The sequence below is a fragment of the Nomascus leucogenys genome, chromosome 19 (genome assembly GCF_006542625.1).
Source record: "Nomascus leucogenys isolate Asia chromosome 19, Asia_NLE_v1, whole genome shotgun sequence".
Taxonomy (NCBI): Eukaryota; Metazoa; Chordata; class Mammalia; order Primates; family Hylobatidae; genus Nomascus; species Nomascus leucogenys.
In genome coordinates, this window is record NC_044399.1 from 9,485,229 (window position 1) to 9,556,318 (window position 71,090).

The 71,090-nt window shown below is 45.9% G+C and overlaps 1 protein-coding gene across 2 annotated transcripts; it reads left to right on the forward strand.

Annotated features, from left to right (window-relative positions):
* The first annotated feature begins 209 nt into the window (after nucleotides 1–209).
* On the forward strand, nucleotides 210–51,819 carry GRHL1 (grainyhead like transcription factor 1). Of its 2 annotated transcripts, none has more exons than XM_012497517.1 (16): nucleotides 210–367; nucleotides 3,457–3,643; nucleotides 7,329–7,507; nucleotides 9,584–9,974; nucleotides 10,995–11,071; nucleotides 12,425–12,581; nucleotides 12,774–12,885; nucleotides 13,835–13,929; nucleotides 35,907–36,065; nucleotides 40,461–40,512; nucleotides 41,776–41,915; nucleotides 42,980–43,017; nucleotides 45,601–45,692; nucleotides 46,038–46,123; nucleotides 48,219–48,283; nucleotides 50,143–51,819. In XM_012497517.1, exons 4-16 carry the CDS (start codon nucleotides 9,759–9,761, stop codon nucleotides 50,255–50,257), a joined length of 1,404 nt encoding a protein of 467 aa, XP_012352971.1. In that variant the 5' UTR covers nucleotides 210–367; nucleotides 3,457–3,643; nucleotides 7,329–7,507; nucleotides 9,584–9,758; the 3' UTR covers nucleotides 50,258–51,819. The 2 variants fall into 2 exon arrangements, with proteins under 2 accessions (XP_012352971.1, XP_003272770.1); XM_003272722.3 differs by having other exon boundaries at nucleotides 216–367; nucleotides 7,329–7,399.
* The last annotated feature ends 19,271 nt before the right edge of the window (nucleotides 51,820–71,090 follow it).

Below are 71,090 nucleotides of genomic sequence, written 5' to 3' on the forward strand. Positions count from 1 at the left end.
CCAGGCGCAACCTCGCGGAACGCGCGGCTCCCGCCCCTCGCCCCGCGCCGCTCGACCCCGTCAGCCCCGCCCCGGCGCCCCTCCCGCCGACCAATCAGGAGGCGTGACCGGCCTCCCAGCCCCAAGGCCCCGCCCCCAGCCGGCGCATCGCCAGCCAATGAGTGGCCGAGCCCGGCGCCCAGTGCGCGCAGCCCGCGCGGAGCCGGCTCAGAGCGAGAAAAGCGAACCCAACCCGTCGGGGCCGCCGCTCCGGACCCGCAGCCGCCGCCGCCTCCTCCCCCCGGATCGGGTGTACTGTCCCAACCCGAAAGTCCAGTTCTGCGGCCCGGCAGCGGCGAGCGGGCGCGATGACACAGGAGTACGACAAGTGAGTGAGGCGCAGGAGTCCGGCCGCCGCGGGGGGGCCGTGCTGAGGGGCCGCACCTGCAGCGAGAGAGCCGGGCGCAGACCCGAGGCCGCGCGGGCGGGCGGGCGCGGGGCGCGGGCCGGGGGCCGCTGTCCACTGCACGCCGCTGTCCACCCCGCGCCGCCACGGCCTCTGCCCCTTAGCCCTGCCCGGCTCTTTGTTCGGTCGGAGCCTCGGAGGAGAGACCCTGTCCTCGGGGAAACTCGACACCGGAGGGGCCACCCTCCTCCCCTCCTCCCCGGCGAGGTTGGGTCCCCTCGGGCGCGCACCTTGGGGTCCGGGTCCCCGGCGCGATCGGGTGCGGCGCGAGGTCGGGGCACAGCCAACGCCCCCGGGCCTCCCCGTCCCCCTTTCCTGCCCAGTCGGCCTCGGGAGCCCGGTAGGGCTCGCGCCGCGTCAGGACAGGTGGACTTCTCCAGGTAATCTGTGGTCTCAGGCTCGTCACTCGGCGACCTGCTGGAACTTCCAAAACAGAAATGTAGGGAAATGTTGAAGTGCCCCGATGTCTGGGCGTTTTCTTTTCACTCGCTGGCGGTATAAGTGGGAAAACGGCTGTAAGGAGTTATTTTGCCACTTGCATCATTGATGGTAATTACAGATTACCGTGTTTTTAGTGCTCGAGAGAATCAAGAGGATGAAACTTTGAAATCCGGATGTTAAACGAGAAAGTACTGTACAAGCTAATATGCTTTTTAGAGTTTGTGATTTAAAAGCGTATTTCGACAAATGTAAGGTGGTAATGTAATAAGGCATGGGGGATTAACTGGGAGGGGGAGATTTCTGTATTTTCTTCGCAGCTTTTCTGAAAATATAAAATTGTTCTAAAATTTTTAAAAACTTACTTAAAAAAAAAAAAAAAGGGAAATCGCACCAGGCCAGTCAGTATATTTCAGATCAGTAAGTTTAAGGCAGACAGGTACCCCTCCCAGTTTCTTAGTTATTTGTGAAGGATCGGTTTTTGTCAGTGTGTTCTTTTTCTGGATGAGATAGATGTTTTGTATGGAGCATCTTAAATGAATTACTCTTGTGTTGTAGAATATGCAGTTAAATTATTGCCTGAAACATATTTCTGAAGTCTGAGAGATCGCCGACGCAGAGTTTAAGGCTCACCTGAAAGTGATGATGAGCCTTCAGCGACTGAAGCCTACTTCCTGACTGTCATGAGAAAGTAGACTAAGGAAGGCAACTGGTTTTGTGTTTATTTCTTGATGTATAGTTTAGATAAGGCAAAATTTCCAAAGCTAACATTTTGGCCTTAGGCAGGCTTTGGAAATATGAAACACCTTCAGGGTGATTCCAAACATAAAGCCATTTCTCTATTTTCTATTGCTTGTACAAATTTGGGATGTGGGTGGGAGAAGAAGGGAAGTTGAAAACTAGCATTAAGGGAATTGAACAGCCAAGTGCTGTCATAGTCTTCGGAAGTAGCTATTACGCTATTATAGCTTAGCAGTACACCAGTAAATCAGTCCATGGCACCAGCCATTCAGTAGCTGTTGTACTCTGGTCCTGATGGCTCAGGGAATGCCACTTTGTATATTTCTTTATTTTCTTCAAAGTTGAGATTTGTGTAAAGCAATCTTCTCCATTTTTAGACAAATGATCTGCTCGCTTTGAACAGCCTTTCATGTTTGTTTTGTGTTAAAATAGTATACCACCTCAGGACTTTCTTACCAAATGTAACATTTATGCCAAAACGTGAGTAAAAACATTGGCTTTCAAATAACACTTCATTTTGACTGAGGATACCTTGTTGGATTTTTTTCCCCCTCTTTTGAAGATGTTCTCCTTTTTCTAAATCTGTATCTGTTCTTAAAGGCCCTGGGTGACTCCCAAACCCTAACCTTTGTTGATTACTCGAAAAGATAATCAGTCTTTCTACATTCACTTTTAAAATAGGTAGGTCACCTTTAGGCCATTTACATATTTCATTTGTGTGTTGCAATGAGAGCCAGTCCTTTAATTTGCTTGTTAGAATTGTAATAATTCAGAGGAGTTCCAAACATTTAAAATTTATTTTTCTCCTTGAAAATAAACTGCTTTGTTTTGCTAGAGTCAGTGTTCCATTTTTTTCTCTTTATTGACTTATTAAATAGTACCAACCAAACAGTTGTTGAGACTGTTTACATTTCAAGTTTATGGAATTAGTAATGTTTGCTTTAATCTTTTAAATTAAATCTTCTATAAGGTTTCACTAAGATCGCCATTGATTTTTTTGGATTTTTCCCACCAAACTACAGTGTTAAAATGAAACAGTTCTTGTGCAGTGTGGAAAACTAGTAAAGATTTTTTAAAAGCCAGATTTTCCCACCTATTTTTTTTTTTAAATCTTTTTGTTCAGTGGCTTCGTTTATTGTTGGATATTCTTAAGTGTTTATCTCTAAGATAAACAGTTAACTCCCATACCAGAAAATTATGCCTCTTTATTGATTTACAGTCCCCTTTGGCCACATTCCATGCTCAATCTGCTGGTAATCAGTAGAATATTCTGGCTTTCTCATATACCCCGGAGGATTGCGTGAAGTATCGCTTTTTCTTTCTGCTGCTTCTCCCCTCCCCACTGTGTTCAGGTAGGAATTTTTAAGGCATGGCAGCCACAGTAGAAAGAGGGAATAACATACAGCAGTGTAATGAATGGCACATGCTCTTCTCAAGAGTGGACAGTCCTGATTGTTTGTTGGAAGAGAACAAATATTCTCTTTTCCTTACTGTGTCCTCGTGTTTGTTTATGGAAAGTATTTGAATAGCCTGGCATTTTCTCGGGGATGGTTTTGTTTTGCTTTTTTGCTAAATAGTATACCCTGGGTTCCACGTGTAGGTGAACTGCCAGTTCTCTGGCTGCCTAGATACTTTATGTCTTACTGTGGGACCCATTGGTCTGCACTTACGTGGTTTGTCTTCTGGTCTTGTCTTAATTTGACTCCCTAGGGTCATTGATGAAACAATAGGCTATTTTATAGGAATGTCAAGGAATTAGCTTGGTAGCTTGTGATGCCTTGAAGTAGAAAAGTATGTGTTTTTTTTTTTTTTTTTTTTTTATTTCTCTGAAGCAAACGGCCAGTGTTGGTTCTTCAGAATGAAGCACTTTATCCACAGCGGCGGTCCTACACTAGTGAGGATGAGGCCTGGAAATCCTTCCTGGAAAACCCTCTCACTGCAGCGACCAAAGCGATGATGAGCATCAATGGAGACGAAGACAGCGCCGCTGCACTGGGCCTGCTCTATGACTACTACAAGGTGGGTCTGCCTGCCTTTAAAACCCTTAACAGCAGTCTCCAATGCACTTGATTCAGCAGCATATAAAACAGTCATTTGCTGGTAGAATGCCATGCAAGTTGCTTCTGTAGTGACTATAAATAGTTTAATGAGTACTTTGACTTACTGTGGTTCAAAGCTAAAAATCTGTGATTGTAGAATCAAAGGGTTGTTTTTAAAACATGCAAAGCAGTCAGCTGCTGTGGCTCTATCCAGAAGGTGAAGCTATCATAAAAGAAGATGCTAGATGTGCCTTCTTGGGTTTGAGCATCTCACTGAAGGTGGTTCTTAGTGCCATGGAAAGTGGGCAGGGCTCATTTACCTTTCACCTTTATTCCTGCGTAGTCAGGATGATTTCCTTTCCCTAAATGATACTACAGAGCCTTTGAAATCATATTCTCTAGTCTAGGACTGTCCAGTTCCAACATCAGGATATGTTTTGTTGCCTGTTTCTAGAGATTTGGAGTCATCTTAATTAAATATAATCTATACTCTGCATGGAATTTTACATGGTTTTCATTATCTGGAAATGACACTACTGATTTGTCTCATCATCATTGTCCTGATAACACCAGCTGCCACTATTATGCCAGACACGTTACCAGCCTGTGTGCGACTCCTCACTCAGAGGTCACAACTAGGATGTGCGCATCTGGGGCCCTAGTCTGGTCCATGGCTGAGGCCACTGTCTTTCTAATGCAGCGTGCATACCGCTCTCCTTCTGGATTCACCTCTCCATTATTCCCTCTGACCAGGAACACACATTTAGGGGTAGCTACGTCTTCAGGGTGCTACTTAAAACAGCAGACTGAGTTGAAGCACAGCTTTGCCACGGGGCCTTTATCTCATTGTCACTCTGTGTGACTAACTTGTGTAATCATTGTGTTGTCATCAGTACCTGTATAAAAACAGGATCTGTTTGGGATTACCAGAAGCTTCTCAATGACAGTGTCTTCTCATGAATATAGTGTATATTTTTTACAGTTTATTTTTGCTTTTTGTTTTAAAAACTTTCAAACCTACATAAAACTTAAAATAAGAGGATAATTAATTCCTGAATACCTTTACCCACAATCGCCAGTTGCTAGCCATTGGCTACATTCTGGCACTGTATTCTTTCCTTAATATAAGAAATACAGAGGTGAAAGAAGCCTAGGAGATAACTTTATTATTAAAATGAGGGTGATTAGCCTGAGCAACATGATGAGACCCCGTCTCTACCAAAAATAAATAAATAAATAAATACAGCAATTAGCCAGTTAGTACACATGCCTATAGTCTCAGCTACTTAGGAGGCTGAGGTGGGGGGATCACTTAAGCCTGGGAGTTGGAGGCTGCAGTGAGCTGAGATCATGCCATACCACCACACTCCAGCCTGGGTGACAGAGACAGACCCTGTCTCAAAAAAAAAAAACAAATAGGGTGATTATTTCCTAGTATGAGGCCATGTGTCTAACTAAGTTGGGGCTGAGGGATTGAGGTAAGCTCTTTTGTCTCTGAATATGAGCAGAAACTTGTGTAATAACTAATGATGCTAGAAGAAACCCTTACCAGGGAAACATAGCCATGAAGAGTTCCTTTGAAGTGGAAATTATTATATATCTGTTCTTACAGCTTGTTTTATTGACTTACTATAAATTAAGTTCCTAAAACATTAATTATGAAGTTACATATTTTTAACTGAAACTTTTGAGAATGGGAGAAACTTGTTGGTACAAGTTTCGTGCCAGAAAGACCCATGTAATAACACTAGGTATACTACTCCTGTGTCTCATAAGCATATAAATCCTCATGTCTGTCCATGAAGGGTGACAATTTTAGTGGTACTTATTTGTCAGACTTCTTGTGATAGGTGTAAATTTCTTCTTCTTCTTCTTCTTCTTCTTTTTTTTTTTTTTTTAATAGAAGCAGAGTCTCCCTCTTGCCCACGCTGGAGTGTGGTGGTGCAATCATAGCTCACTACAACCTCAACCTCCTGGGGGTGACTGATTCTCCTGCCTCAGCTTCCTGAGTAACTAGGATTACAGGTCATGCCTGGCTAATTTTAAAATTTTTTGTAGAGATGGAGTCTCACTATGTTGCCCAGGCTGGTCTCAAATTCCTGGCCTCAGGTAGTCTTCCTGCCTTAGCCTCCCAAAGTGTTAGGATTATGGACATGAGCCACTGTGCCTGGCCTATTTTCTTTTTCAGATAAACTGAATTATTTGTTTCAGGTCGTTGGCTGTATAAGCATCAGTCATTATTACATAATAATTTTGATAAAGCTTAAGAAGCATATTGTTAATACATGAAGCAGTATTTTTTTTTTTTTTTTTGATACAGAGGCTCGCTCTGTCGCCCAGGCTGGAGTACAGTGGTGCAGTCTCAAGTCACTGCAACCTCTGCCTCCTGGGTTCAAGCAATTCTCCTGCCTCAGCCTCCCGAGTAGCTGGGACTACAGGCGTGCGCCACCACGCCCAGCTAATTTTTTGTGTTTTTAGTAGAGATGGGGTTTCACCATGTTGGCCAGGATGGTCTCGATCTCTTGACCTCATGATCCACCCGCCTCGGCCTCCCAAAGTGCTGGGATTACAGGTGTGAGCCACTGCGCCTGGCCAGCAGTGTTTTGTCTTTAATGGTGAAAACAAGGATGCAGGAATAGAATTTTCACTCTGAAAGCCATTTTTAAGCACCTTAGCCATTTTGGAGTGCGCAGTGGGGTTAAATCTCAGTTGAGTTGTTTCTACAGGACACTTACTAACGTTTGCCTACTTTTCACTTCCCTTGCAAAGAAAAGAACCAAAAAAGGAATAGAACACTGAGTTAGACTTGTCCTTTGGGTGATGGACGTATGAATCCCAGTGTGTCTAAAGACAGTGATCATATGAAGCCCTCATTTGGATCTTAGAAGAAATGAACGGTTAACATGGCTGTTCCTTCTGCCTTTGCATTTGATCTGAATGGAGGGTGGTAGGAAAGCGCACTGAGAAAGTTGGAAGAGCTCCGTTGTGTTTTCAGTAGCTTCTTCTCTAATGTTGTGTAGATAAACGAGTAAAACCAGGGCAGAGGTATTTCTTTTTTTCTTTTTTTTTTTGAGTCAGGAAGGGTCTTGCTCTGTCGCCCAGGCCGGAGTGCAGTGGCGCAATCTCTGCTCACTGTAACCTCTGCCTCCGGGCTGAAGCGATCTTCTCACCGCAGTCTTTCTTGTGTAGCTGAGACTACAGGCACATGCTACCATGCCTGGCTAATTTTTAAAATTTTTTTGTAGAAATGAGTTTCACTATATTGCCCAGGCTGGTCTTGAACTCCTGGGCTCAAACAATCCTCCCACCTCGGCCTCCCGAAGGGGCTGGGATTACAGACATGAGCCACCAGCTTTGGCCAGCGGAGGTATTTTTTTTTTAAGAGATGAGACCCAAACTCCATGACAAAATAAATTTATCATGCCCTGAATTTATTTGGCATCTCAATAACAGTTGCTTTTTACGTATCAACCAGATGGGTGACTAGATTTTAAGCTCATTGAGGGCAGATATTATTTTTTGTGTGTCCCCATAGCCTGGTGTTTGCTAGGCAACCAGTAGATAAATGAATGATTGAATTTACTGAAAAATAAAAGGCTGTATCTTTGGGTAAACTGTACTTCACTGGATAAGAGCTAAATTCTTTTCATGTGTGCTAATATCAGGTTCCAAGAGAGAGAAGGTCATCAACAGCAAAGCCAGAGGTGGAGCACTCCGAGCCAGATCACAGCAAAAGGTAACATTCAGTGCATAACAGCATAAAGAGTGCAGGGGGAAATGCCACGTTTCTGTAACAGCAAAATGGGAGTTTGTTTAAATGAACAACCACTAGTGAAAGAGATAGGTAAGTTGGACTCTTACTATCTAAATTCAGATTTCATCACTGATTTGCCTCTGTTGCCCTGAAAAGTTCCTTTTTTCTTTGGGTGTAGTAGTTGCCTTTTCTAGGATGAAAGCACTAACTTTCTCCTCCTCCAAAGGGATAGTTTTAGTAATAACTTCAGTATTTGCTTATTTGTTTTTGAGGTTTTCTTTAGAAGGATGTGGCAGTGGTCCATTAAAAAAATTAAGCACCAATGACTCTTGAACAACTGCCTGAGTAAAATTGAATGAAGCAAGTTAAATTGTATTCAAATTCCTGTCGAAATTATTTGTGAAATATTTTAGATTAAAACTTTCAGAAAATTTAATTAACGTTTGGCTAGCCATGAAAAACTTTAAAAAGGCACCTTTTAAATTGTCTTGTGTTTTATTATCAATCAAGGAATAAAACGTATTTAAAGGAAGAATGATCATCACCCAGTATCCCATTATCCTGATGATTGCTTTATTCATTGTTTTGATGTGTATGCAAATTTTATGTAGCCGTAGTTGTGTTCACAGATAGGATTTGGTAGTATACTTTCTTCTACTTAGTTTGTTTCATAAACATTTTCTCTGTGTTTTAATCTTCATAATTATCCTTTGGAAGAGGATTTGTGGCTTTTATTTTTACTTTTCATTATGGGCATTTTCAAACATAATAAAAATAGAGAAACAGTATAAGCCCACATGTATCCATGACCAGCCTCAACAGTTATCAACACACTTCTTCTTATTTGATCTGTTCTTCCCTCTTCTTCAACTTTGAGATTAATTCATGTTTTTATTTTATTTATTTTTGCTGGAACATTCTGAAGCAAACTGTAAATATCCTTATAATTGCTGCTATATCTAGTTTTCACTATTATGAAGCCTTAAGGAACAACTTTCTAGACTTTTTCCGTTTTAGGATAAATTCCTGGGAGTGAATTTATGGTTCAGGGTTCAAACAGTTTTATTGATCTTGAAATGTACAGAATTCTCAATTTGCCTGTTTCTTAAAGCTTCAGCCTATATGATTTCTGGGGGCTTTGAAAATTCATTCATTTTACCCACTGGAAATCATCTTGTATTGCTCAAATTATTTATCAAACCAAAATTTAATTTTATAAAAAGCAGATGTGTCTACTGATATAATGTAACAATAGGTTTTCTTGGGTGAAAGAGAAAGCCAGGCCTGGCGCAGTGGCTCACGCCTGTAATCCCAGCGCTTTGGGAGGCTGAGGCGGGTGGATCACCTGAGGTCAGGAGTTCGAGACCAGCCTGGCCAACATAGTAAAACCCCATCTCTACTAAAAATACAAAAATTAGCGGAGTGTGGTGGCGCGTGCCTGTAATCCCAGCTACTCGGGAGGCTGAGGCGGGAGAATCGCTTGAACCCGGGAGGCAGAGGTTGCAATGAGCCCAGATCACGCCATTGCACACCAACCTGGGCCATAAGGGCAAGACTCTGTCTCAAAAAAATAAAAAAAAAAAAAGGAGAAAGCCAAATAGCATAGGTGATAGGAAAAGTGGTGACCAAGTAATAATAGCTCATACTTCTTGAAGACTGCGTGTCAGGCATTATTATACACCTTTTAGTGTATCATCTCATCTCAACCTGATGAGAATGGATGCCATTATTGTCCCCATTTTACAGATGAGGATTCAGTTACTAAGAGATGAAGTAACTTGCTCAGGTGACACAGAACTTGAACCCATGCAATTTGACCCTGGCATCTATGCTGTGACCCCAGTTGATCAGATCACATAGCTTCAGGTTTCTAGTAAAACATAGTAATTGTTTTTGGGATTATGGAAAGTACAGCTTGTTAGAGGAGAGCTCTGAGTCCTTATATTTCAAATGAAATTTTACTTAGTATGTTTGGATTTTATTTGACCAATAACCATAAAGCCTTTTTCCCTTTATCTAGTAATGGGTAGTTTTGATGTTTTCTGTTTATTCTGTCAAGTGTATTGTTATTGCACAGGACCCAACAGCCCAATGCCATTAGGAAAATAAAAATTGTCAAAGAACTACATCAGCATTGCGTTTGAAAGCAGTTTTCTTTTCTTAAAGAAACAGCATACCAATTGTGACAGAGCAGCCCCTCATCTCTGCTGGAGAAAACAGAGTGCAAGTACTGAAAAATGTGCCGTTTAACATTGTCCTTCCCCATGGCAACCAGCTGGGCATTGATAAGAGAGGCCATCTGACAGCTCCAGATACGACAGTCACTGTCTCCATAGCAACAATGCCTACCCACTCCATCAAGACAGAAACCCAGCCGCATGGCTTCGCTGTGGGAATCCCCCCAGCAGTGTATCATCCTGAGCCCACTGAGAGGGTGGTGGTTTTCGATCGGAACCTCAGCACTGACCAGTTCAGCTCTGGTGCTCAAGCCCCAAATGCTCAAAGGCGAACTCCAGACTCGACCTTCTCAGAAACCTTCAAGGAAGGCGTTCAGGAGGTAAGGAAATAAAAACATCTTCCTAAGACGCCTGTGTGTTTATATAAGTATTGGGTTCCACCTTTTCCTTGTTATGTAAGCGTGAAACTCAGCCTGAAATGAATGGATTAGGAATAAAAGATTTTTTTTTTTTTAAGAGAAAAGGCCCATGGGTATAATTTGTAAACTAAACCTATACAACCAGAAGTTATTATCAAGGGTGCAAGGCTAATCTTACCAGCAGCTGAGTTAACAATTATGATTTCAGCTAAGGGATTTGCTGAAGAAAGAGAACCCCATATATAATCTTCTGTTGACCACAGGTAGACTCTCATAGTCTGTTTTCAGCACTTCTCCCAGTGCCAAACAAGCTCCCTGGAGCTCATATAAAATGAGTTATTATGTCTTTGCTTGGTGTTTCTTGGTTGGTAATATAGTCAGGGAGAGCACAAATGCATTGTGTGAAGTTTACAAATTAATTCCAAATAGTTCTGGGGGTTTTATGGTGATGAATACCTCACTCAGCTAAAAGTTAGCCACTAAAGGTGTTAGAAACCATCCTTAGTGACTTGGTGGGGTAAAGAGCATCCATCTCTGCGTATGGAGTTAGGGGCAGAATCTTAGCCTTTCCTGAGAAAATGCACCACATCTCTTCAGCTGTGGTGTGACCTTGATGCTGTGTCTTAACTTGGTATAATGATAGGGTGACTTTTAAAAGTCATGAAATTTTGGTTGCAGATCCTAGTGTTTGAACAGAGTTGGGATGTGTGTGAAAGACAGAAAAGGGGGTCCTGAGTCAGAAGCACTTAGTGGGAGTACCTACACAGCTTGTTGTAATTTACTTGAGTGGCATGTAAAAGTGGATTTTTCTCCGTTTTAATTTTTTAAATATTTGTAGAATCAAAATTTTTATTCAAAAATAAATATGGAAAGGATAGTGGGTTGCTGTAAGCCACATACTTTTATGCAGTGCCAGAGCTTGGTCGTTAGTAACCATGATAACCAGTTAAATAGTTGTGGCTTATCACATTGATATTTCAGGTTTTCTTCCCCTCGGATCTCAGTCTGCGGATGCCTGGCATGAATTCAGAGGACTATGTTTTTGACAGTGTTTCTGGGTAATAGATGTCTTTTAATTTGATTTTTAATTTGCAGCTTTTATAACTTATTCCTTTCTTGTTAACTTGATAAATCAAAGGTGGCTTTAGCAGGCTTTCCCCTTATCTTACTACTTTTACTGTGGTACGGTCTTGGGTAGAGGACATCTGCTTCAGTGCTTTTAATTTTGAACTCTTTGAACTATGTTTCAAGTTTCCTTAATTCTTGGTGTTGGTGCTTTTTCTTTCTTTTGGATTCTTTATGTGATGGTAGTAGAATGGAATCTAATAGGAGAGATGAGGGGATTAAATTAGGTCTCTGAGGTCCTTTCTGTTACCAAAAATATATAATTAGGTGAGAATTTAGGAGTAATATCAAGTGATAAAAGCTTTTTTTTTTTAAATCAGCCTCACTAATGATAAAATAAATGAAGTCAACTTTTTTCTGAGCTGACAACTTTCTTTTGACCTCACAAAATTGTATCTCACTCTGGGAATATGAATATTTTCCACGTTAATTAGGAACTCATATTTTGTTTTATGTGTTTTTTACATGTGTTATATTTTACAGTTTTAAAAGTGTCTAAGATTTTATGGGAATTGAGACTTCCCTTATAGATCCGCCTCAAGATGCAGGAATCCCAAACGGAAATACCTTTAGGGTTTAGGATAGGGGTCAGCTAACTTTTTCTGTAAAGAGTCAGCGAGTAAATATTTCAGGCTTTGTGGGCCATACAACCTCTGTATGTTTTTGCAACTACCCCAGTCTGCCGTTGTGCAAAAGCAGCCGTAGGTAATATGTAAACACATGATGTGGCTATGTGCTAATAAAACTTTAGTTACAAAAATAGGTGTAATCTGCTGAGCCGTGGCCTGGGAAGGTTCTTAAGTAACTTTAGGGGCATATATGAGTGGTAGTGTTAGGTAATAGGTAATGTCGAGAATTGTGGAGTGCCTGCCTATTAAAGACATTTAAATTACAAGTAGAAACAACAAAAAGGTGCTATATAGGCCAAAAGGAATTTAGTCAGAGGAACACCAGCCACCTGTCTGAAACCTCTGCTGGATAAATATCAGATTGGCAGCATGTCTTGTGAGAAGTTCCTTCCAAAGTCCTTTCCACCTATCAGTATCTTTAATATCTTGAGCTCTCAAACTCAGGATGTCCGATTAGTGACATCCATAACATCATAGAATTTTTAATCGGCAATTTGTACTTCCACATCTGAGAGACTTGAGAATTTTTAGCTGCTGAGTACTTTTGTTTCAGATTTTCTTTAAATGAAAAAGATAGCAAATGCTATTTATAATATGATGTATAGCAAGTTTCCACGAGAGTAGATTTAGAGACCTGTGACTTTTTTTGTCCTTTAGGAACAACTTTGAATATACCCTAGAAGCTTCAAAATCACTTCGACAGAAGCCGGGAGACAGTACCATGACATACCTGAACAAAGGCCAGTTCTATCCCATCACCTTAAAGGAGGTGAGCAGCAATGAAGGAATCCATCATCCCATCAGCAAAGTTCGAGTAAGTTCTGCTCTTAGTCCTGTTCTCTAGGAAAGCTAGTCAGAGCCTAACATTTCCAGGTCTGAAGCAGCTCTGAATGACTGCCTGAAATTGCAGCTTTAAGCCTTCACTGTAAAATATAGTACTAAATACGTTTTCCAAAACATACTCACCCTTTAGTGTCTTTATGTTGTAATGGATTCTCTTTCACAGAGTGTGATCATGGTGGTTTTTGCTGAAGACAAAAGCAGAGAAGATCAGTTAAGGCATTGGAAGTACTGGCACTCCCGGCAGCACACTGCTAAACAAAGATGCATTGACATAGGTAAGCAGCTCAAGAGCCCGCTTTTATTCCCAGAGGTGCAGCCATCCAGTTTTCTAAATCCAATTATTTTTGGCAGTGATCAGCTTCCTGCCGAAAGCATTTGAATTTTTATGCCAGCTACTGATCTGTTCCAAACACTGTCCTCGGCCTCCTGGAACCAGTGTTCTCACCATTCCTCCCATGCAGTAATGGGACATGTGCCCACGTGGTGGCTTTCCACAGGACACTAGGGCCAGAAGCCATGTAGCTGGCTAATCTGAGAATGTCCCCACTGTTCAGTCTGCAATTGCTTTAAGGGGTAATATCTTCTTTAAAAGATTCTGATTATTATTTGGAGATGATGGAGGTAGAGAAAAAAACAAGTAAAAGAAAATAAGTAAAAAATGATACTGCTGCTGTGCAGTTGCCTAACAGTCTTCTCTAGTCATGTGCTAAACTGTGTAACCTATCTGTGAGCTGTAGTGGCAAACCTGTGCAAATCTGTATTTACTGAAGTAGCGTTACACAGACCTCTATTCTTGCCATGTATGTAATTTTCTTGTAAAACCATTGTCTGTATCACAGATGGCTGTTTAATATTAGTGTTACTTTTTTTCTTTACCTTTTGTAATGCTCTTGTTGCCTTTTCAGGAGAATGAGAACGCAGTTCTAATTTTGGTTCTACAGAGTAGTTTTGTGACCTTGGGACTGTTATTTAAACTTTTTAGACCTAAATTTTCTAATTGTGACATAATGAGATTGAATTAAATATGTCTAAGCTTGCCTCTATTACAAAAACTCTGTAATTCTTTTTCTTCATATTTTGAACTTCTTCTAACCAAACAAAATGTTAATTTAAGTTGTCCAGAGGTGATAATGTTACAAACTAGATCTTATTTTGAACTGCTGGGATCCCATGTTGAAACTAAAACTCATGAGTTTTCATTTTCTCTTCCACTGCTTCCTATAGCTGACTATAAAGAAAGCTTCAACACTATCAGTAACATCGAGGAGATTGCGTATAACGCCATTTCCTTCACGTGGGACATCAACGATGAAGCAAAGGTGGGTGGTGAGGTCTGGGCGCCTTATGTCCAGCCATTTGAGAAATGGGAGGAATTTAATGATTTGACAACTGATTTTTTTTTTTCCAGTTTTATGTGTTTTCATTCTCAGGTGTTACGAGACTATCCTCTCTGCTTTCTATTCTCCCCTCCTCCAAAACAGATCATTTTTGTTGTCATCCTTTGCGTGGAGTCCAGTGTGTGAAACATTGAGATTAAGTGGCACTCTGCCACCTCCTGCCTGTTCAGCCTTGAGTCTGACTCCTCATTTGCTTTGCCTCATTTCCTCATTTGCACAGTGGAGGTGATACCTGTCTCCTCCCTCTGTTCAAGGAGGTATAAGGAGTAATGAAACAATGTCCATCAAACTGTTGGAGTGGCTTTGAGAAAGGCTCTTAAATATAAGTGATTATTAGTAGTACTCTGTTTCATATCATCACCTTGTAAATATGACTCCTTGTTAAGATTCTTCTGTCTTGGGCTCTTCCCATTGAAGAATTGCCTCCAGTTCAGATGGAGTAACTCTAATTGGCTAGAGTTACTCTATCTGGGTGACTCTAATGGGAGTTTTTGTGCCCTTTAAGAAAAATTCAGCATATTCTTAAGTCCTTTCTGCCTTTCCCCTGCCTTCTTCCCTGTGAGTGTGATCCTTCTCTTCACTCAATTATTAGAGTTCCTGTATTTCTTTCTTTCTTTAGATTACTTTAAAAATTGGGAGCTCAAGAAACTAGAGGCCAGAAATGGTGGCTCACACTTGTAATCCCAGCACTTTGGGAGACTGTGGCGGGTGAATCACTTGAGGCCAGGAGTTTGAGACCAGCCTGGCCAACATGGTAAAACCCTGTCTCTACTAAAAATACAAAAAGTAGCCAGGCATGGTGGCACACGCCTCTAATCCCAGCTACACTGGAGGTTGAGGCAGGAGAATCGCTTGAACCCGGGAGACGGGGGTTACAGTGAGCTGAGATCATGCCACTGCGCTCCAGCCTGGGTGACAGAGTGAGACCCTGTTCCCCCCCAAAAAAGAAAAAAAAAACTCAATAGAAACATAGGTGATTTTTCAGACAGTTGTTAACAGAAGACTGATCTTTAGTTTTCCTTACAATAATAGGTATAGCATTCTCTCAGAGACCTGGTAGAAAGAAGTGATGTTCATCTTCTTCTCCTTTTTCAGTCTCTTTTTTACTTTTTCTTTCATTTATTCAATAAGAATTTTAGTAAGTTTTAGAATAAGACACTGTATTAGGTGCTGACTATTAGGGTTTCATTTTATCCTGCCCCAGAATGCTTTCGAAAATCATGTGACTGGGTCTTGAGAGCCATGTTCTGCTTGTATTATAATTGCTTTTCTTTCTTATCGTTGTCATCATGTCCAAGACAAACATGTGCCTTTCAGACTGCAGACTCTAGGCAGTTGGGCCCACCAGGCAGTGAGGAAGCTTAGGTGATTGTGGCTTTAGAAGAGTTTTCCTGCCAACCACCTCAATCACATACAATTGTCAGGTGGCTGCATAGTCCAGAGTTTGTTGCTTGGCTAAGCAATAAATAGATAAACTTTCCATTTTATATAATTGTTGTTACAGTTGTTTTGAAATTAAATATCATAATAGGACTCAGTCCACTGGCTACTACGAACAGCCTATAAAAAGTGTTGGCCTTGTGCCCCAGGATGCTTCTATTCTTAAAGCAAACTGGAGTGTTACTTGCTGTTTGCCATTGGGGCCTCACTGAGAAATTGTGGAGGAGGTGATAAAGAGCCCATAAGTCCCGAGTTCCCTTTTCCAACGTATCCATGACCTTGGGTTCGTCCCTCAGTTCACTAGCTCAGTCCTTTCCCCTTGATCCCCCAGGAGAGTCACGAGGTTAGAGTGGCCAGCTCTTCTTCGTTGGGTGTTGTCAGGATTAATAAGCGCTTGTCAGAGGCTTGGAGATCTTGGCCGAAAGGCCCAGCGCATGGGCAGGGCGCTTTGTTTGTTTGATGTGTCACTCTTTGGGGTGGGAGTAATGAAAGCCAAGATGACGGGTAGGGATAATGGCTTGTTTTATTCTGAAGGCCTGCAGCATATTTGTATTAGAAATATTGTTGGAGGAGTGGCTTAAGTAGCCTTAATAGCATTGCTAATTAATGTAGGTAAATTCAGTTTCATTTCCCCTTTCAGACCCCTAGCACTGACGTGATTTTAAGCCCTTGCCTGCCGCCAGAAGGGTGTTGTGCCATTTCTTAATGAGGCTGCTGTCTTTTGAAGCTAATATCAGGCAGCATCTTCAAGCGTGTGTTCTAATTAAGTATCGAGGTTTTTTGCTTTCCCTGGCCAACTCGATGTTTTCTGTTTTTATTCTTAAAGTAATTAATGCCTCAAGGCAGCAAGAGCGAACAAGTGTACACGCAGAATCCTGTAGAGTTGGTTTTTTTTTTTTTTTTTTACTATTTTCTGAAAATATCTACTTTCTTTGCCCATTTTCTTGTTCTCATTTAGGATGCATTTGTTGATTTCTTTTTTTAATTTTAAGATTTATACTTGGCACATAATAATTGTACATATTTTTGTGGTATTTGTTAATATGATTTCCAGTTCTTTCTCCCTCAAAAACATAAGGGTTTATTGGAGCTATGTGGCATTTCCTCCCCTCCCCTTTTAGTCATCTCTAATTTACCCTTTTGGCCATGCCAGGATGAGTAAAACTGAAAATCTGGCCCAGTGTCAACATCTGAATCTTACCTGTAGCTTTTGCTTCTCTGTTTGGAAATGATGATAGTTTGAGGATGTTTTGGGTTGAATCGTGAATGCTTTGGCTTACATTCCACTTTGGGAAAAACACTGACGAAGCTAGGACCCATCTTACACTGCCCCTGTGTGCACTCCGTTCATCACCATAAACATATGTCTGCCATTGTCATGGAAACTTTTGGAAGTTTTGGAACTTGTGAAAATTTGTTCATTTTCAAAGTGGTGGAAGAGAAGGAAGTTGCTTTTCGAAAAGCAGAAATGTCTCAGGAACAGGCCCTTAGTGGGATTTGTCTGCTGTGTAGATGTATTTCATTCCTTTTATTGTCCTCCCACAAAATTAGATTTGTTTGGGTAGTTAAGAGTCAGAGGTCTCTGGACAGGTTAAAGGCCATCAGGCATTCACATTTCATTGTGAAATAATCAGTTTTCTTCCTGATGCACAGCTGAGATTAGCTGCTTGAGGAAATTTTTGCAGAGAGAAGAAGCAATTGCCTTTGAAGCATTAAAAGATGGAGCTCTGGTAAGATGCTGAAGTTTAGGATTTGCAGGACAAGATGAGGGCACTGTTCTCCTGCAGAAGAGAGGCCTAGGAGCTGAGGGGAGGGGTGCGTACAGCAAGGTGGGAGAAAGATATACACAAACTCGGCTGGATCAACATTTTCTCTGGAGCCAGCGGTGCAGCTTTGCAGGAATTCAGAACTGAGCCCAGCACATATGCGAGAGCCTGCTGTGGACAAGGCGTGGGCTGGATCTAGGCTCCTGGCACTAGTTCCACAGGCCAGGTAGATAGTGGCATAAGTGTCCCCATTTGTGGGGACAGCCTGAGATCTTAAATATGACATCATGTTTTCTTAGGAAAAATGTTTTTATCCCACTTTAAAAATGAACTTTGGGAACACAATTTATAAATTGGGGCTATTTGTTCTGCGACAATTTCAGTATTTTCCAAACCAAGCGAGTTTAGAATAGGCTGAGCTGAATGGGCTGCGCATCTTGGCCTAGAGTGTAATTTCTTGCCTGAGTTGTAAATCTTAAGAGTCTACAACAGCATTGAGATTTGCTGAGTGATAAGAAGCAAGGGCCTCTCGAAGCCTGAAGATCTAAAATAAACAGAGGAAAAAGAAGTTCGGGAGAGAGAATTAACTTCTTTGAGTGCCTGTTATATGCTAGGTGCTGTGCTAAGGTGCCTCACCTATGTCCATAGTGGGGCATGGCTGCCTGCCCAGCACCCGTAAAAAGCACCCAGTACTCTATGCTATTACGTGCTTGGTGCTTGGTTATCCAAATCAGGCCTTCTGAGGAAGCTAAACTCTAGACCTTCAAATGGATAGAAAACATTCTTGACAGGGAAGATTACCTAAAAATGTAGGTATTACTATTAATAGAGCAACATTATGGACTCACTAATATAAATAAGAGCACTTTTGCTAGTAGGAAATAATTTATGTTGGATTATATTATAACGTTTGAGTTGGATGAGTAACATTTAAGCACAGAGGAGAAATTACAAACTAAAAAGCTGCTGTACTGGAATCCGGTGAAAACTGGGCCAGCCAGCTCTGAGGGAGGCCTGTGAACCAGCAGGCACTAAAGGAGGGGATGTCTAGGGGTGGTGTAGGGACACCTTTGATAGAGTCAGCTACCCAGTATGGCAGATGGGAAAACAGCTGCGGTCAAAGGAAATTGCAGGATTTCTCTGATCATCTGTGCATAGGTATGACCTTCATGAATAGTAAGCACACTTTTAAAGGATGTAATGAATCCTGGGAATATAAAATAAGAGGTTTTTCCAGTGGTAACATCTAAATCCTTACACTGTAAGGTGAATTGTGTTGTAGCTTTCATTCACACATTTAATTTTAAAAATAGTAACAGCAAGAACTTTCTGCCAGACACGCGCCAAGCTCCCGCTGGAATAAGTGGCGTCAGAGAAGTAGATAGATGTAGAGTCTGACTTGGTTTTACTGTGTTGTGCGTTCCATGCTAAAACACCCTGGAGATTTGGGCATTTCTCCTGAAGAGCTGTTTTTGGAACTTGGTTGCTTTGGAAAGTCTTTATCAAACCTTCGGAAGGAAGCTCTTTGTCCCAGTTTGTGAGCAGGTTGCTCGCAGACAGATGGAACTGCGTCTTTTTCTTGATGGCGTGATCTTATCTCTGGGTGTGCCAGAGCCAATTTCAACATACTTTTGTCTCTTCCCAGTTCAGTCCCCGTCCATTTTTTCCCTTCAGTGTGGTGTCTCAGCCTGTGGAGAAGGGGAAGGGGCAGTCAGAGACAGGACAAAATCAGAGTGCCTTGTTCCCTGGGGGAAGAAAACTCTGTCAGATCAGAGGCCGCTGTGCTTTTAATTATAAACTATCAACTATAAGAAGGAACTCCGAGGCCTTTGGAAGGGTTGTCCTTCAGAGCCAGATGGTTTATGTCATGGAAAGGCTCATGTTACAAAGGAAAGAGGATTAAAGTAGAATTTGGAGCCCAGCTAAGTACCAAGAAGCTTTTCCATGAGGGAGCCTGTGTTTGGATGGGAAATCGGTATCTCTCTGTTTTGTCTCCTTGTCTCAGCGAAAGCTGATGGAGTTCCTGGTGAGGGATTATTGAGGCTTGTAGAGTCCATTCTGTAAAAGAGGGGTGTAACCATCCTGGTAACCTGAACGTCAATCTTTCTGCTTGTGGGATGCAGGTTTATGAGTTTAATAAGTTTGTTGTTTTGTCTAAGCATAATATTTAGAATTCATTGTGGGAGTAATTTTTAGTTTGTTTGAACTGAACATATTGCTTGCATTTATAAGAATTCCATTCTAGTGAAGCACCCATCAAGTGTGCCATTAAAATAAGGTGTTGCCACGTTTGGTTCCATTAGGCAGGGACAGGTTTGGTTTGTTTCACAACTTTGAATTTCCAGTGTGATGGGAGGAAGGAGGGGGGAGAGAAGTGAGTCAAACATCCTACTTGCAATTGCAATTAAATGAAGACAGGAGATTTAAAACTAAAGGGCATACTCCCTGGCCTAAATAGAAAAAGATGTCAGGAAGCACTGTTACTTTTAAAATGAAGGAGAAGAGGCTTTTAGTGTCTAGGCAGATCACGAAGCTAACTAGACTGAGCTGGATTATTCATGCATTTCTATCCCTAGACCCCAAGGAAAACTCAAGGTACAGCCGTGGAGGCATCTGAATTGAGATTCGTTTGATCCCAGGGGTTTTCTCTTATGCAGTTTAACAATACATATCTATTAAAATAAAAAATGAAATGCTCTTGTACCAGAATCGCGATAGTCACATTCCTTTATAGGGAATTTTAGAGTTGTAGCTTGACCAGTATTGGAAATAACAAGAAAAGCTCCTTGATTGGAAATTTGTAGAGAATGCCTTTAATTAGCTGATACAGAATAAAGTATTTAGCAACTGGACATTTTGCTTTGACAAAGCTGCTGTTCTGGGGTTGATTGTGAGGATGATTTTTCCCAGAAACTTCTAATTTTTTTAAAGCTAAGTCTGTTGGACTTTGTCTTGAAAACACGTTCCATGCAGATGTAAAATAAGTACATCGAACCACAGTAGAACTTGGAATCCACAGGTAACAGAAGCGTACGTTTGTCATCACGCAGGCCGGAGGGTAACGGCCAAGCGGAAGCTGTCTCTGGACCAGGGAGGGACTTGGCAGCTGAAGAAAGCTTTAGTTTGGTAGTGAAACTTGCATCTTGTGAAACGGGTTTCAAGCACCCATGTCTATGTAGCCTGTATCTGGGCTGTCACTTGAATTCCTTTTTCTTTTTTTTTTTTGGTCAAATTTTTCCCCTTTCTCCACCCTGCCACTGTCAAGAAACAATGGACTCCTCTATAGAACTTTTTTGACAGCTTGTCACCTTAACCCTCCTTCTCCTAGGTCCTTCCTGGAAATTCTATCGGTGGTAGCTTTCTTTCTGTCTTTTCGACCACTTTTGCTACTTGGAAACTAAAGCAGAGAGCTTGACTGTGACCTGACATTATTAGTAGTAACTGAACTTACCCAGCATAGCAATTTCAAGGCAGCATGGGGCCTTGGAGTTCAGATTTCTTTTATGTGGAGCTCTTCTGCACACAAGACCCTCAATCCTTTAGTAAATACAGGGCACTCCCTACATTCACTTAGGGATTTTGCTTTTAGCTTTTCCTTGTAAATGAAAGAGAACTTCTGATTGGAAGGCAGCCTGCCCACCAGATCTTCCTTTCTGGCCCATGGGCTTGCCTGCCCTGTTCCGTGCCTGGTGAGGATGGAATGTGGCCTGTGTGCCTTGTGTCACACCTGCATCCAGTTCTACATATTTCAGAGCAAACATTGAACTTATTTGAGACAACAGGTGCCAAATCACTGTATATGCCAAGTGTCCTTAGGTTCACCAGCTCCTGCTTACAGGACCGTGACACAGGGGAGAACAGTGTGCAGGTACCTCCAGAGTGGTTTTTTTTCTGTCTCTCTTTTTATCTCTGTGACTTTTTCCCTGGCTCCCTGCACTCCACAGAAACCAAGCCCACATGTGGGCGGTGTGGGAAGGCGGTGCTGAGGCAACAGCCAGGCTGCTGACTTGTCCTTGTTTTTCTTCAGGGAAACGCCCCACATAGATGTGGGAAGATTTCAAGTTAGTGCCTCTCTATTCCCACAACCCTGTCCTCCCTGCCCGCCTCCTGCCAATTCTTTTTCTTTTCCCTTGATGGTGATTGGATAGTCTGAGAAATAACACAAATGCTGGCTGCTGCTGGAAGTCTTTTATTTCTTGGGGGTAGCATTCTGCCCTGGGAGAGGCTGGTCTCCTCCCACCATCAGAGCAGGCGTGCTGGGGTTCTCTCGGTGGGACTGGGTTCTGCTTCCGAGTCTGTGACTCAGTCCCCAGTACCTTCTTGGGCCTCATGAATTAATGGAGCCCGCACACATGGAGGACTAGCAGGGGACCACAAGGCCCAGACAGAAGGAAGGTCATCAGTGTTTGTTTGTTTATTTTGGGTTGGGGAAGGAATGCTATGATGATTGTCTGCCACGTCATACTTAGTAAAATGTTCCTGGCTAATTCGACTTTGATTTGTTGGTTTAAACTATTTCCCACTCTACCGGCTTCAGTTGAATTCTATAACTGTATATAAATGTCTTAGGAAATGGTGATTTCATTCTCTTTGGTGCTGTTGGATTCGGAGTTAGAATAAACTACATTATGGGCCTCACATTTTAATTTTGGTTGTTAGATTTCTATGAACTGTCTTAGAGCAATCTTTTTGACTGATTTAGAGAATTAAATTAGAAATTTCCCTAGGGTTTCTACATTCAGTTTAGTAGATAGGTTACTTTCTGAAATGATACTCTGTTGGCATTTGACTAAGTTGAATTTAAATAAATACAGAGATGGGTTAAAATGATAAAGACTCTCAGAGGCAACTGGGCCGGTGTCCACAACCGCTGCTGCTGTCTCTTGGAGCCACGTCACCAGCTAGACTCATGACTTATGTGAAGTCAAATAGGAAGTTTGGAACAGCCTAGCATTTGGTTCGAAATGTAGAGACCTTTAATTTCATGCCTCATGACCAAAAAACAACCTGCTCAGAACCGTTGGGGGTTCGCCCTTTTCTCTAAGTTCGTCAGCTTCACCAAACAATTTTTCCACAGGGTGCTTCTCTGGCTCTCTATCTGTCACTGTCGCAGTGTGGTTTTGAGAAAAGAGCCTTGAGATTGGAGTCAGGAGACTTGGGTCCTGGCCTTGGCTTTGTCACCTGTTTAACTGTGTGTCTTTTGCCATCTGTATCTTCAAAGCCTGAGGCTCAGTTGCAGCTTGACACTGTCTCTTGAGTTCAAAGATATTGAAAGCCAGAGACTGCGTGCTGTGTGATATTCTCTGAAAGGTGAATGTTTTTAGGGTAGGCAGTGAGGATAAGTGCATTTTGGGAATGTAAAACTTTTTTCGGTGACCAACTTTCTGAAGCATCTTCCACAGTTAAATCAACCTACATTACTTTTTTCTTCCTTCTAACAGATATTTTCTTGATATATTTACCAGGCAGTTAGAACTCACTTGAAGCTTTTTAGTTGGGTGTGATAATACACACATGACAGCACGCGATACTGACGTGGGCCAGCAGGCACTCTCAGCTCTACGGGCTGGTGCTTCCAGAAGCCTGCTGTGGATCATCCTCTGATTCACAAAAGCAAAACACTTCCTCAAAGTATTTTTTTTTTCTCTCTCTCTCATTATTGACCAATTTGACTGTTTTCTAACATCCAGGAAATTCTATGCAAGGTGATCACTCTGTTGCTACCCTGTGGAAGAACTGGCTTAGGAAATCATGTTGCAGGGAGTCAGCTTCCCGAACTATACATCCATTCATTGAGTGAATTGTTCGTTGCACTTCTCTATGCAAGCACTGCAAAGGAATAAGAAAATGACTGAAGCATAAAGCCTGACCTCAGAGGAGATTACACTCTGTATTCTGGTCCATATTGTAAGTGAGGGTAAAAACATGCTTTTAAGATTTCCAGGGAAATGGACTTTCAGCTGAGGGAATCCCCAAAGTCTTTGCTGGAGCTGCAGAATATTTTTGCAAAAGATGTTTGATTGGGTCTTATTTCTTTTTCCTTATCTTTCCCCTCATAGAGTCGCTGTTGTGAATGTAAGTGGAAAAGGGGCAGCTGGAACAGCTTAGTCTGAGGAGATGCTTTCACCTTCTAAGGCCTGTGTAGTGCAGAAGCAAGAGCTGCAGACTTGTCTTCTGCAGCCCTAAGTCACAGAGGAGTCTGAAGTCATGGACATTACCACATGTGTAAATGCACCATGAAGGGATAAACCTGTATTTATCAAATAAAAATTGTTAGGTACCTGCAGCTTCTGTAACAGAAAGATAGTCACTGGAGATAGCAATTGAAAACTAAAAGTGAATACACACAATAGAAAGCCAGGTCATAGCCTGTGAGGTGGGTTTATCTCTACCCTGGCACTTATCTTGTATATCTCAGTGTATCTCAGGCAGTCTCTAAATACTATAATCTTTTCTGAAATAATTCAGGGAATATAAATAGTCAATTTAAGTATTCAGCAAATATTTACTGTTCAGTATGTGTAAAAACCTGCTTGGCATTTTGGATTCTACCCAGATGACCTAGGAGTTCAAGTCAGCTTAAAAGAAAGATATAAACACAGGCCAGGCACAGTGGCTCTTGCCTGTAATCCCAGCACTTCGGGAGGCTGAGACGGGCGGATCACCTGAGGTCAGGAGTTCGAGACCAGCCTGACCAACGTGGTGAAACTCCATCTTCAGTAAATACAAACAAACAAAAAAAAATTAGCTGAGTGTGGTGATGCATGCCTGTAATCTCAGCTACTTGGGAGACTGAGGCAGGAAAATCACTTGAACCCGGGAGTTGGAGGTTACAGTGAGCCGAGATTGCATCATTGCACTCCAGCCTGGGCAACAAGAACAAAAACTCTGTCTCAAAAAACAAAAAAACAAAAAATAATAAACACAAATAACTTGTGGATTTGGACAACAAGTTACCTAACCTCTAAGCCTTGGTTTCCTCATCTATAAAATGGGTCCAAAATAGTACCAATTTCATAGGTGTTTTTGAGGGTCAAAGAATGGTATAAATGTAGCCCAAATACCACAGCAGCATGCAGTTTTATTTGGCTGGAGTTTAGGAAAGTGGGTCATTCGTCCAGGAAACGTATTTTTAATTGGCCAGGCACTGCCAAAATGCTCTTGGAATGGAAAGATGAGTAATCCATGACCCAAAACTCAGAACTCAGTGGGAGGATTCCACTCTAGTAAGCGTAGGGATGCAGGTGACACGAAGGAAGGGAACCTCACTTGGAATAGGAAGATTCGTCACGCTTCTCAGGTGACCCTCGGTGGGGGGTGATGGTGGGGGTTCCTAAAGGATAGTGGAAACCAGGCCGGCATGCAGAGCCCAGAATGAGCTGTGACCTTTGATGTCTTCGAGCCAGGAGCCGTGGGGACTGCAGAGGAAGGCCCTGGGGTGCCCTCGCAAGGAGCTTGTCTCCAATCCGTGGGGTCTGTGGACCAAGGGTCTTGGGGTTGGAGGTTCTTTGAGGCTGTGTAATGTTGTGACCCCAAGGGTCTTGGGGTTGGAGGTTCTTTGAGGCTGTGTAATGTGTTTTCAAGTCAGTGATGAGACTTTTTAGTCAGAAGCATATCCTGCATATGCCACCACAGCCAAATGCTGCCAGGAGACGTCAGTGCCAGGGTGTGCGCTCAGGTTCGGGGTTGAAGCCAGATAAAGGCCACATGAGGTCTTGGGGTGCTGGGTGATCGGACAGTTTGCAGTTGTTTGAATAGAGTGGCATTTCTCAGACTCAGATCTGGGTATATTTTTAGGGGTGAAACAACTTTTGCCTTTTAAAGAGGATATGTATAGTATTCACATTTGGGAAATACTGTTACAGGTGGTACAAAGTATGGCTGGAAAGGTGGATTGGAGTCACATAAATAGCTTGAATGCTAAGGAATGTTGTCTTTTTCACATAGACTGTGGTAAGCTACTGAAAATGTTTAGGAATACATGATTAAGATTCTGAAGTGACACTAATATTTGGCAATTGCCTAATATTAAGCAATCTGTCTCTTTTTCATTTAATTGCATGATTTGTAGCCATTTTATTGTTTAGGGGGTCCTCTACTAGAGGTTGGAAGAAAATGTTTAATTTCTGTAACTTTATATTAGCTCTTTTTATTGTTTGTGTTTATTTGGTGGGGGCACTGTTGTGTATTTAAAGTTTTATGAGGATTTGAAACTTGTTGAAATAAGATTTGGAGACTGTATATAGATTTTGTGTGCCCATCGTTTTTCTGTCTCTCATTACTAGTATTTAATTCAGTACTAATAGATAACAATAAACACTGGAAGAAATTTTTTTTTTTTCAGACGAAGTCTTGCTCTGTCACTCAGGCTGGAGTGCAGTGGCATGATCTCAGCTCACTGCAACCTCCACCTCCGGGGATCAAGCAATTCTCGTGCCTCAGCCTCCCAAGTAGCTGGGATTACAGGCATGCGCCACCTCACTCAGCTAACTTTTTATATTTTTGTTAGAGACGGGGTTTCACCATGTTGGCCAGGCTGGTCTCAAATTCCTGGCCTCAAGTGATCTGCCCGCCTCAGCCTCCCAAAGTGCTGGGATTAACAGGCATGAGCCACCACGTCCAGCTGGAAGAAATTTTTAAAATGAACAACATCCCTGCCTTCAAGGGACCTAGGGAATTTACTAACTGCAGTGTTACAGGGACAGGAGTTAAACAGAGGTGAATGTTAAGGTTCTCGCTCCGTCCTCCCTGTCCTTGATTCAGGTGATGACCTTGACTGAGGCGATGAGAGTATAGAGAAGTGGCCATTTCCCTAAAGAATCTCATAGTCTGCTGTATTAGTCCATTTTCATGCTGCTGATGAAGACATACCCGAGACTGGGTAATTTATAAATAAAAAGAGATTTAATGGACTCACAGTTCCATGTGGCTGGGGAGGCCTCACAATCATGGCGGAAGGCGAAAGCCACATCCTACATGGCGGCAGGCAAGAGAGAATGAGAGCCAAGCAAAAGGGGTTTCCCCTTATAAAACCGCCAGATCTCATGGGACTTATCCACTACCACGAGAACAGTATGTGGGAAATCGCCCCCATGATTCAGTTATCTCCCACAGGGTCCCTCCCTCAACACGTGGCAGTTATGGGAGCTACGATTCAAGATGAGATTTGGGTGGGGACACAGCCAAACCATATCATCTGTCCTCACAGGGAGTTTGAGGGAAGGAAAAAGCTACTTAGTCCAACTTGGTAAGTGGTAAAATGGAGCTGTACATAGAGTGAGGTGGACACAGCTGAGAGCGTGAGGGATTCCCTTTGGGCAGATGAGGGGATGGTGATGAGAAAGGGTGTATCCGTTGGTGCTGGGTCTTTATCCATAAGGGAAATGTATGTCAGTAGACGATGGGGGAAAGGGTATTTTAAAATTCAGGGGCAGAGAAAATGAAGATCCCCAAAGTTTGGAAGTGCCTGTAAAGGAGATGTGAACAAGAATGGGCATTTGGAGCTGGATTTTGGAAGGCCTTGAGAATTTGGATTCCTGCCTTCAAACTGCAGAGAACCATTGAAGGCTATTAGTGGTTTTTCCTAGCTAGGCTCTTTCATTTTCCCAAGCACTGAGATGATGCTGCCTCAATGAGCACCTGTGACATTTCACTTGGCCTTATGAACTTACTCTATTTTAGTTTGAAAATCAGGTCTTTAAAAAGGAAACCAGCCAGGCATGGTGGCTCATGCCTGTAATCCCAGCACTTTGGGAGGCTGAGGCAGGTGGATCACCTGAGGTCAGGAGTTTGAGACCAGCCTGGCCAACATGGTGAAGCCCCATCTCTACTAAAAATACAAAGATTAGCCAGGTATGGTGACAGGCACCTGTAATCCCAGCTACATGGGAGGCTGAGGCAGGAGAGTCACTTCAACCTGGGAGGCGGAGGTTGCAGTGAGCTGAGATTGCGCCATTGCACTCCAGCCTAGGCAACAAGTGGGAAACTCCCTCTCAAAAAAAAAATTCAAAAATTAGGCAGTGGTGCACGCCTGTAATCCTAGCTACTTGGGAGGCTGAGGCACGAGAATCGCTTGAACCCGGGAAGTGGAGGTTGCAGTGAGCTGAGATCGCGCCACTGCATTCCAGCCTGGGCGAGACTCTCTCTCTCAAAAAAAAAAAAACCTTATCCAAACTGTCATAAAGTTGCTTCATATATTTTTTTTTTTAACTCTAAAGACAGGGTCTCACTCTTACCCAGGCTGGAGTGCAAAGGCATGACACAGCTCACTGCAGCCTCTACCTCCTAGACTCAAGCCATACTCCCGCCTCAGCCTCCCAAGTAGCTGGGACTACAGATGCACACTACCACGCCCAGCTAATTTATTTTATTTTTTAGAGACAGGGTCTCGCTATGTTGCCCAGGGTGGTCTCAAACTCCTGGACTCAAGCAATCCTCCCACCTACAGGCGTGAGCCACTGCCTGGCCAGTGCTCAAATTTTGAAATTGTTTTATTCTATTCATTTGAGCAAACTATATTATGAAAGTCTTATGGAAATTATTTTCAGCATTATAGCAGCAATGCTACAAAACCATGTAAAATTCTACCTAAATTTCTCAGTGGAAAAAAAATTTAGATTAATATTTGGATGTTGGATTATTTTCTTGTAGTGAATGATAATACAGAATGAGTATTACTGTCATTGTGGTAATTTTTAAAGAGTAACAGCCTTTTTGCTAGTTCATGAAAAATAGCCTGATATGTATTAAACATTTTCATCTCTTAGCTCCTAACTTCACCACTTAATGTTTTTTAACTTTTAACTGATGAACTCCAAGTGCTTTGTTCATGCATTCTTTTCTGTGAATTAGGAGATTTAAAAATATTTCTATAATTTCTCTCCACAAATTAAATTCACTTGTTAAAAGTTCACGTTCCTGACTACTCTCGTTAGACTAGACAGTTAGCAAGCTTTACTGGAATTGTGTCTTGGTTTGTGGTGTCGATAAAAGCTCGAAAGGAGTGGGTGAGTTGGGGGTTTTATGGAATTGATTCTCAGTTACTTTCCCTATACCTGCTGTGAAATGAACCTCTGATGGTGATCTCTGTTTGAGCACACTGGGTTGTTTTTTTTTTTTTTTTTTTTTTTTTTGTCTTTTTCCTCCTTGTTTTCTCTTTGAGGACTAATTTGGCAGAAGCAACCAAGTGTGAACAGTGTTTATGTGGCTGCCGCAGTGCTTCCTGGAAGAATCATTATAAATTCGTTCAAGATCTGATTTCTTGTTGGTTTCTGTGCTTGTGAGCATTTAGAATAAAAGTCTGTATCAGTTAATCCTTTGATCATGTAAATAATTTTATTTTGTTTTCCTCTCATTTTCAAACTGAGGTTTGAAAACCAAAAAAAAAAAATTAAATATTTTGAAACATTCTAAGGGCATAAATTCTTGGTCAGGAATGAGGAACTGTCCTTAGAAAAATGGGCTAGACATTTAAAAAGGAATCTTGTAGAGCACCTTGGCCTGTTCAGCGGTTTTTATGTTTGTGGTTAGTTTTTTTCTCTTCCGATAATTTGGGTGGGAATATTAGTTGCTCGTCTTTTGAGATTAATGTTCTAATTATCTGAATACAAATGTTTTCTCTCAAAATAAGTGGGAAGGAAGTATGAAAACAGAAAAGATCATCTTTTGAGTTCTTAAAGTTTTATGTCAGAGATCTTCACATCTTTCTAGAGAAGGAAGATTGTAAATCATTCAGCCTACTCCGATTCTGAAATGGGGCTTTTTAAGCGTGCGTGCACTCCCGTATGTTTTATAGAGGAGGAGTTGGATGTGTCCTCATTCATCTTACTTTTTACCTCTTTCCCATCCTCTGTAAAGATAGTGGAGTGCTTTCTGTAATCACACTGATGATTTGTCTGCAGGATAAGAATGGTCCGAGCCTGGTTTTACCTGGATTTGGGTGAATAGCCCTGTGGTCTTGCTCACTCAGGGCTGCCCGTTAGGTAGAATCCATGCGAAGTGTTAAAACTGAGGAACAAAGTGTGCCCATCTTGTTGCTCCCAGTGGACCCAAGGGAGAGCTCTGGCTTGTGTTTCTACACTCGCCATATGTGTATGCCAGCAGGTTTTTAACATTAAACAAAACTGTTTAGTTGTAGACTAAAGAAGGCTGCCCTCCTGACCATAAAGCTCCCCGGAAGCTGCACTTCTCCCTCAGAACTTACCTGGTCCCCTTCATGAGTGTGCGCTGCGCTGATGGGGACAGTGTGTTTCCACAGGCGAGTGACGCATGGGCACAGCACACACTGGATGTCTTGCCAGGAAGTCGCTTATGCAGAAAGTGGAAATACTCAATTACAAACAGGGAAATACACCTCCTCCGTATTTACTCCATCGTGATGATGTAAGGATAAACTAATGTCCAAGCAACTTAGAGGATGGTTTAGATCAGTGGTCAGCAGATGACAGCTCTGAGGTGCGGGCCAGCTAGCTGCCTGCTTATATAAATCAAGTTTTATCGAAACACCACCACACGCATATCCGTGGCTGCTTTTACACTATTATTGCAGAGTTGAGTAGTTTCATATGACCTACGAATGTGAAAATAATGTCGGGCCCTTTACAGAAAAAGTCGCTTCTGATTTAGATAAGGGTATGAAAAGATATTTTATATATCTACATTGTACTTATTCTTAGCTATACTTATTTACTACCCAGTATGCATTTTCCTCCTTTTATTAAAAGCATGTGTTAAGCATATGTTATGAGCCAGACGTGAGACATAGAGATGATTAAGACAGGGTCATCTCAAGGAGGTTGCCATTTAGTGAGGAAGACATCACATCATGCTTTGTCCTGTGGTTCAGAGTTACAACTTTAGCCTTCAGCTGAACACACAAGTTCATCCACAAATGCAAATCCCTATGAAATCAAACATAACATGAGTAATAAAAATAAGCAGGAGAGTTTAATGCGTGTGTAATTGTTTTTTTCTGGTTAATATCTTCAGAATTCTTGAGTATTTGAGGATTTGCATGACCTTATTGAATAGTAGGGTTGAACAAAATGGCTTTAATCTAGATCTTTCTGTTGATTACATGAATATTCTTATTTGATAGGGCTGTGCCTCTGTAAAAATTTTGTTTAATGTTAAAAACCTGCTGGCATACATATAAATACATATAAAAATATCTTAACTCTTTAAGGAAAGGAAACCATGTGCTGGAACTTGTTTTAATAATCTCAGAGTTTTGGAGCCAAGGTAGACCTTTTGTGGATCACAGTGTATAAGCAGCTAGAAGACTAATCACATTACCGCAGTGGTTTCTATCTTGGCCGATCACTCGAATTACTCGAATATGGTAGGGAGCACCAAAAAAACAGTCCCAGCATCTAGAACCCACTCCAGGACCATGAAATCAGAATCTCTGGGGTGTGGCCAGGATATCCGACATCCGTATGTTTTAAAGTCCTGCCAGGCGATTCTAATTCAGTCAGAGTTGTGAGGCACTGTTGTACAGACAGGATTCTGAAACTTTAGTGTGCATAGAATTAGCTGGAGAGCTTGTTAACCTCCCCCTCCACTCTCCCTGAGTTTTTGGATTCGGTGAGTCTGGGGTGGGCACCAGGATCTTCATTTCCAACAAGTTCCCTCATGCTGATGCTCCTGGCATCACACTTTGAGAGCCATTGCCGTATGAGATTCTTAAGTTTTACATAAGTAGTTATTGTGATGACTTTAACTGGCAACTTACATGGTATTTTTAAACCAATACGACTTATAAAAAGTTGATAGGTAAATGTGTTACACAAAATTATTCTCACCAGTAAAAACAGTATGGATATAGGATTCATCCTTTGTCAATATAAGTATATAATCACAGAAGTCCAGAGGTGGTCACCTAGAGATCCACGAACTCACCCTACCCTTTCACAGGCAAGGACCCTTGCACTGGGTGGCAGCGCTAGTTAGGGGCCAGCTCAGATGCTTTGATGTTCAGACCTAAGCTGCTTCTGTTGGGCACGTGGCTCCCCTTGTAGACTTTGGTTGAGGGTTAAACCCAGCACGCATGTCCCCTCTATGCCAGCATGTCCCCTTGATCGTCTGTGTTCTTACCTTGGATCCTTTCCTAAGAGCAGGGGCATCGTGAGCACCGGCCCCATCTTCTCTTCGGCATCTTTGGCCCACTGCTGCGTCTCTTATGTTCCTGACCTGCAGTGCTTACATTTCACAGCTTTGTCACTTTCTCCTGGGATGTTTGTGTATTTATCTAGGCAAGGTAGCATTTTTTTTTTAATGCTGAATTAGGACCATTGTAAACTTTCCTTAATACATTTAGAAAACTGCCAAGTTTGGAAAGAATTGATTTTTTAAAATAAGAGAGAAATGTATATCAGTAGGAGACCACAAACCATCATGAATGCACAGCAGCATGGGCAAAGCTGTGCCGAAGCTCCGTGTTTGCCCCGATCCTGGGATTTGGCCCCTGCTCATTTCTTTTTTGAATAGAAACTTGAAACTGGGAAGCCAGGGGAGGTTAGGTTTTGGGTTGGATTACTGTGAAATCTTCTTATAAAGGGAATATCACTTCCTGGAATCGTGAGGGTAAAGTCGAACTTTCCCAGGCAGCTGTTTTCGAACTAGGAATTGAGCCACGTGGCCTAGAATGACAGAAAAAAATCAGATTTTCCATTTGGTTATAAATTGAAAAATATATGGTGGTTTGGTTACTTTGCTTAGTTGTTTGCATGGACTTTTTTTTTTAAACCTGAATGCATTCCACAGACTCTCCTTACCTCTGATTTGTGGGTTTAGGGATTGTACTTGAAGTGTTTAAAAAAAAAAAAATGTGGCGGGGAGCGGTGACTCACACTTGTAATCTGAGCACTTTGGGAGGCCGAGGCGGGCGGATCATGAGGTCAGGAGTTCGAGACCAGCCTGGCCAATATAGTGAAACCCTGTCTCTATTAAAAATACAAAATTAGCCAGGTGTGGTGGTGCAAGCCTATAATCCCGCCTACTCAGGAGGCTGGGGCAGGAGAATCGCTTGAACCCAGGAGGCGGAGGTTGCAGTGAGCCAAGATAGCTCCATTGCACTCCAGCCTGGGAAACGAGCGAAACTCCATCTCAAAAAAAAAAAAAAAAAAAAGAAAGAAAGAAAAAATGTAAAGTCAAAGCACATATTTTCTGTAATGCTGTTGAAATTTATATGTGCCACTTTTATATATCTAGATCTAGGTATTCTTTAAATTAAAGCTATTTGCTTATTTACTGGAAATAAGTTTAAGTGGAAAGAAAAATCATAACAGGCAGGATAAGGTACTGTGCTTGGTGTTAGAAGGGACACAGTGTAGAATTATGGACCCGGCCTGCTAAATATTTACAGTCTAGTCAGGGAGATAAACAATGCACATATCAAAAGGCAAACCATCCCAGGTAGGAGATCAAAGCCAGCTAATCGGGGAAGATGTTGGTTTGGGAGATGTATTGGGGTGTGAAGGGAAAGCCCTCCGATGAACTCCAATGCATCGCTTTCTACCTTGGGACAACTTTAAACACCATCGTGGGCTGCATCTGTGCAAGAAGGACCATGGTCCCTTTCCCTGTGTGGTGATTTGGTGAGACAGTGCCTGACATGCCCAGCACAGGTCCTGATGCCAGGCGCACGGTGTGTGGTTCCTCTGCTGTGTGGCCAGCCCCGTGCTGCCATCTGTGTGCTTGTGACCATGTGTGGGGTGGGACTTGGGCCGGCCTTACAGATGGAGACAGATGGGGAGCTGTGGAGGCAGGTCTGCCTGGGAAGCCATGAGCAGGAAGCGGACTGAGGTGAGGTGGGAATGGATGTGCAGATTGTGTTCAGGGATGGCGAGGAGACTAGCGTGGGTGGAGGGTTTGTGAAGGGACAAGATCAGAGATGACTTTTAAATCTGTTAACTTGGACAAGTCCTTCATCTTTTTAGGATGTGTTGGTCTTTTCCTGCTGAGAAACAGTGTGTAGCCTAGAGTGAGGGTAAAACCCCGATCTCAGCATGCCTTCTAGAGAGCCATCTTTGTCACCATGATCCTGACTTTCCTCTTCTCCCTCCCTTCCTTCTCTTTCTTTTTTTACTTCTTTTTTTTTTTTTTTTTTTTTTTTTTTGAGACAGAGTCTTGCTCTGTTGCCCAGGCTGGAGTGCAATGGCACGATTTCGGCTCGCTGCAAGCTCCGCCTCCCAGGTTCACACCATTCTCCTGCCTCAGCCTCCTGAGTAGCTGGGACTACAGGCGCCCGCCACCACGCCCGGCTAATTTTTTGTATTTTTAGTAGAGACAGGGTTTCACTGTGTTAGTCAGGATGGTCTCGATCTCCTTACCTCGTGATCTGCCCGCCTCGGCCTCCCAAAGTGCTGGGATTACAGGCGTGAGCCACCGCGCCTGGCCTCCCTTCCTTCTCTTTCATCTTAAAGTTCTTATAGCTGGGCCAGGCACGGTGACTCACTCCTGTAATCCCAGCACTTTGGGAAGCCAAGGCGGGCCGATCACTTGAGGTCAGGAGTTCGAGACCAGCCTGACCAAAATGGTGAAACCCCCTTCTCTACCAAAAATACAAAAATTAGTCGGGCATAGTGGTGGGTGCCTGTAATCCCAGCTACTTGGGAGGCTGAGGCAGAAGAATCTCTTGAACCCTGGAGGCGGAGGTTGCAGGGTTGCAGTGAGCCGAGATTGCACCATTGCACTCCAGCCTGGGCAACAAGAGCAGAATTCCATCTCAAAAAAAAAGTTATTATAGCTGCCCCCCAGCCCCATTATAACTTAAATTTCTCCCCATCTGCCCTAGTTCAGCCAGTGACACCCAGTGCTGCTCGTGGTGGACCCATTCTTGGTCGTTGACCCAGGGGCTAGAAGGAATCTTCCCCTGTCAGCTCACTGGGTTGGGTCTGAAATGGGCCAGTCTTAGTTTTAAAAACTGTAATTCCAATAATGTCCACTATGTGGTGCACATGCATCCGAAATAAATTCTAAAACTAGTTGAAAGGGAGCTCAAAAACATTTTAAAAATCCACAATGATAAAAAATAGTGGGGAAATGGCACATGTTTATTTGCTGTACACTAGGTTCCTCTTAAGTACAGCTTCCAGTGTCATATTCATAATGTGACCCAGCTTATTTTAACTTTTGAGAAAATGTACTGGGAGATAACTGATTTGGAGCCCAGGAGAGGAGAGAAGGGTGTGACATCTTCTGCCTTCCATTTCGAAGGTGGGGGATCCCCCTGGATGGGTTCTCGCTGGCTTAGTGCATCGCTCAGGTACATGCTAGCGGCTGGAGTGAGTGTAGCCGGTGCTAACCTACTGCACTTGGAAGTCATCTTTAAATATTGTTCTTGTGGGCTGGGTGTGGTAGCTCCTGCCTGTAATCCCAGCACTTTGGGAGGCCAAGATGGTAGGATCGCTTGAGCTCAGGAGTTCGAGACCAGCCTGGGCAACATAGTGGGACTCTGTCTCTAAAAAAAAAAAAAATACAAAACTTACCTGGGCATGGTGGTACACACCTGTGATCCCAGCTAGTTGGGAGGCTGAGGTGGGAGCATGGCTTGAGCCCAGAAGGCAGAGGTTGCAGTGAGCTGAGATCACACCACCACACTCCAGCCTGGGCGACAGAGCCAGACTGTCTCAAAAAAAAAAAAAAAAAAAAATTGCTCCTGTGGGAAGTGGTGGCTTGGGCACTGATAGGAAAGCAGACTTTTGAAACTGTGGGTTGAGAAGCTCAAAGTCTGGTTTAGACAGTTTCTCTGAAGTAATTTCATGATTGAATGGTAGAACTGTTGCTTAAGGAATTGGATTCTTCTTTTCTCTCATGGAAATAGAGCCACCAGCATAACAGCTTCCCGGGTTATTCTAGGGAGTTTTGACCACATCTGTGTGGAACTTCTTGAATGAGGAACACATTCCTGAGTGTTTAGTGATCGTTAAGTTCTCAGCCTATTAACAGACTTTACCACTTTTGTCTTAGGTTTAATCTGGGCATGTAAAGAATCCAGTTATGTTTAAATAAAAGACCCTTGCACTGATATTTCCATACCTAGAAAGGAGTATGGAAATAATTGTAAATTACAAATCATTCCTTGAAGACTGGGCCCAATGTGATTTGATAACCAAAAGATTAATAAGAACAAACTGGAAAGAAATGAGGACTGTTTAGTCTGGATGGGCAAAGATTGAGAGAGAACTTTATTGGAATCTTATAAAAATTGTGGATTAGAGGAACACTGATGTCATAAGTTCTAGAATATGAGGACACAGAGTACTACAGGTTATCCTAAGAGGTGGTGTCAACGCAAATATAGATGGATTCCCAGGAAGTTTTTACTAAGTTACAGGACAGCTGCAGAGGGAACTATGCTATTGGTAATTTGGAAAATGACATCAGGAAAGCTAACCAGCCTCTTCCCCTGTCCTAGCTGATATTAAATAGGGATTCTGGAAGGGAACATGAGCAGAGGTTCAGAGCTGCCGACTCTTCCTCCTCATTAAGGTCTGCTATTTCTATGACCAAAAGCAGTTTTAAAATAAACCCCTGATTACCTCTTTCTAAAAACCCTTTTTTAAAAAATGAGAAGCTGAGCTTCTCGTTTAAAATAGACTTGAGTAATTTCAGTGATGTTAGTATTTTCATGAGCTGTGCTAGGTTTGACTTGGTGCCTGTTGCTTATGGAACCTTCTCTTCCCTTTGCAGGTTTTCATCTCTGTGAATTGCTTAAGCACAGATTTCTCTTCCCAGAAGGGAGTGAAGGGGTTGCCTCTTAACATTCAAATTGATACCTATAGTTACAACAACCGCAGCAACAAGCCTGTGCACCGGGCCTACTGCCAGATCAAGGTCTTCTGTGACAAGGTAAGGTCGTCAGGGATGCTTGGAACAAGTGTTTGAGACATACTCATGGAAGAAAACCAGGGGCTCTTTAATATTTAATGTCAAAATGAGAATATAGCTGTTAATATAGAATAACTTTTAAAATTATTTTTATTTATTTATATATTTATTTTTGAGACAGAGTCTCGCTCTGTCGCCCAGACTGGAGTGAAGTGGTGCAATCTCGGCTCACTGCAACCTCTGCCTCCTGGGTTCAAGCAATTCTCGTGCCTCAGCCTCCCCAGTAGTTGGGATTACGGGTGCTCACCACCATACCCGGCTAGTTTTTTGTATTTTTAGTAGAGACGGGGTTTCGCCATGTTGCCCAGGCTGGTCTCCAACTCCTGAGCTCAGGTAATCTGCCCACCTTGGCCTCCCAGAGTGCTAGGATTACAGGTGTGAGCCACCGCGCCCAGCCTTTATCAGAGATGAGGTCTCACTCTGTCATCCAGGCTGGAATTGAGTGGTGCAATCACTGCTCACTGTAGCCTCAACCTCCTGGGCTCAAGCGATCCCCCGAACTCAGTCTCCTGAGTAGCTGGGACTACAGGCACATCCCATCACACCTAGCTAATTTTTTAATTTTTTTGTGGAGATGGGGTCCTGCCATGTTGCCCAGGCTGGTCTTGAACTCCTGGCCTCAAGTGATCCTCCCTTCCTGGCTTCCCAAAATGTAAAACAGCTTTTTTTTTTTTTTTTGAGACAGAGTCTGGCGCTGTCACCCATGCTGGAGTGCAGTGGCGCAGTCTCCGCTCACTGCAGCCTCTGCCTCCCGGGTTCAAACGATTCTTGTGCCTCAGCCTCTCCAGTAGCTGGGATTACAGATGCACACCCACCATGCCTGGCTAATTTTTATATAGAGACAGGGTTTCGCCAGGTTGGTCAGGCTGGTCTTGAATTGCTGGCCTCATGTGATCCGCCCACCTTGGCTTCTCAAAGTGCTGGGATTACAGGTGTGAGCCACCATGCCTGGCCTAAAATAGCTTTTAAGTATTGTTTTGGTCTTGCAAAGACACATTATATAGAGATTTTTAAAATTACGTTTTAACTGAAAGATTAGAAGGGTTGATAAGTACGTTTTGTTGGGCATGTCTGGTAAGTAAAGGAGGTGCACACAGGACCCTCTGAGCCCAGCTGCTGGAAGTGTAGGCAGTCACCCCTGCACCGGGGCTCTTCTTTAGCTGTCTCTGTCCGTGTAGCTGAATCACAAAGGGCTGTGCCTTCACAGCCCTCTTCCCCAAAGGCCCTTCAGTAAGCATGGGGAAGGAGAAGTGCAGATTCTTCTCTACAGCCACAGGGAGGCAAGAAGAGAAAGTGCAGGGCCCAGAGGGATCTCTGCATGACCTGTTTTCCCTGGTGTGGCTCTTTTTTATCTGGAGAAGAGAGGCTTACTTTTGCCCAGTGCAGAGCCAGGGGCTGAGCTGGATTCGATGCAGGGAGAGTCTGGAAGGTGCGTCGAGTCTTGAGGGGAAGGTTTGTGCTGGCTCGGAACTGGGGAGCAACCGTGGATGAGTGGATGGTCCATTGAACTAAGGCAGCAAGATCTTGAGTTTTTCCTTCTCAAAAATATTGGACCTATTTTTGGCAGGGAACGGGGGCAGTTCTTTTCATCCTGTTAGGGGAGCTTGTCTTTTATTGAGATTTTTAGAAGGGGCTTTGCTGTCAGAGGCCTGGTCTGTCACCCTGGCTTTTGCATCAGGTACACAAAGCGCAGTGGCTGAGCACAGTGAATAAGCCTGAGGCCTTTTTCGGATTTTTTGGATGGTGTTTACTCTTTGTGTGGCATTTTGGTGATTTTCACCTTCCTGGGTGCTCGACATTTTTGTATTATTGTGAATCTCCTTGGATTTTGTCCTGAAATCTGGTTAAGTTGCTTGGAAACCATTTGCTCGTTAAGATCTTATGTCTGTGATTTGATAGGCGGGTCTGGAGCTGTGCTCAATGTCGGGCTAATCATTCTGTGCTCCTGGGCAGGATTTTTCGGAATATTCTACCAAGTGCCCTGCTCATTACAAGTTTTTCCAGTCATATTATTTCCTTGTAATAATCCTCATGACAGGGATTTCCAGTCCACCCCATATGGTGGGAACAGGTACTGTTCCTGGCTCTATGTGAGTTTCAGGCACTGTTTCTCTGATCTTTTCGGATGTCAGTTCCCAACCCTGACCCCCAGGCTTGGGCAGCTTCCTGGTACCTGTGTACCTGTTGGTACCCGGCCACGTACTGCAGTGGGGCTCACTGAAGATCTCGGAGCTCTTTCCTCTTTGGTACTTTGTCCTGCTGCCTTGGTCTCTGTGGACTTTCAGCTCTGCTCAACCCTGGGCACCTGGATTGAGAATACACGAGAATTCCCATGCCATGGCCTGGGAACTCTGAAGGCAGCAGCCAGCATGGTTTTAGGACTTGCCACGGGTTCCTGTCTCCCAGGGATCACTGTCCTTTAGTTGCCTGCTGGTCAGGGCCTTCTCATTCTTGTTTCATGCATTTCATCTGGTTTTTGTTGTTGTTTCAGGGTGGAGGGTAAATCTGATCTGTGTTACTCCATGTTATGTAGAAGCAGAAATGCCTTATTCTTCATAGATACACAGATAAATAAGGAGCGACAGTCCTATTTTATAACAGGACTGCACCCTCCATCTTTTGAAGGAGGGTGGTGTTTATCATCAGAATGAAGTTATGGTTAGACTTGTTAGAAGGGACAGAGACACCCAGACCAACTTCATACAATAATGGCTAGGAGATTGGGGATGTTTACCTGTTTTTCTGTGTCAAGGAGGGACTGTTGTGTCAATGTGACATAGCAATTTTTATAAGCAGGTTGTATATTTACTATGTTGGTATGCTACCACCTTCTAGAAAAGGCAGAAGGTGGTTTTGTATTCTGTTTTTAAAATGTGGTCCTTATTATATAATAATGCTAAGATCAGTGGGATTTTTATTGCCTCTTTTTGCTATCAGCAAATTGATTTAACAGAAAAATAAGCTACCAGTTCATCCTTAACTGGAGCACTATGTAAAGAAATCTGTACCATCCAGAAATTAATTCCAGTAAGTCAAGCAAAATGATTAAATGTAATGTTTTTAAATATGCTTCATTGCCTGATTTTGGGTTGTGTTTGTTACTAATGTGGTTCTTTTGAACATTGTTGTTGTGGGTTCAGCTGCATGGTACTATCAGTCTTTGCGCAGTTGATACACAGAGTACATGAGTGTCTTTTTCTAGGACTCTGAGTATACTTTTTCTCTTTTTTCTTTGAGGGAGTCTCACTCTGTCACCCAGACTGGAGTACAGTGGTGCGATCCCGGCTCACTGCAATCTCCGCCTCCCGGGTTCAACTGATTCTCCTGCCTCAGCCTCCCGAGTAGCTGGGATTACAGGCATGCATCAACACGCCTGGCTAAATTTTTTGTATTTTTAGTGGAGACAGGGTTTCCCATGTTGGCCAGGCTGGTCGTGAACTCCTGGCCTCAAGTGATCCACCCACCTCGGCCTCCCAAAGTGCTGAGATTACAAGCGTGAGCCATCCCGCCCAGCCCACTTTTTCTCTTTTAAGTAATGATGCAGATTTCTAGTTCCATCTTCACTTTGTGAATTCTGCTTGGTCAGATCTGCCACATGGTTGATGCCAGGCCCTTGGACTGAATCACAGCCTTCATGATAACCTTGGCCATATAGGAGAGTATACTCAAGAGTAGGGCCAACTTGGGTTTTTTCTTTCATTTCCTTTTCTTACTGGACAAAGGGAAAATACCCTTGTGTCTTTGCAGGCATGTGGTATACTCACAGATTTTCTCAGCTTTCATTTAACACAACCACATCCACTATAAGGAGAAATTTTGCTTTTTTTGAGACAGTGTTTCGCTTTGTCACCCAGGCTGGAGTGCAGTGGTGTGATCTCAGCTCACTGCAACCTCCACCTCTCAGGGGTGCAACCAATTCTCCTGCCTCAGCCACCCAAGTAGCTGGGACTACAGGCGCCCGAGTCCACGCCTGGCTAATTTTTGTATTTTTAGTAGAGGCGGGGTTTCACCATGTTGGCCAGGCTGGTCTCAAACTCCTGACCTCAAATGATCCACCCACCTCGGCCTCCCAAAGTGCTGAGATTACAGGCATGAGCTACCGCTCCCGGCCGGAATTTTGCTTTATTTGTTTTTCAAATAAATGTTGTTCCCTGTGATTTCATAGAATTAAAAATAATTTTAAGACTAATCTTTTTAGAAGAAACTACTACGATAAGCCTCATGAATATAGTAAATAATGGAGTTCCTGTCCAGAGAAGGGAGAAAGGCTTCTTCCTCCATTGGTCAGGATAAGAGTTAAATATTTTAAAGAAGATCAGAAAACAGAATCATATCTTGTCTTCTCTTAACCTACAGGGAGCTGAGCGGAAAATCAGGGATGAAGAACGAAAGCAAAGCAAAAGAAAAGGCAAGTGTCCTGACCCCAGCTCCCAGTTGAATGCCTGTAAGTAGAAATGGTCCCAGCAAGCTTCAGACCTTTTCCATTGAGAATGGTGGCTGGAGTTTGCACGCAGAAGACAGTGGGTGTTCTTCCTGTTCTGCAGTGTGGCACTGCCTCTTCCTCAGATCAGCAGCAGATGCCAGCTCAGCGGGGGGGTTTTCCTGAGGACTACAGGATAGATCCCTGGGTTTTCCCGACCTCAGCGTTTTTGGCTCTCAGTTCTAGTTCAGACTCCTGTTTCCAGTCTTGAAAAATGACAACACGTTCTGCATGAATCACTGTTAGAATTGGGACTTGTCTGGATTTTTTAAAGTAATAATAATGGTCTTGAGAATTCAAGATGTCTTAACTCCAAGTAGAATCATATTTTGTATCTAAAGTATAGTATTTTAATATTTGCAGAATCTATAGGGCTTCTGTTTGGACATTTCACCAGGAAAGCTTTGTTTTCTTTTTTTTTTTTTAACGGTGACCAGTATTCATATTCACAAAATCTTGTATCTAAAATGAAGAAAGTGCTGCTCCGTGCCTGTAGGGTTCCATCTCTAGTACCTGGGCTTCTGGCATGCTCTTTCGAATGGTCTGTCTGGCGCAGCAGACATTTGCCCTGCAACACCTTAGTCAGGATTCTCCTACTGGTATCAAAGTGCAAACTCCCAGTCCAGTGACACTTCAGAGAGCAGCTGACTAACTAGGAGACCTCATTACTGAGTACTTCAGGGCCGGATCATTGGGGAAGATGGAGTCTCTAACTTACTAAATTAAAATTGGATGGGCATGCTTACACTTCACCTCATTGTCAAGTTTCTTGATATGTTCTGAAGTCAATGGGTCCATGAGTGTTGGAATGTAAATTATTTAATGAGGACAGCTGAGATGAAATTTCTTCCAAATTATGTCTACACAATTATAAATTGTAGCCTTTCCAATGAAAACTAAATACGCTGTGCCTCTGTCACACATCTTCTGTGGATATGTGTCTGTGTGTGTTTGAAGATACCTTTTCCCTTTTGATTTGATAAGACATTCAGTTGATTTTAGTGGAAATACACACAACAAATTCCTTTACATAAACTGGGATTCTTCGGCAGGCAGCGTGCCCTGTTGGATCTTACAGAGTGCTACACTTGGAGCGTCTTACGCAGAGGCGAGCGCTCTGTGGCCTGCATCTAGTCTGTATGTAATCCTTTGACCTTGGCTTCCTCTTTTTTAATTTTTTTTTTTTTTCAGTTTCTGATGTTAAAGTGCCACTGCTTCCCTCTCACAAGCGAATGGATATCACTGTTTTCAAACCCTTCATTGATCTCGATACTCAGCCTGTCCTCTTCATTCCTGACGTGCACTTTGCCAACTTGCAGCGGGGCACTCATGTAGGTAACCAGGATCCCAGGGGAGGTTACCAGGAAGGAAGGCATGGCAAAAGGAAATTCTTTGGCATTATTCATGGGAAATGGAAGCCAAAATTGAATGAGGTTTGACCAGTTAGTCAGCTCTTTGGAATATTCTGCTGGGGTGACATGATGCCTGTGCAATAAAAATGGTAAGCATCGTTGATTTGAAGGTGCAGTGCAGCCTGTCAGCTTTATTCTGTTTGTATTCATTCATTCATTCATTCGTTCATTCTTCATACCTACATATCCTAGCTCATTTAAAAGATTCTAGAATAGTAGCATAATTTGGAGTTTCAGCCTGTGATCTTTTTAAATTTAACTTGGGGGAATACCTAGGTTAAGCAGCTCTCATAACATAAGAACATCCGAAGGCTTTTCTCACGGTTGCAGTTACTGAGCCGTCCTTGCCACGTGTAGTTACCAATAGCCATGTCTTAGCAACTAAAGCTAAATTTTAAAAAACAGCCATGGCCTGTTTTGTGGCAAAGGCTTACAAGAGATAGGAACTTCAGTAGAATGAAGCATGGTTTTATGCTGAGTGCAAATAAATATCAAAAAGACAGTCTTTCATGCACTTTGTAGACAGATTTATAAGGACTAAAGATTTGTCAGAGTTCTTGGGGCCGTGGCCAGTACGTTTAGTTTCTAATGGGAAGCTGGAGGTGAGCAGGGGTTAGCACACTGTTTTTGTGAAGGGCTAGGCAGTAAAGGTTTTCGGCTTTTGGGACCCCATGGTCTCCACAGTGCTGCTCAGCCCTGCCGCACTAGTGCACACATGGCCATAAGCAGCATGTGAATGAATGAGCATGGCTTTGTTTCAGTAAAGACTTTATTTACATAAACTAGCTTTAGACCAGATTTGGCCCAACCATTGAGTTAGAGGAGTTCAAGACATCTGTAAGAATCTGTTATTGAAAAATAAGGTTAAAGGATTTTGTATTAGATTGGTCAAATTCAAAATTATTTCCATTTTAGGAATAATTCATTTATGGTCAAACATTTTGAGCATACATTTGAAAAGCAATCTATTCCTTTGGTCTTAGGTCCTTCCCATTGCCTCTGAAGAATTGGAAGGTGAAGGGTAAGATTTATGTTTTGTTTTGTTTTTTTTAAATAATGGAAACAATCTCAAACTTGCAGAAAAACTGCAAGTACAGTACAAAGAACTCATTTTTCCCTGAGCCATCGAGGATAAGTTGCCAACCTGATGGCCCATCACTCCTGAATATCATGGTATATATTTCCTACCAACAAGGACATCCTCCTGTGTCACAGTCAAGATTAGAATATCAACATTGCTACATTAGCACCAATAATGTCCTTTATAGCAAAAAAGGATGCAGTTCAGGATCACACATTGTAGTTGGTTGCCATGTTTGTTAATCTTCTTCAGTCTAGAACTAAGCCACTCCTTAACTTTTCTGACCAAACATTTTTGAAGATTACAACCAGCTGTTTTGTAGACTCTTCTCAGTTTGCATGTGTCTGCTGCTCTCTCATGGTTAGATTCCAGGCCTGGTAGGGATGTCACAGAGGCCAGGCTGGGTTCTCCGTGTGTCCTAGCAGATGGCGCTTGATGTCAGTTTATCTGTTACTAATGGTGTTCTTTGGTCACTTGATTAAGCTGGTATCTGCCAGCTTCTCCACTGCAAAGTGGCTCCTTTTATAGTAAGTGTTGTCTGGGGAGGTGCATTGTAGCTTTGTAAATATCTCATTCCCCATCAAACTTTGAGTTTACTCATTCATTTATTGCTATCAGTATGAACTCATAGTTTCCTGTTTTATTCAATAAGTTGTGATTCATTAGTCATTTACTTTGATGCTCAGGTTGTCCCAGAATTGGGCTCTGCCTTCCTGTGCCGGGCAGCCCCCTACTCACGCTGCCTAGTGGAGGGGGCTGACACTACCCCTCTTTGGGCCATCAGAACCTTCTTGATGGCTCTGGGACTTTTTCAACAAGGCAAAGATTCTTTTTGTTTTTATTTCATTTTACTTTTAGAGACAGGGTCTTGCTCTGAGGCCCATGTAGGAGTGCAGGGGTGCAATCACAGCTCACTGCAGCCTTGAACTTCTGGGCTCAAGTCGTCCTCCTGCCTCAGACTCCCGAGTAGGTGGGACTACAGGCACATGCCACCATACCCATCTAATTATTATTATTATTATTGTAGAGATCCTGGTCTCAGGCAGTCCTCCCGCCTCAGCCTCCCTCTTTCTGTTATCTACCCTCAGAAAGGTGCATCCTGATGGAGAGAGCCAAGATTTCCATGGGAAGTTCATTCCTCAGCATCCCTCTTCCCTCATCCTCCATCCATTCCCAGGGCTTAAACCATCATACTGGGGACATTCATGCCCCACATGTTACCCATTGTGCCTCTCTTTGAAGGCGAGGCCTGCACTGCCCCTTTGATTCTTAGTGTTTCAGGCTTGAGTCTTGCAGGCACTTTCACTAGACGGCTGCTGTGTGCTAGGAACTGAAATGGCAGAGTCTCGGAGGCTCAGCCCCTGCTCCTGAAGTGGCCATTCTGCTCCAAATCCAGCACTCCCTCCCTTCACTTTCAGTTATTTACCTCTTCTCTTGCTCACCGTGACACCACCTGCTGGACCCTCCATGCCAGGTGCCCCTGGTAGCCAGGCATTCGATCTGAGTTTTTCTTTCCTCAGACTCTCCTTCGTCTGTTCTCACCTTTTGGCTTCCAGGACACCACCATATTTTAAAGCCGTGGAATCCTGTGCTCGGATTATACCAGCCTCCTTCCCCTGTTTTTTCTGCTTGAAGGTCCTCGGGTCCCCTCCAGTCTTGACCACACACTTTGGGTACCACACTCAGTCTCACAGAACTTTCAAATATTCCCTCTTCTCTGCCATGTAAAATTTAATTCCTTAGAGCTGAACGAGCAGGACATTCACGGTAGAGCCGGCTTCCCGAAATTTCTAGATATGGCTTCCTGTGGGCCATTCTGTTTGAGCCAGGCTAGCCCTGCGTTTTCCTGCTCACACTTCCTCAGTGTTTTGAAACATCATCTCCTTTGTCACTGCCTGTACAAGGTTATCTCAGATCCTACCTCCTCCATAGAGTGTTTCCTGAAAAGAAGCACCCGACAGCCAGGCGTGGTGGCTCACGCCTATAATTCCAGCACTTTGGGAGGCCAAGGTAGGAAGATCGCTTGAGCCCAGGAATTTGAGAACATCCTGGGCAACATAGGGAGAACCCATCTCTACAAAAATAAAAAAATTAGTTGGGCATGGTGGTGTGCACCACTTGGGAGGCTGAGGTGGAAGGATTGCTTGGGCCTGGGTGGTTGAGGCTGCAGTGAGCCGTGATCCATGATTGCACCACTGCACTCCAGCCTGAGCAACAGAATGAGACCCTGTCTCACAAAAAAAAAACCCAAAGCGCCTCATCTTCAAGAAGGCAGCTTTATCTAATGAGAATGCAGATACCTGCAGGGAACCTGAGTGTGGTCCCATGTCTGCCTGTAAATATCCATGAGCCCTGGAGTCAGGATCTTCCTTCAGCCTGATTTTTCATCCACAAATAAGGAATCTGGACCAGATAAAGAATGAAAGTCATTTTAAATCGAGTTCCATGATAGGCTCTAAAACACCTTATGTTGATGCAGCTGGTTAAGTTGAATCACTAACGGCATATTTTGGATCACTGCAGCTCTGTCTTGAAAAGGGGGCCGTATGGCACAGAAGATGACTTTGCTGTCCCTCCTTCTACCAAGCTGGCCCGGATAGAAGAACCAAAGAGAGGTGTGTTGGTTTCCATTTCTTAGTGGGAGTTTTAAATCAGAAGTGAGTTCAGAATCTATCAAAAGCATAAATGGTTCAAGCACATTTTTTCCAGTTTCACTTGCTTGGGAATTCTTCCATCAGACTGACATCTAGCTTGAGCTAGGACTTAGAGCAAAGTTCAGAGAAGCCGAAACCTGTGTTCCTTAAGACAGAATTGATATTGGCCGATGCTTGTCATCCTTGATGTGAATGTGGTTTTTATTTTAGCTGGTACCATGGTCTGTTTTCCTCTTTTGCTCATGTGAACTGTATCCTTTTTTTTCTTTCTTTTCCCATCCTTATTACTGGTTGGGGATTGATTAGTGCTGCTCTACGTTCGAAAGGAGTCAGAAGAAGTCTTTGATGCCCTGATGCTCAAAACCCCATCTTTGAAGGGCTTGATGGAAGCTGTAAGTAGGATCAACTCTGTAATCCCCTGTACAAAATGAAAGGACAAGTACATAGGATTTCATTGAAACACTTTATCAGTTGATCCAAATCATTCGTCAGACCTTCTAGAATCCCTGACACCTTTCTCGAGTCGTCATGCGTCCCACATTTTATCCTCACCCAGGGGTCTTAACTCACATAGTCACTCAGTCATACCTGTTCCACTGAAGTGAATGCATCTGTGATGGCCTATGAAATAGTTTAATTTTTATATACGTGGTTAAAGGGAGATTGCCATTTAGCAAACCACTTAGAAGCTAACAAAATTGATTTTTAATCAAGTACCATCTTAAAAACTTCATACATAAAAACAGTGGCTCCTCAGTCTACCTTTAAAACTCCCAATCCTAGGAAATTACCGAACTTGTATCAAGACCTCACTACAGCCTATTGCAGAGAAAGCAGACATGTAACCAGTGATGGCCGTAAGTCCGTCTTACAAGGATCTCAGCATGAGGCTGGAATAAACTGACCCCATGCTCCCTGTGGGGATATCAGTAAGAGAGGAAACATGGAAGGCTGCTGTGTTAATTTCCCGATCCAGCTGTGCCCTGGAAAAACGCATGTCATCAGCACTGAGTGCAGATATTGACCAGCCTGTCTCCTAGAGACCATAGAGACCTTTAAGCTCAAAGTGTGTCCATAATTGGGCCAAAAGCATCTACCCCAGCTCCCTCTGATGACTGTAGTGTGTTGAATTCATTTAACACATCTTGATAAAGGGCTTGCTTCATGCCAGGCGCTGTGGCGGGCACTGGAGTTATGAGTGTCAGTGACACAGTGCTGAATGGAGTTTATTTTCTAGTTAGGAAGACACAGACACCAAAATAAGCAAAGAAGTTGAGGTCATTTTTCAGGTACTGATGAGTGCAATGAAGATTAATAAAGCAGGGAGATGGGGCGTGGGTTTGGGAAGCTGCTGTGCGGTCTCTCAGCCAGGTGCCTCAAGTCCACGGGTGTCACTCAGTGCATCCCTGCCTGCCCACAGCACAGGCAGCGCCGTTCCCACTGTCGCTTCCTGCCTCCTGGGATGTCCCCTGGGTTTCTCTCTTCTTGCCTTTTGATGACCCTTCATCATGTCTTAAGAATCATGCAAACTGGCCAGGTGTGGTAGCTCACACCTGTAATCCCAGCACTTTGGGAGGCAGAGGCAGAAGGATCACCTGAGGTCAGGAGTTCGAGACCAGCCTAGCCAACATGGAGACACCCTGTCTCTACTAAAAATACAAAAAATTAGCCAGGCTTGGTGGCAGGCACCTGTAATCCCAGCTACTTGGGAGGCTGACGCAGGAGAATCACTTGATCCAGGGAGGTGGAGGTTGTAGTGAGCTGAGATCCCGCCACTGCACTCCAGCCTGGCATAGTAAGACCCCATCTCAAAAAAAAAAAAAAAAAAAAATGCAAATTCTGATTACAGGGAAAGAGGAGAGTGAAGAGGATGCAGAATTACTGGGCCAGCATAACTCTTCATGGCTTACAAGGAACTCATAACAGGTCTTATATGTCAGAACACAAAGTATTATCATCCACTGGTACAGAAAAGAAAAAGGGTTTGTGTGGTGAGAACTCGGAGCTGGGGTCTGGTCTGAAACACGTGTGTTTGGAAGGTTGGTGGGATCTGCAGGTTCGCCACCTGAGGCTCCGTTTCTCAGCGCCACCTTGAGCTTTGCTCTGTGGCTTGAGGTGAAGCTAGTGATGTCAACCTGAGGATGGTCTGGATGACAAGTGTAACGTTTGATCTAGAGTGAATCAGCTGTTTGTCCTTGGAGCAATTCACCCACTCTCTTTAAAAATACTAAAAATAGCCTCTGTGTCCCAAAAGGAAGACAGCCACAGCTCCCCAGAAGCTCATTACAGTGAGGGGCAGCCGGGCTGAGGAGAGGTGGAGGCCCCCAGCACACAAGCTGGGGCTTTTCCATGTCTTTGTGTCTGCGTTTTTGAAAAACAAAAAGTCGAGTGACTATGCATATATATATATATATATATATATATTTGTTGTTTGGTTTCTAAAGCCTTGATACAGGGTTTTGTAATTATTTTTCTTTCCTCTTTTAGATCTCAGACAAATACGATGTTCCCCATGACAAGATTGGGAAAATATTCAAGAAGTGTAAAAAGGGGTAAGCAGCCACTGTGTCCTGTGTACCTCGGAAAGTGCTGATGCCCCCCGCAGTGCTAGTGTGACGCAACCCCCAGTGCTGTTGACACCCCCCAGCACCAGTGTAACACACCATGCACACTAGTGACACCCCCCTGTGCCAGTGACACACACCCTGTGCCAGTGTGACGCGTGTGCATTGTGCCCAGTCCAGAAGCAGCCAAAGAAACCTGGGTGCTAGAATGTGGCTTTTCTAAATTATATACGAAATTACTGAGATAAAATTGATCTGCCTTGAGGAGATCTTTGTGTATTATTTCTCCAACTCACCTTCTTTGCCCTCATGCCTGGCAGCAGTGCCATGGCTCCACACTCCAGGGTGTGTGGCCAGCGCCACTGAGGATGGCCAGGGCAGCACCTCCGTGTGTCGAGCCTGTTGGAGCCAGGCACTGGGTTGGGCACGTCCCACGGTGCTGCACTTGGTCTTCACGTCTTCTTTCTGAGCTGGTCTTAGGGCTTGTTCATAGTTTATAGACAGGTGGCTGAGGCTCAGAGTTCAAGAGGCTCTTCGGGGCTGTGGTTGATATCCCCTGCCTCTGCAGCCCATGCCCTGCTCTACCCTCCTGCCCAGGATCCTATTTCCAAGTTATATCACATTGCTGCTTTGTCCAGAAATTAGTCTTTTTAGTGGTTTTTTGCCTATGATGTTTGGCATGGATAAGCAGTGACTAGCATACGAATTTTTTGGCTTAGTTTTAAAACAAATTCTAATGGGAAATTTCTAGATGGTTCTAGTGGAAAGAGTTGGACTTAGTAGTTAATTTATTTTTGTTTATTTTCTTTTTGTATTCTTTATTTTTGTTTGATAATAGTAGTTCATTTAAACTTTGAGGCTCACTTGCTGGAGTGTGTAATTTGTCAGGGGGCTGTGACTTCACATCATGTAAGTTAATGTTATTGATGTGCTTTTGCTTTATTCGTTTAGAGATGGTTTCACTCTATCACCCAGGCTAGAGTACAGTGGTACAATCAGAGCTTACTGTACCCTTGAACTCCTGGGCTCAGGCCGTCCTCTCACCTCAGCTTCCCAAGTAGCAGGGACTACAGGCATGTACCACCATGTCCAGCTAGTTTTTAAAATTTTTCTGTAGAGGCCGGGCGCGGTGGCTCACGCTTGTAATCCCAGCACTTTGGGAGGCCGAGGCGGGTGGATCACGAGGTCAGGAGATCGAGACCGTCTTGGCTAACACGGTGAAACCCCATCTCTACTAAAAAATACAAAAAATTAGCCGGGCGTGGTGGTGGGCGCCTGTAGTCCCAGCTACTTGGAGAGGCTGAGGCAGGAGAATGGCGTGAACCCGGGAGGCGGAGCTTGCAGTGAGCCAAGATTGCGCCACTGCACTCCAGCCTGGGCGACAGAGCGAGACTCTGTCTCAAAAAAAAAAAAAAATTTCTGTAGAAATGGGATCTTGCTGTATTATCCAGGCTGGTCTCAAACTCTTGGGCTCAAGTGATTCTCCTGCCTCAGAGTCCCAAAGTGCTGGGATCACAGGTATGAGCCAAGTACCATTTACCAAGTGACTACTATTAAATACATGCTGGAAAGAAGAATCATAAATAAGCTAGTATATTTCATTTTCCAAATGCTGTGATATAAATATATCACCTGATTTCCTCCTAACTCAATTCTCTCAACAATCCTATAAGATAGGTACTATTATTATCCCCATTTTATAAAGGAGGAAGTTGAGGCTTAAGGAGATTTAAATAATTTGCCTCACATGCCGCAACTAGTAAGTGGGAGAGCTAACAGTTAAATCTAGACCTGACTCCAGAACCAAGTGGCAGTGAAGTTGGTTTTTCTTGTCCCTCCCGATCTAGGATCCTGGTGAACATGGACGACAACATTGTGAAGCATTACTCCAATGAGGACACCTTCCAGCTGCAGATTGAAGAAGCCGGGGGGTCTTACAAGCTCACCCTGACTGAGATCTAAAGGCCTGCGGGCCACAGCTCCCCAGGAGTTCAGTGCAGGTGTTTCTAGATCTTATGGTTTGGCAAGTGCAGGTAACCCCAGTCAGCCATGTCGCCAGCACAGGTCTATGTCGAGGGAAGGGGTTCCTTGCAGGTTGGAGGCGGGGCTGCATCTGGCTTGGTGGTAGCATTTAATCTATTGCATTGGCATTTTCAGATGAAAGAGAAATCCATATACCATTATGTTTGAATTTCCTGATATATACAGGATTTAAAGTGAAAACTTTATTCCAAGAGTTAACAGAGTCTCTGGGAAGCTTTAGGACATCTGCTACGTTACTTATCAAAATACTGGGATATCTGCCTTGTGCCTACAATGTCATGGGCCTGCTCGCTAGCAGAAGTCAGAAAAGGCTTGGCTTTAAGGATGTCGTGCCCTTGCCTGAATTCAGTACAACTCCACTGCCTCACGTTAGCGGGAGCGCACCTGAAGAGTACAGGGGTGAGCCCGCTCTCCCCTACCCTCTCACTCTCCAGCAGATGTTTACTAAACAGGGCATGTTACTGAAATCTTCCTTTGCCACTTTCTCGGACATATCAACTGCCTTTCTCATGAAGAATTTTAATGGGTTACAGTATGAAATCAGTTAAGATAAAGCTGCATTGTATATAAGTGCAATATATTTTTGAAGGTCTGTAAATGTGTACATACATGTCTTATATAAATATATAATATATAAATATGGTGTCTGTGTACATATAGTGAAGATACGCAGTAAGAGCTACCTTAAAGACTTTCCCTAGACAAAGGTTAAGTTATTTTTGATCGTGTATACCAAGCAGATAGAATACTGTGCTTAGTGGAACTCACTAAAAACCTTTTTCTCTGTTTTTCCAAACACAGTCATTCTGTAGCAGAGCAAAACCTTCTCAAATGACAGAGATTCTGTTTGCTGTTGAGAATGTTGTTACTTGGATTTCTGCACTGTTTAACAAATGAAGTAAAAGAAAAACACTACTGCAATCATGTCTTTTGTTATGCTAGTATCAGTCAGATGCACTTAGAGTGAAGAAACACTGTAATTACAGCACACAGATTGCAAGTATTGCGTACCAAGTGATACAACTCGAAATGCAGTTCTCATCTTCCTGTTTTGAGAAATGATTATTTTATCACGCATCAGAGCCTTCGTGCTTTGATTATCTGGTATGTTAACAATTCTAGAAAACATTTATGAATTCATAAGAATACGTTACTGTGGCAGGGGAACATTTTGTACACATTTAAGTATATAAAAATACTAAAATAGGTAATTTTATAACAAAGTCACGGGTATCTTTAGGTTCAGGGAACTAGACTAGGTCATTTGTGTAAATGGACTGGTAGTTACAGTCTTGGGTTAAAGTATTCTAATGAAGTATGGGAACTAAATTGCTGGTTTTCTAAGATAAGATATGGGATATGGGTCATATAACTTTTATATTTTTTATGAAATTGATTTTGTCTTGTGTGTTATTTTTAATTGTATCATTGAAGATGTATTTTAAAACAAAGGGATTAAATTTTATATGTCTATTTCGTAATATGTCATTTCCTGTTTTTCAATTTGACTTTGCATTGCTCAGTAAAACATGAGAGCTGAAAAGCATCTCATTGCTAGCACTTTCTGCTTATTTCTTAATGTGTGCACTTAGGTTGTTTTCTTCATGTTAACTTTTCCTTACTGATGCCTGAAATGATCCACGTAATTGTTAAGTCAGGGGTCCCTGAATGATTTTCCAATTCTTACCAAAATTTAACCACTAAAGCTGAAGGTAAATGCTTTCATACCTAAAATCTTAGTATGCTTAGTGTTTAAAAGCCTAACAGAAAACATTTAGTTAAAAAATTTACCAATATTTAAATCATCAGAATCTCTAAAACAGGCGTCCTGAACATATTCCAGGGTAATCCAGGGCCTAAATATGATAGACACTAAGATATATTTTTAATGGATACATGATCAGATTAATGAAGTAAATTCCCTGTTAGGGCTCCTGGGACATCTGCACTTTTCACAGTAACCCTCGGGCGAAAGTCGAGACTCTCCTGCAGCCTGGGTTCCCGTTCACTCAGTGGTTCCAGAGTCCAGCTCCACACAGGAAGCCTGGGGACCCGGCCGGCGCATCCTCTCCGTGGGAGCCCTTCCTCACACCGTGGGTTTCCTTCACCCCCCTGGCTTCCTGGGACTTACCTTTGCCTCAAAACTCATCTCTTCCCGGGCCTCCCCAGGGCCATTACCTCTGCTTCCTCAGCCCAGCACCCACTCGCTGCTCTCACGGCTCCAAGTGCTGACAGACACCTGCTGGCCCTCTTCGCAGCCTCTCGTTTCCTGGAGATTAGGTTTGTGTGTCTTAGTCAGCTTTGGATCTCTGGCACCCAACCCAATGCTGGTTACATAGCCGATGCTCAGTGAATGATTCTGTAATGATAAAGTAACTCGTTTATCATAGGAACTGCCTTCAAGTAACAGTCACTTGCAAAACATCAGCAAGGAGTGTTTTTAGACATTACAAGCCCAGAAATCAGTCGGGGATGGACTTGGACCAGTAGGCCACAGAGCAGGACCAGTAGGTGGAATTGTCTGGGACTCAGGTGTGTGCCACTGTGCCTGGATTTCTGGCCTGGATCTTTGCAGTAACCCAGCTGGACTCATCATTTCCATCCCTGGGCCCCTTCGTTTTATTCCTAATCTAAGAGCCATGAGGATTCTTCTAAAATACAAATTAGGACTCTGCTCAGAACCCTGCAGTAGCTCTCTGCTTCACTCATAATGTAGACGGGATCTGTCCTCCGGCCACTGACCTCGAATTACACCGTAGCTGAAGGTCCTGCAGAGTTAGGCCTGCTGAGGTTACGTGATGTCGAGAGCAACTGTGGGCATTCGGGTAAAAAACGCCTTTGACTCTTAGTTTTCTGTTGCTGAAAGTCATGTTGGAGACGTTCGCCCAATCTTGGTCATGTTTCCAAGAAGAAAGACTCGTTTTATGAGCCCCATGGGATATTGATGGTGTTAATAACAAGATGAGTTGAAGGCTGAGTGTCAGGATTGCCATTCTCAGCAAATACTTCTTTCTCCCTATTAAAATTCATCAGAAGCAGTTCACTTGCAGCTGGCAAGGCCAACGATACACCTTCAGTGTCCCCCCTCGGGCTCTCCTGGATTCCTCAGCCCGGCATTCACTATGTGAGGGGGTCTGGTCTTCAGCAACTGTGGTCACCTTTCCAGCCCACGGGGCATCAGTCAGCCCATCCCATTGCTGAGAGTGCAGGAAAGACCTGGAGAGCAGGGGGTAGCATCTTCCCCAGACAGCATTAGGTGGTTACGTGAATGTCAAAGGGTATAAAACAACCCCTGCAAAAATGCAGAGGCCACCTTAGTAACATTTCTAGGGGACCAGCAATCTGGGGCATGTAACAGATCCCCTCCAGGGTGAAGGACAAGTGTTGCGTGGGCCCTCCACCCGCTCCAGCTCTTTGTTCCCCGCCACCCCCTACTCTCCAGCCTCCTTCACCTGCTGTATTTTTTCCCATCACATTTATCACTCTCTAACCTGTTATTTTACTTGATTATTGTACTTACTGCTTGTCACTTGCCTTCCTTTGCTAGAATGTTCCCTCCACCAGAACAAGGTTTTTTGTCTGACCTGTTTGCTGACAAATCCCAAATGCTCAAAATATGCCTGGTACCTTGTAGATACTTGTGTGCATACCTTCTATTAGCCCTCCAGGTCCTCTCTCCACTCCTGTCCCCGGGAGGCTCGCCTGTGGGGCCCACACCAACCCCTGTGGGTTCGGGAGAGATGGAAGGAGAGCGAGGTCAGGTATTGATTCCCCACCTCTCACAGGCGTCTCAAGCAGGGTGTTCCCGAAGCCCACTGTGCCTCCTCTGTAGAACTTTCCATGTCCTCGCAACCACGTCTTATCCCCTCAGGAATTAGCTGCTGCCTGCTGGAGGGTAGGACGCTAGCCCTGTAGGTTCCCCTCCATTCCCATCTTGGGAAATAGTCCCTTAAAGAAGCCCTGCTTGAATTATCCTCTTTTGAATGTGCCATGTTTTCGTGTCGCAATCCTGGTTGATACAGTGGTCAATACATTTTCACCAACTGAATGAATGAATGATGTAAGTTCTGGTCTGAGTCCAAAGGTCTCTTAGTGCTGAGTATCTTCTATTGGCCTTTCCAGATCCCCTCTCCACCCTTCTCCCCGAAAGGGGCACCTGTGGGGACCACACCAACCCAGAGACTAAAGGCCCCTTAGTCTATCCCACTCTCCACCCAGTTCTCAGGCCTTCAGACTCTGACACCACCAGCTTTCCTGGTTCTCCAGCTTGCTGACAGCAGATCTTGAGGGGACTTCCAGGCCGCTAGAATCGTATGAGCCAATCCCCATCGTAAATAAATACAACATACTGGTTCTGTTTCCCCGGAGAACCTAGCACAGATGTGGTTCCAAAAATGGCTTCAGACAAACTGGTTCTGACGTTTCCTGAACTGGCTCTCTAAATGGATTAGATTCAAAGGTGCTAATGACACCATTTCAATTAGTAAAGAGAACAGCAGTAGTCCATGATGTGAACTGTTCATAGTGATACACAAAATATCTGTATTGAATACTCCTAATCAACCACTTGTAAAAAGCAGGAAGCTAAGTGATTCTGTGGATGAGAACTTCAAACATTTTTTTGAAGACTAAGAAATATAGTGGCATTGGTTGGTTGGTCCTAATGTCACCAAAGTGGCGAAAGAAGATGAGCTCAGGGATCCAAATTCCCACCCCAGGCCAGCTAGGTTTCCCTCGGGCCTCCCCCTTCCATGTCTGCATCCTCTTGTGTCCAGAATTGGTGGGTTCTTGGTCTTGCTGACTTCAAGAATGAAACCATGGGCCCTCCCGGTGAGTGTTACAGTTCTTAAAGATGGTGTCTCCTGAGTTTGTTTCTTCACATGTTCAGACATGTCGGGAGTTTCTTCCTCTGGGTGGGTTCGTGGTCTCACTACAGGAGTGAAACTGCAGACCTTTGCGATGAGTGTCACAGCTCTTAAGGGTGGTATGTCCAGAGTTGTTCATTCCTCCCGGTGGGTTTCTGGTCTTGCTGGCTGCAGGAATGAAGCTACAGACCTCCATGGTTAGTGTTACAGTTCATAAAGGCAGTACACACCCAAAAAGTGAGCAGCAGCAAGACTTATTGCAAAGAGCAAAAGAACAAGACCACCACACTGCAAAACAAAAGGAACCCCAGCGGGTTGCCTCGCTGGGCCCCCCCCCCCCCCCCCCCCCCCCCCCCCCCCGTGGCCTGCTTTTATTCCCTTACTTGGCTCCACCCACATCCTGCTGATTGGTCCATTTTACAGAGTGCTGATTGGTCCATTTTACAGAGCGCTCATTGGTCCATTTTACAGAGAGCTGATTGGTCCGTTTTGACAGAGTGCTGATTGGTGCACTTACAAACCTTTAGCTAGACACAGAACGCTGATTGGTGTGTTTACAATCCTTTAGTTAGAAAAGTTCTCCAAGTGCCCACCCCTCCCCGCAACCCAGCCTGCTTCACCTTTTACTGGCACTTGCCGGGGTCTTTGCAGCACCTAGCCCGGGCACTCTGGCAGCCCAGAGGGAGCTCGTCCCCGACAACCAAGAGGAAAAGAGTTGGAAGCAAGAAAGACGGAGACCCGCCATCGTGGCCAACGACCCCGTGAAGAGGGAACGGCGGTCCACGCACGGGACCCAGCCTCCAATCAAGCCCAGCAGGCGCCGGCCGGCCGCGCCGAGTGCGGGAGCCCGCAGGCCCGCGTCCACCCGGAACCCGCGCCGGCCCACTAACGCCGCGCGCAGCCCTGGCTTCCGCCCGCGCCTGTCTTTTCATACTTCCCCGCGAGCAGAGGGAGCCGGCTCCGGCCTCGGCCAGCCCCAGAGAGGGGCCCTCATAGCTCAGCGGCGGGCTGAAGGGCTCCTGGAGCGGCCAGAGCGGACCCTGAGGCCGAGGAGGCGCCGAGTGCGAACGAGGGCTGCTAGCAGGTTGTCACCTCTCACCGTCGGGCCTGTGTGGGTTGGTGGAGTCCCTCCCCTGTCACTGCAGACGGGGCACAGGGAGAGCGTGGCAGCCAGCAGGGTGGCTCAGTTGCCAGGCGCCCACATGAAGCACTTGGCTCTGTTCACAGGGCTGGTCTTGATAAGAGAAAGCAAATGTCCTGCGGGCCATGCAGGCTGGGGGTGAGGCTGCCAGGCTGCTCCTGAGACCAGTAGCCCCTCTGGAAGCATCCCCTGAGGGAGAGACCAAAGAAGAGGGGAACCCCGCCCTCAGGCTGCTGCTGCACCTTCAGGCAGACAGGACAGGGCTGACCAGGCAGGATCGTCATCCCCAGGGCTGTGGACAGTGACTTGTCACAGCAGCAGACAGAGTGGCAATCTTTCGACTGTCCCCAGAGCCCTGCACGGTGTACAAAGGCTGTGCCCTTTCCAGTTTCCATCCCACACCCAATACCCAACTCCCCCTTTTTTTTTCCGCTCTGTCACCCAGGCTGGAGTACAATGGCGAGGCCATAGCTCACAGCAGCCTTGATGAACTCCTGAGCTCAGGAGATCTCCTGCCTCAACCTCCCAAGTAGCTAGGACTACAGGGTCAAGCCTAGCTTATTATTATTATTATTATTATTTTTAATTATTATTTTGGAGAGACAGGTTCTCACTACGTTGTTCAGGCTGGTCTCAAACTTAGCCTCAAGCAATCCTCCTGCCTTGGCCTTCTTGGTGGCTGGGATTACAAATGTGAGCCACTGTTCCGGGCTCTTTGTTTGTCATTTTTGTTCTTTTGGATCCATCCTCAAAGCAGGGTGCGCCCAGCTCAACAGTGCCCGAGGACTGCCCCCTCTGCCTGAAGCCACCGCCTCCTCGGAGGCCAGGGTGACTGCTGCTTTCACTCCAGCTCCCTGGGACTTGAGAGGGCTCTTAGTGCCTCCTCAGCCCGATTTCTAATCTGGTAGCTGTTCACAGGCAACTTTTGGAGGGTGGGGTGGCTCTGGCCTGCAGACGCAGAGGTGCTATGCAGTGAGATCATCGTCCTCATATTTTAATTCTTTAGACATGCTTTCCTTTAGTTTAGCATATTTTAAACAACAGATTTAACGTCTCTGTGTAATAAATCCAGTCTCTGGGATATTTCAGGAAGTTTCTGTTGATTTCTCCCCTGTACATAGGCCATAATTTTTTGTTTATTTGCATGTCTGGTAAGTTTTTGTTAATAACTGGACGTTTTAGGTAACATAATATGGCTACTGTGGAAATCAGATTCTCCCTTTACCCAGGTTTTGTGGCTGCAGTTTTGTTTGGTTAGTGACTTCTCTGGACTAATTCTGGAGTCTGCTTTCTGTGTTGTGTGTGGACCCTGCAATCTCCACTCAGCAGTGCGGTGGGTGGCTAATGATTGGATAGAGATGGCCTTCGACGCCAAAGCTTCCCAGTCCTTGCCAAGGGCTCTGTGGGGTGATGGGGGTACCTTCAACACTCAGCCAGACCAGCGGCATCTCTGCCCTGGCCTGCACTTCCTGCTGCTCAGAGCTTCAAGGTCACCCAGAAGTGAGATCTCAGCTGCCCCAGGTCCTTCCTGAGCACTTGCACAGCCCAGGAATGTGCACAGCCTCCCGGGTGCCTGGGAACGTGCACGGCCTCCTAGGAGCCCGGGAACACGTTGGAGCCTCTGAACGCACCTCTGCACTTTTCACCGCCCAGTTTTTCCTCCTAAGCCTTTTGGTGAGCCCAGTGTCTGCTCCAACGGCCATGTGCCTCCTCAGCCATGAAATTAGGCAATTTCTTCCACATCATTTTTGACAAATCCCCTTGAGAAAAAGGCTTTTCTTACTGGGGGAGCTCCCAGGCAGGTCAAATGAGGGCGGGCTTACAAGTAGGATTCTCCAGGGAACCGCCAGACGGCGAAATAACGACAGTTCTCAGGATTAAGCCTTCGAAGGAGCTCCAACCCCGATCTGCCACTCCCAGAGCTTCCAGGCTGCTGGGTGTTGATGTGATTGTGGCTTTTGGTTTTCAAGGCTCCCGCAGGAGATGAAGAATACAATGGATACCACTCAGCAGGAGAGGAACAAACCACGACCACACAGAGACACGAATCTCAAAATAACTGCGGAACTCAAGAAGCCGGACCAAAAGAACACATTCCACGTGACCCATTCGTCTACAACTCTAGAAAATGCAAACTGATCTATGGTGACAGAAAGATGGGAGGCTGCCTGGGATGGGGGCAGGGTGGGAGAGAGGGAGTAAAGTGGGGCTCGAAGAACCCTTTGAGGGTGATGATGGAGATGTTCAGTATCTGATGTGGGGACAGTTTCAGGAGTGTAGACGTGAAAACTTACCAAATGGTATAATTTAGGTAGGTGCAATTCATTGTATATGAATTATATCTCAATGAAGCTGGGTTTTTTCATGAAAAGATGACCTGGATCTCTCTCTACCTGAAAACAGCTGTCTCCGTCTCCTTCTCCTGGCTTCCCCCAGTTCCGGTCTGCCTGCATCCAGAGTTGGCAGGACCCTGTCTCTGTGTGAGACGGCAGCTCCCAGTGGGTCCCTATGGACACGGCTCTGCCCTTGCCCACCTCTGCCTGCACAGCTCCCCGGCGAGAGTGCCCCCTCGCCCTTGCCCTGGTGAACACCTACCGACGGCCAGCCAAGTCCACGCCCACAGCCCCTCCTGCTCTCCCTGTCTAGGGCTTGCCTCTGGTTGTTCTGGAATCCTGTGTGTGTGGAACTGCTTCTGTCCGCAGCAGGTGGCTTTGGAAGGGCACTGGGATGCGGTGGCAGGAGCCGGGCTTCCGCATCTGCTGTTGAAACAAACTCAGCAGCAATCTGGAAACAACCTAGAAGCCTGGCGGAGCGCCCGGCACCTGCGCTCGGTGGGGACCTGCGGTCCCGGCTGCAGCCTGGAGGGGACGGGCCTAGCTGAGGGACGAGCACAGTCCACTGCCCTCCTTCCTGCCTCTGCCTCTCTCCTCTACGAGGAGGCTCATAGAGGAGGGCTGGACGGTTAGCAGGGGCCCCATGGGGAGGCTCCACAGCCACCAGACCCCTGTCCAGCCAACTCGTCCCCTCCAGCCATCGCACCCTGGCATGCCCTCCTGTTGGGACAGCAAGGGCTGGGGCCTGGAGGAGCCTTTCCAAGCAGGAAGAGGGAGGCACCACCATGGGGCCTCCTCTTTCCACGGCCCTCCATCCCCACGCTGGCCTGTACCTGCCCTGGAGACCAGAAGCTGGCCAGGCCTGTCCGCAGGTCTGTGTAGCCGGCCCAGGTGGCTGGTGGCCAGGCCAGGGCTGGCCTATGGGTGTCTGGCCCAGCTGGCTACCGGCCACCTTTCTCCCACTGGCCTTGGCCACAGCCCCACAGCTGGCGCGACGCTGCAACCTTTCCCCTACTTCCAGCTCTGGCCTCCAGATGATTCCAGGCCCCTGAAGTTTACATGAGTCACATGTCGCTGGCAGGCTCCCACCCCATTCCCTCTCTTTGCTCTGGGTTTAAAGGGCAACACTGGAGAGCAGGCACGGGGCCTTGCGCCCCTGAGCAGGGCCAGGTGTGGGACCAGAGCCTTCGTCGTGCCCGAGGCCTGCAGGCCTCAGAAGCCCCAGCCCCACACCATGCCGGTGCTCTCAGCTTTCCCTGAATGTCATTCGTCATGAGAGCTGAGGTTCAGTGACCCACTTACTCTGGTGGCCGACAGGATGGTGTCCGTGGGCCACACCCCTCCCACAAGAGACTCTGACCTCTGCCCCCTGATTACTGCCCACACCCACCACCTCAGCCACTTCTCTGCTCCCTGCAGCGTCGCACGGCCTCCCAGGCATCCCCTCCCGCACACCTGTCCCCAACACAACAGTGACAGGTGGGCCCCTCGTGTCTGCCCTGAGGAAGCCTGAGGCCCGAGCAATCTTCCCAGAGACCTGCAGCAGGGGCACAGGGCTGCCCGCCTTCAGGGCAGGGGCTGGTCCCACTGCACCACGTGGGCCAGATGGAGAAACAGGCCCAGAGGGGGAAAGCTTCCTGAAAGCAGGGCCAGATACACGAGGCCCTGGTGACCCCCAGCCCTCGCTCTGCCTGGATCAGGACTTGCGGACCCAGGGACACAGAGCTGAGGGTGGGAGGTGTAGGGGGAGCTGATGGCTCCACACCTCTCACACCTGCCTGAGGGTGTGGCGCAGGAATGTGGGGAGGTCATCTTGACCCTCGCCTGGCGTTAGGGGAGGGAAGCAGGGTCCTGGGCAGAAACCACTGCCTGCCTTGGAATCCTCCAGACACCACCCGCTTCTGCCTGGCGTCTGCCTTCTGAGAGCCTCCCTGTCTCCAGCCTGGTGCTTTGTGGACCTTGGGCAGGGGATCCGCCCGACTGCATGTTGATTGAGGGTAAACGGCACCAAAGTCGGCTCTCGGCTTCTTTCCCCTTCCCCTCCCTTCTGGCGATCCTTGTTCTTCAGGTCTGGGGCAGGACTCAGTGAGAAAACTTGGGAAGTGGCATCCATCAGGCCACCCCAAAGAGCCTCACGTCTGCCGCCAGGTCCCTTGGGTCTGTGCCCTTCCCAGGCTGAGGCTCCTCGGCCTCCCAGCAAGCAGCGGGTCCACCTGCACCTGCCCAGCTCCTGGAATGGGCTCTTGCTACTTTCCCGTCCCCCCAGGAGATCCCCCATGGGCACACAGGTTGCAAGAGGTCACTGCAGTCCCCAAGAGGAGCCTTTCTTATCTAAAACTCGCAAGGACCACCACACCTGTGTGAGGAGACCCCAGAGCTCAAGGGCCTGGGACAAGTAAGAAAGGGAATCTGTGTTTCCAGAGGTGGGTGGCCTGTCTGCCTGCTGCACTTAGGCTGTGTGACAAGTGACTCGCTGCACCCCTTCTGAGCTTCCATTTCTGCGGTTTGAAAATGGGAGCAATGATGAAACCGACTCATGGGCTAGCGTGGTGATGGAGATGGCGCACAGAGCATGCGGAGTGCATGGGTGCTCCGTGCAGCTGAACGAGGGTTGCTATGGCAGCACTTCTGAGCACAAAGCACAGGCCTCCGGCTTCTATCCAGAAATAACATTGGCTGCACATGGTGACTCATGCCTGAAATCCCAGCTCTTTGGGAGGCCAAGATGGGAGGATCACTTGAGGCCAGGAGTTCGAGACCAGCCTGGGCAACACAGTGAGACCTCATCTCTACTAAAGATTTTTTAAAAATTAGCTGGGCATGGTGGTGTGTGTCTGTAGTCTCAGCTACTCAGGAGGCTGAGGTGGGAGGATCACTTGAGCCAGCGAGTTTGAGTTTGCAGTGAGTTGTGATTGCATCACTGCACTCCAGCCTTGGCGACAGAGCAAGACACTGTCTGAAAAATAAGAGTTGGCATGCGTGTGTGTATGCACGTGTGCACCCATGTTACTGTTGCGAGTGTGTGTGGCTGCTGTCTCAGGTGCAGGGAGACACTCTAATAAGAACAATCACGCTGGTGCCCAAATCTTGGCTTCTAAGTGTCATTCTTCACTAAAAGAAACCAAACCTCCTTGGAAAAATGGCTGACTCCAGGGACAGGGCAGGGAAAGGAGTAGGTAGGCCTGGAGTAGCTTATTGAGCCAGAAAGCAAAGACTTGCTGGAAGAATGGTGGGATGTGTCAAAAGGCCACAAGAGCCAGGGCGAAGGGGCTCTGTCTTAGTCTGTGTGGGCCTCTGTGACAAAATTCCATAACTTGCTGGCCTCTGCACTATAGGAACGTATCTCGCGCAGTCTGGAGGCTGGGGAGTCTGAGATCAGGCTGGCTCTGGTGTGGACTCTCTTCAGGGTTGCAAACGGCTGACTTATAACGGTGTCCTCCTGTGATGGAAATAAAGGAGCTGGCTTTCTGGCCTCTTATACCCCCATGACCTAATCACCTCCCAAAGGCCCAGCCTCCTAATGCCATCACCCTGGGGATTGAGGATTTTGACACCAGAATGTGGGGAGGGTACAGATGTTCAGACCATGAGGGCTCCCGCCAGCCAAATCTAGGAGAGTTTTGAGCATCTAAGTAAATAAATGATTATAACACATAACTCACTGAACAAAACAGAATATCACCCCTCCACACGGATATAAACTAATACATAAATAAATTGAAATGTTAACGAGAAATGGATATTTACATAATTTCAATGTATCTCCCCTCAAAACACTTAGTAATTACAAAATAAAAAAGAGTAACTTTACATGGAGATGCCTGGCAGACAGCACCTGATCAAGACCACAGTGAACATTGCTGGTAACAGGAGAAATCAATCGTATTAGGCACCACCAGCCCCAGTGAGAGGAACACAGCATTGTTTGGGAGATTTCTTGCCAAAGATGCAATCCTGAACCCAATCGTAAGGAAACATCGCACAAACCCAAATGCAGACCTGCCGTGAGCATTTTCCCTCGCCGGACACCGCAGAGAATCCTCCCGCCTGAGAGCGCCCTAAAGCACACTCCGCTGCTGTCTGTTCCCGGGGCACAGCCACCTCTGCCTTGCCTTGCCGGTGTAGACGCGGGGGCGGGGGGGGGGGGCGGCTGCAGAGGGGGGTCCGTGTGCAGGGTCTCTCTTATGGATGTTGTGCCCGAAGGGCTTCATGAGAAAGAGGGGAGGGGTTGGACCCCGAAGAGTAGAGGGGAACTGAGGAAAGACGAGGAGAGAGATCGGGCTCAGTGTAGTCAGGGAACCCCACTGAAAGTGGCCGGTCACTGGGGAAGCCCCAGCAAAGCAGCCCCACAGCACCCCTGCTGTTGTGTGCTGATGGGGGCTGCCCTGGGAGGGGCAGAGTCTCATGTGGCAGCCAAGGACTTATGCGGGCAAGGAGTGGCAGTGAAAGGTGCATGCGTGTGTGTGTGCCCCTCTGCACATAAGCATGTGTGTATAATTGCATACATGTGTATGTGTGCGTATAATTGCATGTGTGTGTGTATAATTGCATGTGTGTATAATTGCATGCGTGTGTATAATTGCATGTGTGTGTATAATTGTATGTGTGTGTGTATAACTGCATGTGTGTGTATAATTGCATGCGTGTGTGTGTGCGTGTGTATAATTGCATGCATGTGTGTGTGTGTGTGTGTGTTGGGGGGTGGGTTCCCTTGACTGGTGCTGGTAGCTTGACTGCTAACTTTGTGAACGGAGGCCATGTGGAAGGGTGGGCCCGGGGCTTCTCAAGAATCCCTGTGTCATGGGACATTTTTTGCTGTTCTGTTTCTTCCCCAGGGCAATTTGCCATCAGGTGGGGCCTGTCAGCCTGGAGAAAAAGGGATACCTTCCAAAGGAAAAGAGGAAGAGGAAGGAGCTCACCTTCCTGGGCTCTCACCTGGTTCTGGGCCTTGCACTGGATGCTGGGGATTCAGCTAATTCACACTGATGTCAGTCAGCCCTCTTGGTCACAAGCAACAGAAAACTCTCCAGCTAACTTGGGCAGAAAGGCAGCTCTAAAAATCCATAGGAAGGCTGGAAAAACAGGAACACGGCTGAGGTCTCGGCCCAGGAACTGCCCAGGACACAGCCTGCTGTACTGGGAGAGGTGAGACTGCAGGACAAGGGCTTCCTGGAGACAAGAAGGGCGCGGTGAAGGCACTCATGAGTGACACAAGTCCCTAGGCTGCCCCGGGTCTCTCTGAAGGGGGACGGTGGCAGTACAGCACCTGGAATGGCAGGAACTGGGCAGGGAATCCCAAGGTAGTCTTGGGGACCTTCAAAGAAGTGGTGACGTGGCAGCAAAGGCTGGGCCGGAGCTGGGAGGAGAGCGTGGAGGAGGGCGTTCTGGGGCTGGGGCAGGTGGGGTGGGAGCCTGGCCTGCCTCGGAGTGGCACAGCTGTGATGTGAGGGCTCCGGGCCGGGCTGGAGAGTTCGGGAGAGGAATGCAATGAAACTGTTTTCCTCTTCCCTCTTCGAGGGTCTCCTGTCATGGGAAAGGGGGTGGGCACCTGTACAGCTCCTCAGGCTGGACTCTCCTCCTCCGGCCTGTCTCAGCTGATGCAGTCCCCTCCCTGTCACTCCCTGGAACGCCTGCATCATCTCCAGCAAGAAACAGCAGAGCCAGGGTCCACGTCCAGGCCTGGGACTCTGCATCCCTCACTCTGCTGCCCGAATTGTGTTTGGAATTGGTCCAGAGGGAAGGGGGGAGCAGAGAGGGGTTTGAGCAGGAGAGTTCCAGAGCAGCTGGGCTGTGGAGAGCTGATTTGGCTGTGGCTGGACAATGGACAGGAGAGAGAGTGAGGCAGGAGGCAGAACTCCGGGCACAGAGGAAATGATGGCAGGGACACAGGGCAAGCGTGGGCTCGGCAAGAGTGTGGAAAGAGGAGGAATTGGTCCAGCTTGGTGACTGACTGGATGTGGAGGGTGAAAGGGAAGTGGCTTTACCAGAATAAGCCTTCTTGTCTAAGGGAAGGCACTGTGGTTTTCAGGCCCCCTGAGCCTGTGGCCCCTCTGACCTGTCCCGGCCCCGCCTGTGGGGACATCTCCTCCCCACAGCAGGGCCCTGGGCAGCAGGCTCAGAGCCACGGGGTTTTCTGGAAAGGTCTGATTTCCTGGAAGACCCAGGCAACAAACACATAGCATATCTCTGCACTTGTGACTGTGCCAGGGCCTTGACTTGGGGAGATAAGGCCGTGTACACAGTGATCACATGCAGAGGGCTCACCTTGGCTCCCCGGAAGCTGGTGGAAGATGAGGGGAGGGACAGGGAAGGAGTCTGAGGGCACAAAGCCCCAGGAGATACGGTGCCCTCCTCACAGGGCTGCATCTGAGACAGGGGCCCCAGCTAGAGGCCCGAATACGCCAGGCTGTGAAGCTCTGCCAAGTACCTGGGAATCTATGTGCATGCGGGGCACCGTCTCAAACTGCATGAGTCAGGTGGGCAGGCGTGCATATGGGCGAGTCAGGTGGGCAGGCATGTGTATGGGCGGGTCAGGTGGGCAGGTATATGTATGGTCGGGTCAGGTGGACCGGCGTGCGTATGGGCGGGTCAGGTGGACAGGCGTGCGTATGGTCGGGTCAGGTGGACCGGCGTGCGTATGGGCGGGTCAGGTGGACAGGCGTGCGTATGGGTGTGCGTATGGGCGCGTCAGGTGGACCAGCGTGCGTATGGGCGCGTCAGGTGGACAGGATCGCGTATAGGCGGATCAGGCAGGCAGGCGTGCATATGGGCAAGTCAGGTCGACAGGATTGCGTATGGGGGGTCAGGTGGGCAGGCGTGCATGTGGGCGAGTCAGGTGGGCAGGATTGCGTACAGGCTGGTCAGGTGGACAGGCGTGCATATGGGTGTGCTTATGGGCGGGTCAGGTGGACAGGCGTGCGTATGGGTGTGCTTATGGGCGGGTCAGGTGGACAGGCGTGCGTATGGGTGTGCTTATGGGCGGGTCAGGTGGACAGGCGTGCATATGGGTGTGCTTATGGGCGGGTCAGGTGGACAGGCGTGCGTATGGGTGTGCTTATGGGCGGTCAGGTGGACAGGCGTGCATATGGGTGTGCTTATGGGCGGGTCAGGTGGACAGGCGTGCGTATGGGTGTGCTTATGGGCGGTCAGGTGGACAGGCGTGCATATGGGTGTGCTTATGGGCGGGTCAGGTGGACAGGCGTGCATATGGGTGTGCTTATGGCGGGTCAGGTGGACAGGCGTGCGTATGGGTGTGCTTATGGGCGAGTCAGGTGGACAGGATTGCGTATGGGTGTGCGTATGGGCGGGTCAGGTGGGCAGGCGTGCATATGGGTGTGCTTATGGGCGGGTCAGGTGGACAGGCGTGCGTATGGGTGTGCTTATGGGCGAGTCAGGTGGACAGGATTGCGTATGGGTGTGCTTATGGGCGGGTCAGGTGGGCAGGCGTGCGTATGGGTGTATGTGGGTGCACAGGTGCTACTTTATTTCTTTCTGTGTTCAACACGTGTTCGTGGAAGTGCTCCAGGCCCAAGGCGAAGGAATAGGATGTAGCAGGGGCAGGGTCTCCGCCCCACACTCAGAGTCCTTGGGCTCTCAGTAGACACAACTGATAAGTGGTTACAGGAATCCTGGGAGCTACGGGCACACACAGACCCTCCTGGGCCCAGCATAAGGGCCAGGGAAGACTTCCTGGGAGTCCAAGTGGAAGCTGCGGGGTGAGTAGGAGGAGGGAGGGTGGGTGTCAATGTTCTAGGAGTCAGGGGCACACAGAGTCCAGAGTAGGCACTCCCAGCATGGGATGGACACTCTGGGGATCGCTCGAGCCGCCTGAGCATAGCGCTTATGGAGATGAGGTGGGAGGAGTGAAACCAACTTTAAATTCTCACAGCTCTGCTGGGACTGCTGGGTCCAGCCATAAGACGGTGACAGATAGCAGACTTACCTTTCCCCCATAAACAACTAGAAAACTAGACAAATTCTACGAAGCAACTGTTTTTAAGCATAGGTGCCATGGCAGAGCTGTGACTCTAGAGAAGGACACACATGAGGGAGTTCCAGCTTCACCCTGGCTCTCTGCCCAGAGGTGGTTGGGGCATTTTCTGAACACAGCACAGGGAAGTAGAGCTCAGAGAGTGGTGATGGAATGGGCCGGAGCAGGCAGAGACTGGAGTTCAGGACCACTGAGGGGACTGGAACTTGTGGGGTTCCAGAGAGGAGAGGGTTGATTAGGGAAGGAGCTTCAGACATTTGCAGAGGAGCTCTCTTGAGTCTTTGAGTGAATACTAAACTGCACGCACACAGGATGAGACTCAAAGTCTGGCAGAAGAGAGCTGCTGGGAGCTGGGAACAGAAGGGGGTGCCAGAGGACGCACGGGCACAGAGACCTTGGAGTTCTGGGCAGCCAGAGTGAAGAGACCACACCAAACATGCCAGGCATTCAGCCGAGACCTCAGAAAAGCTACCCTTTTTTAAAAAGTTAGATTTATTCAGGTATCATTTACATACAGTGAAATTCTCCATTTTTAGGTGTACAACTCTATGACACATGCATACAGTCATGTAATCACCACCACAATCAAGATAGAAAACATTTCTACTGCCCAATGTTCCCTGTGTCCTTTAGTCATCCTTTCCTCCCTCCACTCCAGCCTCTGGTAACCACTGCCCTGATCTCCGTCCTTTTGAAAAACACATGCCTTAGGTGTACTACACTAACCCTGGGGTAACGGCGGCTCTAGATCTGTCCTAACAAGCCCACAAACAAGCCTTGAGGGGACAAAACATCTACCAATAATTTAACTAGTTGCCAAAACAAAATTCACTAATCTTTGAAGGAAAACAACAAAATTCAGATTCCCAACAATGTCGTATCATAATGTCCAGCATCCAATCAAAAATTATTAGACATGTAATAATGCAAGAAAATTTGAGTCATAACTGGAGAAAAACTAGCCCATAAGAAACCCTGTTGAAGCCGGGCATGGTGGCTCACTCTTGTAATCCCAGCACTTTGGGATACCAAGATGGGTGGATCACCTGATGTTAGGAGTTCGAGAACAGCCTGGCCAACGTGTTAAAACCCCATCTCTACTAAAAATACAAAAATTATCCGGGCATGGTGGTGTGTGCCTATAATCCCAGCTACTCGGAAGGCTGAGGCACGAGAATCGCTTGAACCAGGGAGGCGGAGGTTGCAGTGAGCTGAGATTGTGCCACTGCACTCCAGCCTGGGTGACAGAGTGACTCTCCTTCTCAAAAAAAGAAGCCCTGTTGAATTCATGGGGCAAAGACAAGGTGTCTTTTGTCACTGAGTATTTTCCACTGATAGGTAGTATAGTTACCACGAAAAAATATTAACATTAAAAGGAGTCTTCAAAAGCAGAAGAGAACCATGGGTATAGGAGCCAGCCAGAAGCCAAGCGCACATCTAGATGGCCAGTAGGTGCACAGCGTGGGCAGGCCTGGGGTTAAACACTAGGACCCAGACATGTGCACAGCCATATCACTGAGGGGTTCAGCTGGGTGAAGACACAGACAGATGAGCACAGCACAGAGGGCAGGCACAAGAGAGGCACAAATGTCCCAGGCATCAAAGAGTGACAGATCACTTCTGCCTAGAGGAAATGTAAAAGACGTCATGAAGGAAAATTTTTTTTGAGACAGTCTCACTGTCACTCAGGCTGGAGTGCAGTGTGATCTTGGCTCACTGTAACCTCCACCTCCCGGGTTCAAGCAATTCTCCTGCCTTAGCCTTCCAAGTAGTTGGGACTAAAGGCACGTGCCATCACACCTGACTAATTTTTGTATTTTTGGTACAGACAGGGTTTTACCATGTTGGCCAGGCTGGTCTCAAACTCCTGACCTCAGATGATCTGCCCGCCTCGACCTCCCAAAAGTGCTGGGATTACAGGCATGAGCCACTGCGCCTGGCCAGCAAATTTCTTTTGCACTGGGCTTTTAAAGATGATTGAGAAACAAAATAATTTTAAAATCACCTCTAAAGTCATTTATTACCCAAATGTGATCGCTGTTGGTATTCTGGTAAATTCCTTCTCTCTGAATTATCTTATTTTTTCCCAAGTGGAGCTCCATCTCCTCAATTCTGTTTTGCATTTTTCAGTTAATGTTATTTCAAAAAGCATTTTCTGAAAATTCTTTGTAGCAGCTATTTTTAACAGCTGTGAAATATTAACTGTCCGTGACATAATCCAGTTAACTGATTCTCTGTTGTTGGGCATTTCGGTTATTTTCAAGTTCTAACTAATCCTGCAATAAGCATCTTGTTCTCCCTTGTTCTGGTTACTCTCTTAAGTTAGATTCCAAGAAATGGGATAATTGTTTCCAAAGATATTTGGGAACATCTGGGAAGTTCCTTATCTGTATTGCCAAATGCCTTTTCTAGAAGGTTGTACAAATTTACACTCCCACTACACGTACTCTCTTATGTTGTAATACATGTTTACATGCCTTTTTCCCCACAAATTATGCCCTATCCACCTTCCTGTCCCCGGTGCCTGCACAGGCAGCTGCCCAGCAGCGTCCCTTGCATCACACATGCCCATACTTGCACCATACGTGACCGTACTTTCACAGAGGAGAAGGAATATCCAGGGTCAGGGGGAACATCCCTGACAGACACTCCAGGAACCAAGATGTGGACAAGTGTGGATGGACACGTGGGTCTCTGGACTCTTTCTAAAACACCTGGCATGGAGATGAGATGGCCGTCAGAGACCTGTCAGTTCTGCTTTCTCGCTTGGTGGCAGGGAAGCTGAGATCTAGGTGGGGCAAGTGGGTTCCACACGGCACAGTTCGTCCATGTCAGTGCAGTGCCTGCTTCTCAGGGTATGGCCAAGCCTGGGTCTTGCAGCCTCAGCTCCCAGCAGGACCCGCCCAGCCAGGGTCCTCAACCCTAGGCTGACATCTTGGCCTCACTGGCATCACAGCTCAGCCCTCACCCTGCGACTCTGCGCACGTGAGGAGAGGGAGATAAGAGCTGGAGGCCAGACCTCCTAAGAGGAAGGAAAACGATGTGGACTTGGGGGAGGAAGGATCTGCCTTCCCTTTCTTCAGCGAGAGTTTCCTCTTCTCATAGTACGGGGAGGACCTCAAGATGGCTGTCTCCCACTTTAGAGATGCTGTGTCCCAGCAAAGGGGCACCTAGAACAGGAATTCTCAACCTCCCAGGACAACGGGTGGCCACTGAGAAGCTGGGAGACCTGGGGCAAGCGTCTCGGGCTTTCCTCACCTGCTCCACCTGGGAACTGGGACTGGCAGGACCGCCTCTCGAGGCTGCTGTGAGCGTCCAATTAGACCACACGGGTGGGCGAGGGGCTTGTGCCTTGCCCCAAGGGGGAGCTCAACACACACCTTTATATAGGACACATTCAAGGAGGCCAAGCTCACCAGGCCACACTGCGAGGCCTATTTTTTGGAGGGACGGGGGCGTCGGGGGACAGGGTCTCACTCTGTCACTCAAGCTGGAGTGCAGCGGTGCAATCATAGCTCACTACAGCCCCAGCCTCCTGGGCTCAAGCAACCCTCCCACCTCCCGAGTAGCTGGGACTGCAGGCATGAGCTACCGTGCTTGGCTAATTTTTTAAATTTTTCGTAGAGACAGGCTGTCCTCACTATGTTGCCCAGGCTGGTCTCAAACTCCTGGCCTCAAGTGGTCCTCCAACTTTGGCCTCCTTAAATCCTGGAATTCCAGGGATGCGCCACCCCACCCAGCTGGAAGACTGCTGCCTTGATGGCGCCTAGTGAATCCCCCACTATTGATGATCTTCTATAGTCCCCTCCCACACCAAATCTGGACAGGCCTTGAGACCCATTTGGCGGATAGAATGTAGGGGAGGCCTGGCAGCTTCCTGGTCTCTGGGAAGCTGCCACGCTGTGAGGAGGTCAGGCCATCCTACTGGCGGGAAAAGCCATGCGCACAGCTGCAAGAGTGACCTTCCTCAATACCACATGGAGCAGAAGAACCACCCCAGTGACACGCAGACTCGTGAGGAGGAATCAATCACTGTCATCTTAAGCCACTAAGTTTTTTTTTTGAGACGGAGTCTCGCTCTGTCACCCAGGCTGGAATGCAGTGGCGTGATCTCGGCTCACTGCAACCTCTGCCTCCTGGGTTCAAGCCATTCTTCTGCCTCAGTCTCCCAGGTAGCTGGGATTACAGGCACCCACCACCACACGCCTGGCTAATTTTTGTATTTTTAGCAGAGATGGGATTTCACCATGTTGGCCAGGCTAGTCTCGAACTCCTGACCTCAGGCCATCCGCCCACCTCAGCCTCCCAAAGTGCTGGGATTATAGGCGTGAGCCACTGCACCCGGCTAAGCCACTAAGTTTTGAGGTGGGCTGTTACTCAGTAATCGATACCTGAACCTGGCTGGGCGCTGAGGCTCACACCT

Excerpts from the sequence above, each read along its gene's own strand:
- GRHL1 (XM_003272722.3), top strand. The coding sequence starts at position 348 with ATGACACAGGAGTACGACAA. Across the intron at positions 7,400-9,583 it reads GAGCCAGATCACAGCAAAAG|AAACAGCATACCAATTGTGA; the intron begins GTAACATTCAGT and ends CTTTTCTTAAAG. Across the intron at positions 43,018-45,600 it reads GAAGAATTGGAAGGTGAAGG|CTCTGTCTTGAAAAGGGGGC; the intron begins GTAAGATTTATG and ends GGATCACTGCAG.